This window comes from Canis lupus, chromosome 22 (genome assembly GCF_011100685.1).
Source record: "Canis lupus familiaris isolate Mischka breed German Shepherd chromosome 22, alternate assembly UU_Cfam_GSD_1.0, whole genome shotgun sequence".
In the NCBI taxonomy this organism is placed as follows: domain Eukaryota; kingdom Metazoa; phylum Chordata; class Mammalia; order Carnivora; family Canidae; genus Canis; species Canis lupus.
The window spans coordinates 10,026,201-10,098,289 of NC_049243.1; the positions used below are offsets into that span (position 1 = coordinate 10,026,201).

A 72,089-nucleotide genomic window follows, 5' to 3' on the forward strand; every position below is an offset into this window, starting at 1 on the left:
CCAGATGCCCCTGCAGGGAGTAGTCTTTCCCTTCCTGAACTTGGCTGTACTCATGGCCCATGTGGCTCTTATGTAAGAACTAATTTTACATCTGGGTGGTTAACCTCTCAGTGGTTGACAGAAGAATGCTTTCCACTGTGGCTTGATGTCCACATGTCCATGTGGACATGTCCTGCAACCTCTGAATAAGTATGTTACATGCAAAGGGGAAGTAGGTTGCAGATGGAACTAAGGTTGCATATTAGCTCGAGATGAGGAGAATGATCCTGGTTATCCATGTGGGCCCAATGTAATCACAAGGGTCCTTCAAAGTAGAAAAAGGAGGCAAGGAAAAGTGTCCATGTCAGAAGGATGTGAAGCGGGAAAGATGGAGGAAGTGGCCATGAGCCAAGCAATGCAGTCAACCTCTAGAAGCCAGAAACAATAGGGACATGGAGTCTCCTGCAAGGACCCCAGAAAGGAACACAATCCTGACAATGCCTTTGATGTTAGCCCACTGAGATGTGCTCTAGAACTACAAGACAATGAATCTGTGTTGTTTTAAACCACCCATTTTCCATTTTTTGGCTATTTATTTGTCTTTTTTGTTTTTTAATTTATTATTATTATTATTATTATTATTATTATTATTAATTTTGCTTATTTTTTTAACAACAGCAACAGAAACCCAATATACTCTCTAACTAGATTTTAAGTATGTAGAGGGCAGAGACATTCCTTATACTTCTTTATATGTCACACAGGGTATGTAGCTTAGTGTCTCATATACATTAGGTGCTCAGTAAATGTTTGCTGTATGGCCGCAGGTTGTTTCCAGGAAAGTGAAGAGGGCAGAGCCAGCCTTTAAGGCTCCCCACAGCCCTGCTAGTGTCCCTTTGTGACCTCTTGGGCTCTCACCCTGGTCCCTGGTCATCAACTCTTTCTGTATCCCATTCCCGATCTTGTGTAATCTTTGCTAATAGAAAATATTTTAAGTTTGGACCCTTTCTGGAAATTTTTTTGTTTACAATGGTAGCCTTAGAGCTATAAACACATCATACCCAAAGATTTTAAGCCACATAGTGGAAGAGCTAGGTGATGATGCTGGTGGCCTTGAACCAGCTTCCTCTTGTATTGTTACCTCCCTTGCACATTTCTACTCTGGAGGATCAAGGAACCAGGAGACAGTGGGTCCTACACTCAATTTTTCCACCAACTTTCTGGAAGTCATTAGAGGAATCACTTAACCTCCCTGAGCCCAAGGTATAGATTAATAAGTTCTCTCCATTTCACAGTCTGTAACTAGAGGCTGCCTACAGAGATGGGCGGTGAGGCCCAACCCTGCCCAGAAATTTAGCAAGTGAGACAGAGTCTGGAATGTTCCTATGTTTATTTTAATATAAAAATAACACTTAAAAGGGATAAAACTGGAAGATACACTATAGTCATACTGTGGCTTTCCACACTCCTGGCACATTGAGGGTAAGAATATCCTAGTCTAGGTGCCTACGCTGTGTCCATCTTAAATGTTATTTTAACATTTGCACTTACCCTTCTCACCAGATGGGACTTCTTTCTTTATCCTGACCCTGCTCAGACAGGTCCACTGGCTGGCTGTCCACTTCCCCTCCTGGACAATCACACTTCTCTCTTTTTCTCCCCTGGGTTAGTTCTTGACTTTCTTGCCTCATCTCCTGCTGTGATCTGTTCTGTTACCACATCTACTGTGTGCCAGTGACAATGGCATTTCCCCTTCATTTTTCCTTTTAAAATATTATTTAAATTCAATTAATCAACATATAGTATATTATTAGTTTCAGAGGAAGAGTTCAGTGATTCATCAGTTGCATATAACACCCAGGGCTCACTCTATCATGTGCCCTCCTTAATGTTCATCACTCAGTTACCTATTCCCCAACCTGCCTCCACTCCAGCAACCCTCAGTTTGTTGGCATTTCCTCTTCTGCTCAGACACAACTGTGTCCTGCCTGGTAGGAGAGCAGAAGGATCTCGGAGGACCAGGGTTCTGGTCTCAGCTCTGTCACCAGCCAGCTGAGAACTCTAAGCAACTTACCTCGCCCGTAGGGGCTATACATTCTGCGAGGAAAAAGGGGCTTGAAGTAGATGGACCTACAAAATGGGGTAACCTAAAACACCCACTTAATTCTTTCAGGATTCCCGTCACCCTCAGGAGGAAGCCCAATCTCCTCACTATGGCTCATAATGCCTTTTGTGGTCTGCTCCCTCTTTACCTTGAGGACTTCATTCTTAGTCTCCTCAGACTCTCAGTTCTGGAAATAATAAATGACTTAAAGCTCCCAGACATGCCACATTCCTAGTGCCAGGACTTTGCAGATGCAGCTCCTCTGTCTTTACATTTCCTGTGCCCTTGTCCTGCCTCTCTCTCCCTTTGATTCTTACTTTTGAGGGGCTCAGCTAAGACTTTCACTCCCTGAAGTAGTCTTCCTGGCCCTGCCCCTTCAGATCTGATTAGATGCTACTTCCTTGCAGGTTGCTAACATGCTGCCCATGTCCTTCTTTTGGCATGCTTCTGATGGCCTACTCTTTTGTCTGAGTCCTGACAGTTTTCTGGAAGACTTATTAAATCTTCCTGAAGGCAAGATATGATTTGTTCATAGTGGAATCCCCAGTGTCTAGAGCTGTGCTGGCCAATATGGTAGCTACTAGTCACAGGTGGCTCCTGAGTACCTGAAATGTGGCTACTCTGAATTGAAATGTGTTAGAAGTATAAAATACACACTGGGTTTAAAGACTTGGTCCAAAAAAAAAAAAAAAAAAAAAAGAATGTGAAATAATTTTACATTCTCATTCATAATTGTTTATATGTATTACTTGTTGGACTGATAAAACTTAGGATATACAGGGTTCAATAAAATGTATTATTAGTATTAATTTCACTTGTATTTTTAATTCTTTTTTTAAGAGATTTACTTATTTATTTATTTGAGAGAGAGCACATGTAAGCAGGGAGAGGGGCAGAGGGAGAGGAAGAGAAATCCTCAAGCAAGGCTCCCTGCTGAGCACAGAGCCCAACATGGGGCTGGATCCCAGGATCCTGAGATCATGCCCTGAACTGAAATTAAGAGTCAGATGCTTAACCTACTGAGCCACCTATGTGCCCCCTTTTTATTCTTTTGAAGGTGGCTACTAGAATATTGAAAATCACATATGAGGCTTCCTTTTGTGGATTGTATCATATCCATACGGGATTGTGCTGGTCTATAGTGTAGTGCCCGGTGCATCTGTCAGGCAAATGAGTTGGTAGATGGACCTGTAGAAGAGCATAGATCCCCCCTCAGCCTCAGCTCATGTTGATCTAAGTGTTGGCTTTGCTCCAAGTGTGACCTCACTGCCCCCATCTCATGCTTGATGCTCTGATCTGGACAGCCTGGCTCTAAGTGGTCTGTGGGTCTGGGGCCCCAAGGGATGGAGCAAACTCAAGTGGAACACCATGCCTCAGCCCTGCAGGCACATGTGCATCTTCTGCATATCTCCAGAAATTAAATATTAACTTGATGTCCTGAATTGGGAACGGGACAGATGCTCATTTTGAACAATTGCAACGCCCTTCGGTAGTATTAGAGGTGTTCACTCTCAGTAGCAGAGGGTGAGGACAATCTTCTTACTGGAAATTTCTTGTCTTGTAATATCTTGATACTGTAATGAAGTGAGATGTATTGGTTATTTTGGGAACTTTCCAAGGCTCTACAACCTTGAAAAACAAAGAACCTTTCATTAAAGTGTAACTGTAGCTTTTCTTTGTGTCTATAATCTGACTTCTTCCTCATCCTGTACTTTTCGAGTTGCTTGTAAAACTAGGTTGGAAAGGTGAGTTTAGTAGACCCTGCTTATCACTGTCAGGAGTCTTTGAACTTGGATTTTTTGAGAGTTTAGTCGTTATTTGGAACCGCAATAGGCATAATGAGAACACAGTCTTTTGAGGTGCTAAAGCTCAAACTGGGCACAGAAAGTTTTGAGTCTGGCTGACATTTTGAAAGCCATATTCTTAGAACACAACATGTTTAGGTTTCTACATTCTTAGACGGCATTTACAAAATGCTTTTATAATTTTCAAGATATGCTTGCATGTACAGTATCTCATTTGGTCCTTGTATTTATTTGGCATCCTTATAAACAAATCTCTTTGGTCGAGTTGTCTGTTCTTACTGTCTTTGATTCTTTCTTCTCACTCTCTGTAAATCTCCTCACTTGTTTTCCAGCTTACCTCTTTGTTGAAACTGCTCTCACAAAGGGTCACCCTGACCCATGCATTGCTAAATCCTGTCGCCAATTCTCAGGCTTCTCATTTTACTTGACCCTATTGAGTTATTTGACATAGTTGATCGCTCTTTCCTTGAAATTCTTTCTTCATTTGGTTTTAAGATGTCATACTTGCCTGGCTTCCTTCTAACCTTACAAGCAGCTCCTTCTCTATATCCCTGGCTATTGTTACCTTTGCAACTTCCTGATGATTAACTTTGGAACCTTCCTGATCTCAGATCTCCTGTAGTGATCTATAATCACTTCATTGGTGATTCACTGAGTCTCATGGTTTTAAGTATCATTGCTATGATAACAATTTCTAAATATTTATTATGGACCTAAGCCTCTCCTCTTAATTCTAGACTCATATATCCAGTAACCTACACAACATCACAACTTGGAGGTCTAAAAAACATCTCCAACTTTGCATTCCCAAACATCCCTGAACTTCTGCATTAAATGTGCTCCTTCTAGTTAATGTCAACTTCATCCTTCTATTTGCTAAGACCAGAGACCTCAGGAGCAGCCTTAACTTCTCTCTTTCTTCCTTAGCCCACAGCAAATATTTTCGTCTCTAACACCATGTCTCACCGTCTCCACTGCTGTCACTCTGGTCCAAACCACATTGTTTCCTATCTGGATTCTCTCAGAAGCATCCACAACTTTCTTAGCACAATCTGTTCTCAACACTCTAGTCAGAATGATCCTGTTAAAATATACATCAGACCACATTGCCCTTCTACTCAAATGGCTCCCACTTATCCAGAGTAAAAGCCAATGTCCTGTTAATGATCTTGAGGCACAGTGCAGTGTGGCATTCCCTTTGACCCACAAACTCTCTTCCATTTCATTCCCTGTCAGCCATATGGCCTCCTTGCTGTGGCATTTAATTCAAGGTGACATGCCTGCCCTGGGGTCCTGCATTTGCTTTTCCTGGGAATGTGCTCCCCGCAGATAGCCTCAAGTCTTTCTCCCTTACCTCATCTACACCTTTACACAAAAGTCTTCTTCCTGCAAAGGCCTTCCCTGGCCAACCTATTTAACATACAACCCCTGCCTTGAACTTTTCCTATTTCTCTTTCCTACATTATTTCTCTCCATAGTACTTAACACCATCAGACATACTACATATTTTACTTATTTATATTATTCATTATCTGTCTGGTATTAAACTGTTAGATCCATGAAGGTAGAGATTTTATTTTTGTTACTATGTCTCCTGATGCCTAGAACTGTGCCTGACACATAAGACTTGATCATTGAAGATTCATCAATAAATGAATAGTCCTACTAAATAAGCATTATTATTATCATTCATTCTTCCATTCATTGAATGGAGGAATTGGGAACTCAATAACACCAACCATTCACATGCACACGTAGATACCTACTCATACAAAGCAAAACTCAGCTAAGAATAGGTAGAGCATGATCAATGTGTTTGACCCAGGAAATGGTGGGGGACTCTGGTTCAAGATTATGCAGAGACTACTTGATTTGGTAGTAGTTGATCTAGTCACTAGAGGGTTGTAATGAAGCAATACCCTTAAAAATTTTCAGGTTAATCTTCTATAAGTGTTATTTAAAAAATAATCTTGAAAACTTTTCATTAAATATTAATTTTCTCAATGACATCAAAGTCACCATCATCCTTAGTAGCAAGCTTTCATATAAGGCATGTTGAAACTGTAAAATGTCATTATGTAGCAATTGAAGTGCAAAAATTAAAAAACGATTTTATTCATTTATCTGAGAGAGAAATTGAGAGAACACAAGCAAGGGGCAAAAGGAGAGGGAAAGGTAGACTCTCCACTGAGCAGAGAGGCCCACACAGAGCTTGATCCCAGGACCCTGAGATCATGATCTAGAGCCAAAGCCAGGTGTCACCTAGGCACCCCAAAGTGCAAACTTCTTAAAAGTAAGACGAAATTAGAGAAGGCTCTGTCCTGCTCATCACAATATTGTGGGGCCTCTCAGGTTGTAGCAGTTAGTTGCCAATTGCTGCTTGATAGGCACAGGTGACAGCTCCAAGAGTAGCTTTTCTATCTCGCTGCTGCCAAGTCCATTTTTACAGATTAGAAAATAATGTTTCAGGTATTGATTGTCTTGGGACTTATTCTGCTGTAGGAAGGCTTCACCCCCCCCTCTAGAATTGATTAAATGCCCCTTTTCATAGTCACAGACAGCTTCATGGGCACGTATCCTGTACAATCCCTCAGGGTCCATGGTTACAAGGGGTTCACACTTGCTTTGATGGTTTGCTATGACTTAAAATTCGTAATCGTTTTTGAACAGGAGGCCCATATTTTCATTTTTCCCTGTGCCCCACATGGGCCAGATCACTGATAAGTCATGGCTGGTTTAGGTAGGATGTGTTAAGTGAGGCTCAGGATGGACAAGCCAACAGCCAACTTCAATTATGTTTAAATGATCATAGATGAGGTTGAGTTGTTTGATAGTTCTGTGATCATATTTGCATAAATTTCCTGCACATGTTTGGCTATTGCTTCATTTTATGATTCATTAAATTTTGTTCTATTTAAATAGCAGTTTCAAAATTTGTCTCATTGTATTCTGATTGTTTTCCAAAACTCATAAATCTAAGTTTAGTAATATGGCATGTAATCTGTGGTAATATATTTTAACATTATGCTGTTCTTCTGATCAAACAGGGGAAACGCAATATCCAAATTGCCACATTCTTGATTTGGTGTTTTTTTTTATAAAGCAGATTTTCTTGGCCTCTGACAAGCTGGTTTTTCAAATGTGAAATCTTTAGAATAATAATTGTATATCCAAAAGGCCTATAAAAGCTAGATAGGCCACGCACATAGAGAAAGGAGACGAGGTGAATGATATGGACAATGGCCAGCTGGGGAGTAGGTATGTGATTTAAAGGGGCAGCCGCTTCCTAGTTCCTGCTCTGTGAGACAGGGAATGTAGGCCTGCCACTACCGTGTCCTTCTTTCTCCCCCAGAGGAACTCTAAACATAGAAGTTTATGTGAAATATCTTGTTCTTTAATCTCTTGAGCTCAAATAAAACCCATGTGACTGCTGTTGTAGAGATATTAACATGATTCCTTTGCTTTGTTCCAAATAGCTCTGAAATATCTTTCCTTTTTCTGACATGATAAACTTTTTAAGAAAAAGAAAAAATTACCTATAATTTCATTTTGAGGCTCTTTAGAGATTTTTTTAAACATATACACTCATGAAGAAATATTAAATTTGAAATCCAAGACAGTAACTCACCTGGTTAGCTAACCTCCTGTCAGTGGGAAGAGCCATTTGGTACAACTTTTGATGTTTCAGTAACCTCAGTAACCTCCATTAATGCTGTATGCTCTACCACAGTACTGTGCAATAGAAATATAATATAGACCACACATGTAATTAAAATTTTTCTAGAAGCCACATTAAAAAAAAGTAGAGACAGGTAAAATTAATTTTAATAAAATATTTTGTTTAACACAATATATCTAAAAATATTACCATATAAAAATTACTAATGAGATATTCTACATTGTTTTCTTTCATACTAAGTCTTTGAAACCCAGTACATATCTTATAACACAACTCAGTTCTAGCCACATTTCAATGGCTTGATAGACACATGTGGCTAGTGGCTACCATGTTGGACAGCTCAGGTTTGACATGTCCTGATATGCTTAAGTGTCCAAAGTCACTCAGCTAGGAAGTTGGCAGATCCAATAGCTTTGCTGCATATTTTGAACTCTTTGTCCTTCTTACTACATTGACTTGTCCCTAAGTGCAGAATTTCTAGCTTGGACTTAGCATTTGTAGGGTTTGAAAGGATTCAGGCCAGGGAAGTAATGGAAACAAACACACCAACAAAAATTAGAAGATATGACTAAATCTGAAAATGCTGTAGTGGTTGCAGTGGTCACATGTAGAATTTCCAGGTGACAACTTTTCTCGGATGTGGAAAGAGTTTGACTCCTCTCACAGTAATAGATGTATGAAGGTAGACAAGTACAACTAATTATAAACCTAGTGGAGAAGCCTGGTGTCATAACTCACATCCATAATTTGGATGTGAGGCAAGTTTCTGCAGTGGGGGAGATAAGCAAGAGGAAGAAGCACCTTCACCTCTGGTTGGGAAAACTAACTCACCTGGCCTTTGAGGGATGGTGGATGACTTACAATATCCAATAGCAAACTCAGGTGTTGCTATGGAGATGCAGTGAGGGGATGCCTTAATGCAGTGGCCAGGAGATGGCAAGAGGAATTTAGGGGAGATGCCTGGGTGGCTCAGTGGTTGAGCATCTGCCTTCAGCTGAGGGCGTGATCCCAGATCTGGATATCAAGTCCCACGCTGGGCTCCCCGCAAGAAGCCTGCTTCTCCCGTTATGTCTCTGCCTCTCATGAATAAATAAATAAAAATCTAAAATAAAAAAAAGAGGAATTTAGGGGGCTGTCCATGGTCCTAGGTCCACTGAGCAGATCCTGTGGGATCCAGAGATAAGCTGAGGCCATCTGCTCTGGTGGAGATGAGTATTTCCTGACTTGCACATCAGCATCCCTGAAGGAAATACTCTGAGCATGCCTATGGCTCTCTAGTCCAAACTTTCTCTGTAAAAAGGATATAGTTTCTCTTATTACTGAAAAGTTAATACATTATATGTTACCTTCTGATGTGTTTTTGTTGTTGATGCTTTTCAGCATTTGCACAGAACCTTGCACTGGTTGCATTAGTTACTTTTTTTTTTTTTTTTTTTAATTTAAAAAAGATCTTTAAAAATTTTTTACTAGCTTGGTTCTGCATTTTGTCAACTTTGATGATTTTCCTGAAGATTGAATATATAAGTTTTTAGTTGAAAATTCCATAATTTGGGGTTCGAATCTTCTAACCCTTATGGGATGGCCAAAGCTAGTTAGCTCCTGATATATAATTGCTTATGGAATTGGAATGTTGATTTGGGCTTTTGGGTCAGGCTGAGGAATAATCTGAGGAACTCTGATCTGAGAATAAATTGCTAGGGTTGGCTACATGAGATTGCAGAGGCATAGGCATAATCGTGACCCTGGAGAGAACTGAGATGGCCTGATTTCTTTCACTTATGCAATTTCTCTTGATGGGAACCCATTCTCTTTCCCTAACAGTCATTGAAACAATTCCTGTTTTTTTCAACAGTAATTTAGGAATTCCCTTCACAACTCTTTGTTGAGGAGGGGGTGGGAAGGACAGGGGAAGAGAGAGAGGGAGAATCTGAAGCAGGCTTCACGCCCAGTGCAGAGCCTGGTGCGGGGCTGGATCTCATGACCCTGAGATCATGACCTGAGCTGAAATAGAGTTGGACACTCAACTGACTGAGCCACCCAGGCACCCCCTCCCTCATAATTCTTTTTAAATCAACTCATTCATTCATTCATTCATTTATATATTTATTAAATACATTTTTCCAATTAGCAAATATTTATTTAACACCGAGTGACAAGCACTGGGCTAGGTTTTTAGGCTCAAAACCAACAAGGCCTTCATCTCCATTCTTAAGAAGCTCACCACCTGGCAAGCGTTTCCCTATCACTACCTGGATTGGATCACCATAGTCTATCCAGCCATTCCTCAGTATTAATGTAATTGGTTTTGTGTTTAATTTGTTGTTATTTTTTCTAGAATGTTCTTTGGTGTGTCTGTCTCCCCAGGGGGCTTAGACATTGTCATTAGTAAAAATTATACTTTTCTCTCACTTGACAACTCTTTGTAGGGCCTGATATCTGGCCCAGAGTTGGGCCTACTACACATTGTTAATGAGGGCCTGATACACATTGCTAACCTTTCCATGGTGCATGAGTGGTGTCAGTTGATTATTATTTTTACACAGGATTACTGGCATTATTAATAGACATTTGACGGTTTTGGGGGACAGAATCAACAGACATGAAAATGGTCACCTCAGCACAATCTCTGTAATCAGTCTGTGGACTAAACACGACTTCTATTGTCTTTTTATAAATACTAAAGACACTGTCTTCTGAAAGTACCACAGTTATGCTTGGCATTGGTTTTTAATGACAAGGGAATTAAATTAAGGTTATATTTATATGGACATCTTTCCTGTGTGTTGCAACTGTTCAAGAAGTACAGCTTTAGGGATTTCCCCTAATGAAGTGCATAAACAGTAACTTTCCTTCAAGCTGTCAATGAGGAATGCTGTGTTACTCGAGTGAATTTCGGTGACCTCTTCCTCTAGAGAGAACCCAGTGTCAGAACAAATTTTTATAAATAATACACTGTTTGCTTTGCAGTGCCGATAAATTTCTTCTGTCTTTGAGGCTGTCAAATAACCTGGAGGCTTGTTTTTTTCTTAGGACAAAGATATTTGCAGAGGAACTGATCAAACTATTATTATTAATAATCTCATTATTGAGGCATCACCAATTCTTTTGTGCATTTGAGGCTACCAAATAGATTAAAGTTTTATTCTGAGAACTGGAGGTACACAGGAGCAAAGCAGCTTAAGAGCACCATGTGAGGGTTGGGCGTTTTTTTTTTCTGGCTGGGGCACATTTGTGTTTAGGAGAATTGCTGCCTCATTCCTGTCTGAACGTAACCCCTCTGGAAAGGGGTCTCCTAAAGGATTGGTCATAGAAGTCCCTAAAGGTAGTCATGACTACAGACTATTATTGTTAATGAGTTTTTTTTTTTTTTTCCTGACAAGGGCACCGACATGCTCCTTGATAAAAGGGACAAGAAAAGCTCATTATAGCCACAGGCAGAGGCTACTGGCAAATGAGAAGAGATTTTGCCCTTTGCTTTGGTGGGGATCTGGAGGAAGAGGGAAAATGTGATGGAAGGGAGAGGAAAGCTCTCCTCCTCATATCCATATTCATAGCATTCAGACCCAAGAAAATACATTTGGCATGCCAGTGTTCATTCTCACACATGTCCTATGCTTTTCCTATTTTGGACTGGGCATCTAATGGCTAGAACATTCAGCCAAAGAGGCCAAGGATGAATTGCTTCCCACAGTGACCAGTGAACTTTGCAGCTCACATCCTGCCCCAGGAGGCTCTGTCCAGGTGGAGCAAGCAGCCTTCAATAGGAGGGTTCCAGATAAAATACAGGGCATCCAATCCAGTTCAATTTGAATGTCAAATAAACAGCATACAGTTATTTTAGTGTAAGTATGTCCCAAATATTGCATGGGATATACTTATATTAAAAAAATGATTTGTTATGTATCTGAAATTCAGATTGGACTGAGTGTCTTGTATCTTTATTTGTTAAATCTAATAACTCTACATAGGGTAGACTATGAGAGGAGGGGGCTACAAAATACTCCTACTACTCCCCTAGCACCTGGTCATGGATTACCTGTCCAAGACCTCAATCTCCACCACAGATTGATTGCCTTTGGAGCAGATAATATAGGTGAAAGCTGTTGTTTCCAGAAAGCTTCTGGGAAAATGCTTCTGTGTCTTCCTGGTTCTACTCTAACTGCCTCTCATCACCCATCCACATGGATATGGGTGGAAGAGTGGCCTGTGAGGTCATCCTGTGGCTCAGGTAGTGTGTTTCAATGGCGAAGTAGCAGGGATAGTCTGGAGGATGGGATCCTAAAGCTGGGGAGACTGATTTAGGTGTGGTTTCTGCTCAGCCCTCTGAAGTAAGGGGCAATGTGGGGCATTGATTCAAGGATGCAGCCTTGGGTACACCACAAAGAAAGAGACTTCCTCCTATCCTTTTTCCTTCCTTCCTTCCTTCATTCATTCATTCATTCATTCATCCATTCATTCATATTTTTCCTTCCTGTCCCCTCCCCTGAGTATCTGAATTGTGTACCAAGGATTTTAGGCTCTGTTTTTCCCAATCTGAGACTTTATGTGGTGAAAGAACTCTTCAGGTTTTCCAAAGCATTCCTGTGGTAGGGTGGGGAATGGAGTGGGGGGCAGGGGCCTTCTTTCCCTGCTGTGAACTGAACAATCTTACATATTGAGCCAGATTTTAGGAAATTAAAGATAAAACCAAAAAGCATAAAATGTGACATCTGTATAGTGCTTCAAAGCTTATAAGCAACTTCTCATATAATACTTCATTTAATTTTAACAACTTAGGAATTGTTACAACACTAGAGGGGCTAAGTGGTTTGCCTAAGGCCACTAACTAATGAGTGAGAAAACTGGTTTTTAATATTCAGGCCAATACTTTTTTACTCTATAGGGAGGAAGCAGATTTTCCAAATGCAGCCTAAAGATGCATCCCTATTTCTCAGTTTCATGATGAACATGCCTTGACCAGCACACAAGAGGGTCTGGGACAACGGAAGTCAGTCAGCTAGAGCCTTCTGGTGAGAGAAACTGCTCAACATGGACCTCCCTAACTAGTCTGGGCAGCCTCCTGTTTGGATTCCTTCTTCTTTATCAGGCTCACAGTGGTGAGTGCTTGGTCATACAAAGCCGTAACTGAGCATCCAGGGTGAATACACTGCTGGTCTCTCCCTCAGTGGGAGGTGGTTGGAGAAAAATTGTCCAGAAGCAGACTCTGTAAGGGGAAGGTCAGAGACAACCTGGGCAGTAGCAGCTAAAGAGGGAGTCCCTGTGGGGGAGATTCACAGCCTCTAAAGCAAGTTCCCTAATTTTCTCTGGAAAATAAAATGAGAGGTGGGGCAGGTCCAGGGAAACAACTAGAAAAAAACTTCTGGGCAAAGGACTGAGGCTTATTTTTCCCTCCTGGGACCTCCAAGCTCTGTTTCATCCACAAAGACTGCTTTGAACCCATCTCTTTCAAGGAAGTAACAAGTTAGAAACCGATATTGGGCTTCAAAAAACACATTTGAGTTAATATTTGGCAGGAGATATCTAGATCAAAGGGCAGCTGGCAGAGTGGGGCTCAGTGACAAGGTGTGAAGGTGATTCAGGTTCCCAGGTGTCCTGACCATCCTAGGGTGGTCACATGCTCCTTGGTGGCTTCCTCTTCCTACAAATTGGATGTGGGGAAATCCCCATTGGGCCCTATAAGAAGCCCTGGGCTCTGGGCAGAAGGCAGTGGCTCCAGCTAAGAGCACAAGATGAGTCCAGGCCTCTTCTGCCTCCTAGGCCTTCCATTCCTCTTTTGCCAGACCACAGGGAGTTTGTGGACCTCCAGCCCCACCTCCAGCTCTTTCTCTGACTCTGTATTCAGCTCCAGCAGCAGCTCTCATCCCGGCCCTGGCTCCGTGTCTCAGGTGAGGAGGCTCCACAGGCTGGGAGCTGTGTTCATTCCCTTCCCCTCGATTTTTGGGGACCTGAATATAATTTCATGGATGGCTAACCTGGAGCACTCTAAAAGATTTACAGTTCCCTTTGTTAACTGTAGGTGCCCTGGAAATGAATTAAAACCTGGGTAAAATAATTAAATTGCTTCCAAGGGAGACAACATCTTGGTTCTTCCCCTGGGGACTTCAGGGAAAGAATCTAAGTATTTAAGAGGTTCTTAAACTTGCCTGTGCTTTAGAATGGGGGTTGGGGGGTGGAGATGGGAGGATCCAGGTTCTATCCCAGATGAGAACTCTTAGGGAAGGTGCCCTACCAATGGAGGCTACAGAAAAGTTTGATTTGCTGCCCATTGGGACCCTGAGGACCATCAAGAATAGCCTTGAGGGAGTGAGAGCCACGTTGTTCCAGCTGCAGCCACGAGGGTTTCTCTGGGTCTAATTTGTAAAAGAAGTAGATTTCGAAAGTAGGAGAGGTCTTCAGGAAGGTGCTTTTACAGTGGATATGCCCCCAAAAGAGTATTAACTCTCTTCTATCTTCCCTACAGGGAATCCTAAGAGTTATTTCCAAAAACAACAACAGCCTCAATAGCAATAAGCAGGCAAAACAAAACAAACAACAACAAAAACCAAAGAATATGCTAGAAAAGGACTGTCCCAGCTAGGCCCCGTGACTAGGCTGCTCCATGAGCCTCATTCCTTGAGAGCCGAGTCCTCTTTGTATCTCCTTTGAGGAGTTGGGAAGAAGCACGGAGGGGTGAGACATTAGGGGTCAGGAAACATTTCCTCATTCCAACTCTGCCCCTGTGGGCTCTGGGTCTCTCTGTAGGACCTCCCTCTGTAAAACCCAAGTTTTCCTTGCTACGGTGTGCCTTGGGGTGGAGGAGTCTTAACTCTCCCAAAAGCTGTCCCTGTGCACTTTTATGATCTTTATTCACAGGTCAGGTTGAATAGAAGGGCCACTGGGAAATGAGGAGGAAAAGGCTTTTTTATAGTTTCCATTTTTCCATCAGAACTATGTAGACAGTGCAAGGGCACCTGGGTGGCATAGCAGGTTAAGCGACTGGCTCTTGATTTTGTCTCAGGTCATGATCTTGGGGTCATGGGATGGAACCCCACATTGTAGTGTTGGGTCTCTGTGCTCAGCTGGGAGTCTGCTTGTCCCTCTCTGTCTCCCTCTGCCCTCCCCCTGCTCGATTATGAGCTCTCCCTCTCCAAAATAAATAATAAATCTTAAAAAGAGAACTATGTAGGCAATGGAAATTTGTCGATTAATGAATGGTTTGGATAGGGCCCAGATAGGAACTGCCACAACAGTGTTCATTGAGTGCCTAATAAATGACTAGACATGGTTAAGTACATAATATGTGTTATCTCATTTAACTCTCAGAGGTCGGTAAAATTAATGATCCCATTTTAGAGATGTGGAAATGGAGGCTTAGAGAGGTGACGTCACTGACTTAAAGCTACTAAATCAGCAGATTATATAGCTCAGACTTAGTCTGCCCATCCTTTTCACCACTCTCCCTAGGCAGCTTTCTATGTTTTGGGGGAGTGTAGATGAAAAAGCTTTTTAAAAAAGATTTTATTTATTTATTCATGAGAGACACACAGAGAGAAGCAGAGACATAGGCAGATGGAGAAGCAGGCACCCTGTGGGGAGCCTGATATGGGATTCGATCCCAGGACCTCAGGATCACGAGCTGAGCCAAAGGCAGACGCTCAATCACTGAGCCACCCAGGTGCCTGAAAATTGCTTATTTTTAGGAGGAGAATGGTTTGGGAGTCATAAATATGTTCAGATATTCTTTGTAGCCAGGAATCAGATGCATCATTTTATTTCATGATACTAGGTGATCTCTGGGGACAATTAGAACTGGTTAACATTGAAGAAAGAGGTTAACAATAAATCATTTCTTTTGAAGCCTCACCACTGATCAGAAACCAGCATTTGGGGAAGATCATCAGCTAAAATAACAAAATAAAATATAGGTCAAGAAACAGAGAAATCCAACATGCGTGTTGTCTCATAAAAAGATAACTATTTAAAAGTAGATAAGGAGTGGTAGTTAAATTGTACTTAGAGGTTTTAATCTCCTTCCTGGTTTACTTATCTCCCTCTGGTGAGTCAGTATCACTACTCCAACTTCTTTTTTATAGCAGGCAAGGTGTCACTTCTACTATAAACCCAATTTTCTAGGGCTGGCTGTCAGCTTGATGAGATTTTGGAAAGTGGTGGAAAACCCCTTTATAACTGTCATTGAGTAAGTTCCAAACGTATCATTTTCTGTACTTTGAAAATGTTGAGTACCATTATTTTATGCCTTGAATCTTTACAGGCACTTAGACCTGGCTGCTAATTAGAGCCAATTGCAACCTTAAATCACAAATGTGAGTCACACCTTCAGCTCTAGCACTCAGAGCACTCCACATGCCTCAGAAGTCCCCCTCCACCCCACCCTCACCCCTTCAAGAAGGGGCCGCTCTCACAGTCCTCATTTCACAGACAAGAAAAAGCTCCATGCTTTGTTCTGCGCAGTGACTGGCAGAGTCGGAACCAGGAGTCGTGTGCTTATGTCATCAGGCTAAGGGGTTTGGGTTTGTTGAAAAAAAAAAAAAAAAAGACACGAAAGCCTCTCTAATGACAATGGGCCTGATTCACTGGGCAGGAATTGGGTCTTAATTGTCTCCTGAACACCAAAGCCTGGCGAACTGTAGACATCAGTAAATGTTAATTGAACACGTGCTGGAGGAGAACTCATCAGTGTGAGGTGTCTTGTAAGGTACAGAGGGTCCTATTTGTCCTCCACGAGGGGGATTGCATATCCTCTCAAAGGCCAAGTGGATAAGCACACGTGTGTCTCTCCCATTCCTCATGTTACCTTCACGTAGAGTTTATGCATTCACTGCAAAGAGAGAGAGACCCATCACCATTAGCTTCATTGTCTTTGAATGTGAGAAGCAGAAATATCTCTAATGGGAGACACTGATCAAACTTATGGACCATTTTGATGTCAGCTGAGCATACTGGGCTGATGATAAGCAGGATGGAAGCTGGGGAGTCCACAGTGCTGGGACGGAGATATTCAATAGAAGACAGTGGAATGGCTGTCAGCAGGGCTTATAATTATTTGCCTGTCTTTCAGGTGAACTTCAGGACTAAAAGTTGTTAGCTAGTGGTTTCTAGTTGATTGTCTAGAGACTGCTTGAGGATCTCCACTATTTTCTGATTTGACAGAGGTTTCCAGCAAACTCTAAGAATGGTTCAAACCCGTCTTGTGCAGCTAATTAACCTCCTCTTGTCAAAATGCAACACAGGACGTTTTGGGGGTGGGTAGATAGTTGTTATAATAAGCTATTTTTTTTGGAAAGTCCACAATACATTGGTCCTCCTGAAAAAGCTTTGGCACTCTTGAACCAGAGTCTTTCTAGATTCAGTGGGAGTGATAAATCTGATTCTTAGGGAAGCTGGTCTCTCTGACAGACTTCTGGTGTAGCTTGTCCAGGCCTTCCTCATCCCTGGCAAAGACCCTTCCCTTAACCCCCTCCCACAGCCCTTGTGTTCAGGATAAACTTGCTTGTCTCTCCTCCTTATTCCCCAGATCCTGCAGGTGTCAATTGTGATTGGCAAAGAAAATTTAGGCCAATGTCAAGAACTGACCTGGCATATATATATCCATAACCTCTGTGTGTTATGTGTGTGTGTGTATTTTTGCTCATCTTAAAGAAGATTAGGTTAAATTGACAAGCAATTTAGTTGCAAAAGCCTGAATTAATTCATCTAGAGTTCACTGACAGAATGGATCTTGGTTATAGAAGCATCTAGGTCCAGTTTGTTTGGAAATCATGGAGGTTGATAGATATTAAATGCAGAGAGCACACAACCTTAGCTGCAGCCAGCTGACCTAAACTTCGAGAGGTGTGGCCTGCATCTCTTCAAATTCTGCAAACCATTGTTCTGCCCTTGGTAGTTCCAGAGAGACAGTTTGGTCTGATGTTCCATAGGTGATCTTTAGGCTGGCCATCAGGTGAGATCATTGTAAAGCTCAGCCAGTCAGCTGCCAAGAGTTCCTCTGGAAGGCAATAGTAGTAATAAAAAAATGCTAATTGTGCTGGGATCCCCTTGGGGAAGTTCAAAGGGGACAAAAGAAAAACAGGATCTTTCAAACCTGTCATTTTAAAATATGCAGCGGCACCAAAATGTGAGCCTGAATATCTTAAAGAAACATCAAATATTTTAAAATGGCTTTTCTGCAAGTGGTAAGCTGGAAAACTTAAAAAAAATTTTTTTTGCACAAAACCTTCAAACTCCTACATTATTCAGTCTTTTAAAAATGGCTGTTTTATTTCTATTTTGAAGAATGTTAATTATACAATTTCCCAGGTGAAGAGAGTATGGAATTTGCACTGTATGTTTTGCCTGTAACCCATATCTGTGATAGTTTTCCCATTCTGTTGGAAGGCACTGGGTTGGGTTTGGGGTAAAGAAAATGAGTACATGGAAAGAAAGGGAAAATGACACTTACTGATCACTGACCACGTGCCAGTGGACTTGATTTATGGTACTTGGTTACTCTTGGGGATGACCCTGTGAAGTGGGTTATCTCTATTTGGCAGATGAGGAAAGCAAGACTTACAGAGGGTTCATGTCCAATAAGTGCTAGAATTGGAATTCAAACTTAGGCTGCCCATCACTTCTTTATTTGTCTTTCCTTACGTGGCAACAGTAATAATTTCCTGGAAGCCTCCTCAAGAAAGGAGAATCTTCCTTTAGATAAGGTGTCTGGCAATGTTTAAGCCTGGTTGGTGGAAATGTGGCTGAAGTAAGTGTAAATCACTGCCTGGGAAACATGGCAGTTTTGGTTTGTGTCTCTGATTCCCTTCATCCATCCATCCATCCATCCATTCATTAAAGATTTACTTACTTATTTGAGAGAGAGAGAGAGAGAGAGAGAGAGAGAGAGAGAGAGAGAGAGAGAATGTGTGTGCGGGGAGGAACAGAGGGAGAGAGAGCAGCTCAAGCAGACTTCTCACTGAGTGTGAGCCTGGTGGGGCTCGATCTGATGACCCTGAGATAAGGACCTGAGCCAAAATCAAGAAGCAGGGGCTTCCCTGAAGGTGCCACCCAGGCGCCCCTGACTCTGTTCATTCATGGATTGAACGCCACTTGATTGCCTCTGAGCACTCTTGACAGGCCAATTTCTGTCACTCCAGTTACCAAAAAGCTCATTTCCTAACTCATTACTGATGTTGAACTTATTTTCATTTCCAGTCGCTTTCCAATTTCACTGGCTTCGAGGATGACCACGGGACCTGCCAGTGCTCCATTGTGCTCCCAGACACCACCTTTCCTGTGCAGAGAGTGGAACGCTTGGAACTCACGGCCCACGTTCTCTCCCAGAAGTTCGAGAAAGAGCTTTCTAAAGTAAGCATTGCTTTCTTCCTCTTCCAACCAAATCTTGATAAGAACAAACCAACTGACAAAACAAAACCCCTCTTATTCAGAGCTTGATCGGCAGCCTTCTTGGTTGTGCCAAAGCCAGCATGCTTCTGTCCCAGGGGGGTGTTAGCATGTATTTTACAGGACACCTGCAGGGATCTTGATAGCAGGAAAAATGAGGGCACAGTAAGAAAATGGGATGGAGAGAGATTGTGCATGCCACGGATAAACTCACTTCAATATTGTGCGGGTGCAGTTGGAAAGAAACCTTGAGCTCCCCCTGAGAAACCCAACCCTGCAATTTTTATTTGGTTTTGGTTCCAATGTTTCTTCTTCCTATAAGTCTTCTTCCTCATTCCCCCCACCCCCTCCCAGCTTTGCCACATCTTTCCTCTCCTCTATCCTCTGTTCTCTCTTCCTTCTCCTTCAATTTTCCTTCTTATTCCTCTTCACTCTCCCTTCCCTGATCCATCCCTTCTAATCTTTCTCTCCCTTTCCTTCCTAATTGGGTTGTTTTTTGTTTGTTTGTTAACTTTTGGTCTTCCCTTACTTTTGGAAAGCCCCATCTCCATTTTTACCTCTTCCTTCCACTCCTCCCCTCTTGGAAGCTTGTCTTATTATCCTTTTGTCTTTTCCTTTCTCTTCCTCTGATTTTCTCTTTCCAGTTTACTCTCTTCCCCCCCCCCCTTCCTTCTGTCTCTTTGTGTGTATCTCTCTCCCATTCTCTCTCTCGTGTGTTATCCTCTGTTGTCTCAGCAGGAACATTCCATTAGACATGTCTAGCATTAGACCGAAACTGAAGGCTTCCCTGGGAATCTGAATCAATCCTAATAGGTCACGCAGCCTTGGTAAAAACCCTGACTCCAGCCCCCTGATTACGGCTTTTCTCTCCCAGAGAAAGTTATCCCACAGGGTTTGCCTTTCTCTGAGCTGGCTGGAGCAATGTGACCTGGCATTCCAGTTTTGACCCCTGCTACATTTTTAGCCAAGTTAAAAATCAATTAGAAAGGCTCCCATTTTCTGCACAGGTGAAGTCCAAGCAAGCCTATAATCATATTATGCATTATTTAGTACAACTCCATTAATTTACAAGGAGCTCTGGCTTTCCTACAAGATTCAAAATAAGTTTTCCTGAGAAATTTAAACTTAGCTACCTCAACATCCAGCACAGTTATCCTTTAAGACAAAAATTATGATGAGGCTGGGACCCTGCTTTCAACCTGAATTGGTAGATAAATATTCTATGTTTAAATGAATGTCCAGAAAAATGTGTTTGACTACTCTAGGAACCTAGCTTCTTAAGAAATAAAATGTCCTTGAATTAATCAGCAGAAAAGGCACAGCACTAAATTATAAATTCCAACCATTAATATTCATAGCCTTATTCCAGCATAATCAACTACAGATAAGAAGTTATGCATAAAAACATAACAAGTGGAGGAAAATCCTAAGTAAAGATCTTTTCAGTTAGAGTCATTTGCTTTGAAATAGTGGAAGCTCCTGATTTGCATGTCTTCTTTGCTGGCAGGAGTGTGAAGGGCAGTTTGCAACCCCATGCTGCTCCAGGGAAGTGTGCAGCTTGCCAGGGTTGAGAGTATGGGACATTTAATTCCAAACCTGTAAAGGGGGCAGGTGGCATCTGCCTTGTTAATAAATAGCAGGGAGGAAGTATGAAGTAGATGGGAGAACTTTTAGTTCTGAAAGTATCAGTAGCTGGTCCTAAAGGAATCTGTGATTGAGGCCTAAGAAAGGAATTGACCTGCCAGTTGAGATTTGCATCATATATTCTGTGTGACAGATGATAATAACAACAACGGTTTGAACAGCTTCCTTTTGGGGCCCCTGAGTGGCTCAGTCAGTTAAGCATCTGCTTTCCGCTCATGTCATGATCTCAAGGTCCTGGGATCAAGTCCCTGGGATTGAGCCCCATGTCAGGCTCCCTGCTCAGTAGGGGAGTCTGCTTCTCCCTCTTCCTCTGCCCCTCCCCTTGGTCATGCTCTTCCTCTCTTTCAAATAAATAAATAAATTAAATAAATAAATAAATAAATAATCAATCTTTATTTATTTATTTGAAAACCCAACCAGCTTCCTTTTGTGCTTTTCTAAATGCTTCCAGGTCTATTCTACTCTCAAGCAACTTTTTAAGGCAGACAGGTTGGTGTTCTTCCCATTTTAGGGATGGAAAAATGGAGGTTCATAAAAGTCAAGACACATAAATGTACAAAGCATTCCTCTCTTGGCTGGGTGAGCCAGGTCAGGAATTTGGGTCTTCGAAACCCTTCTGGTTCCTTTTCTCTCTGCCATGCTGTTATCAACCTTAAAGAAGAAATGCAGGAAGTCAGTAATGCCTTCAATCCAGAGTTATCTCTTCAGCTGAGGGCTTTTGAATTTCCAGGTATTGAATTATTATAGTTGTTCCTAAATTATCTTGGAAATCACCGTTTATCTGGATGCCTGGGGCGGGGGGGGAATGGCCGATTGGACAGGCTAGCAGAAGAGGGTTTTGACTGCTTTACATTGATTCATTATCTGTCAGTACAGAGGGAAGACAGGGAGCTGCCTCTGCATAAGATGCTGCAAGCATTTTATGCTTTTCCGTTGTTTATGATATGTCCTCTTGTGATGAGACTCAAGAGAGGATGACACAAAAGGCAGCTCAGGATATTCTTTCTCTGGAGGGTTACCATCTTTGGGGCACTTATTTAATCTGACACATTTGCTAATAGATCCTCATTCATGAGAAGGTTGAGGCAGTCTTGGAGACATTTAGGCAACTTATAAGTAAACGACATTGATTGGACAATGTTTTATGTAGTGAAATATAATAAATTAAAAGATCAGATTGAAAAAAACCTTGAAGTCACTATTTTTCTAATAGTTGCTGCAGTTTATAGACATCCCATAGTGAGACACTTTTTTTTTTAAAGATTTTATTATTTTTAAGTAATCTCTACACACAATGTTGGGCTCGAACTTAAAATCCTGAGATCAAGAGTTGTGTGCTCCATTGATGGAGCGAGCCAGAAGCCCCTAAGTGAGGCACTTAATATGCATTATCTCTAATCTTAACAATAATCTAGTAAGCTTGATACCATTACCCCCAATTTAGAGGAGAGAACTAAGGCTTAGAGAAATTAAGTGATTTGCTTACTAAGTACTGAAGGCAGATTTGAGTTTAGGTAGCTGCAGCTCCAAAGTATTTCTTTTAAAAAAAAAAAGTTTTTATTTATTTATTCATGAGAGGCGCGCACGCGCACACACACACACACACACACACTCAGAGAGAGAGAGAGAGAGAGAGAGAGAGAGAGAAAGAGAGAGAGAGGCAGAGACACAGGCAGAGGGAGAAGCAGGCTCCATGCAGGGAGCCCGACGTGGGACTCGATCCCAAGACTCCAAGATCATGCCCTGGGCTGAAGGCAAGTGCTAAACCACTGAGCCACCCAGGGATCCCAACTCCAAAGTATTTCATGTCTTCACAGTCAATTCAAGCTCAACTAATCTTGTTGTTAATAATATATTAAAGTAACAGTATGTTGCTGAGTATAGTCATTTACGTCAAATAATCTGGCCATAATTATGATCACAGGTTTGAGGCAGAAGCATGAGCCAGACTGATTCTTAAGCTTAATAGCCAGCCGTGTTGCATCCCTATCTATTATGAGACTACATTTACTGTATGGAACAATAACACCTGAAAACAAACCCTCAAACAACCTTTGATTCTTAAAACCCACCAATGACGTAGTATGTGCATAACAAACAAAAAAATGGAAGCTCTGCTTGTCAGGTTGTTGGTTTGAAGGCAAGCATAGATGAGTCTTTTAAAGTTCAAGCATGTAGTGATAAGGAGCTTGCCGTAAAGATGTTGACCCAGAGAGGTGTCCCCTTAGGGCTAGACCCATATTCTTGCTGTATATCTCTGGGCAAATCAGGCTGCCTCTGCTGACACTGCACTTCCAGGGAGAGCTGGATTGCTCAGAATTGCTCACACCATCACAACACTAGAGATCTGTACATGTAAAAGAGGGTTTATATGAACAATCTACTTAAGTCAGTAAAGTACTCAAATTCCTTCCTGCCTTTTTTTTTAAAGTGTGTGTGTGTGTGTGTGTGTGTGTGTGTGTGTGTGAGTGGGGAATGGGGCGACGGTAGGGAGGTTAGGAGGGAGAAACAGAAAGAGAGGGAGAGAGAAAATCTTAAGCCCGCTCCATGCTCCGCTCAGAGCCTGGCACAGGAGGCTCAATCTCATGACCCTGAGATCATGGCATGAGCTGAAATCAAGAATTGGACACATAACTGACTGAGCCATCCAGGTTCCCCTCCTTCCTGCTTTCTTATAACTCCATGGATGATTCTAGTTTTCCTGAATATCACTGAGCTTTCCTTTAAATGCCAGTTGAAAGAACCTCAAATTATCCCCCAACAGATCTTTAGAGACTTCATTTTGTGGCTGAACTAGGGCAGGCATGCCACACATTCTCATAGGTGGCAAACTCTAGGTTATGCCTTGGTTTTCAGTGAGAATCTGGAAGAGCCACATTTTATTTAGCAGAGATGACAGTTGGATCACTCATTTTTGTAGAACAACAGCTGCGATGTGCCACCAACATGTTCCAGGAAAGCAGAGGGTGTTTCATTTGTTCCAAGTGCTGGCAAGGCCAAATGCCAACAAGAATATTCATTTTGCAAACTTCCATTTCTGCAATGGATCGGCACTTTATTATTACTATTTTTTTTTTATCACAGGCAAGGTTTTATGCTTGATTTTTATAGAAATTAAAACTTGGCTACCTTATATTTGTGTTTATACTTTTGAGAGGGGAACTTGTTAGGATATATATATATATATATATTTCTAACCTCCTTATCCACCAAAATGTCACCAGTCTTATCAGCCTCCGAGTGATGGCACATCTGATGGCAGTGAGCATCAGTTGCCTGAGGAGATACACTAGCAGTGCCAACGGCTGCATTTTCAACTTTCATTAAAATCCTCTTTGCCTGAAGCCCTAGCCCTTTAGGTCTGTGGCCTATGAGTCTGCTCTAATTTGCACAGTGGGGTTAAGTGGAAGGGCTAAAATGACAGAAGTTAGGGCTGCCTTTGGTATTAGGAGGATTATAGGCCAACATCTGGCTCTGAATTCATCCAGGCACCATGGATCAGCTACTTGACATTAGCATGGCTTGGGGAAAAGTATCACTTATGTTCGAATTTTTAAAAAGAATGTAAAACCAGTAACTTTTAATGAGCAGGTCCTTAAAAAAGCCATGGCATTTCTTTTAGAGATCAGATACAAAAAGAACCACCAAATGTGTTTATTGAAATATCCATTTGGAGCTTCCAATTATACACTAAACTACCAAGGGAATTTTTGCAAGTATTTTAGCTTAATGATCAGACATTCAAATATATGCAACAAATGCGTAAAGGTCTGATTGCAATAATCAGTTCTTGGAATAAATGTGAGTGCGCCTAATGAAATGTGCACTTTACAGTTGCATATACACTCACATATTGTATGGTAAAATTGGGTCTTTCTGCCACTTTGTGAAAGGTAGAGGGGCTCAAAACTCAATGCACATGACAATGAGAGGAGGAATTCTACTTTAGTTCATTTCTCCCTCTTCTAGAAAATACTTTGATTTAGAGCGGTGTTCTAAATGGAAGGAGGGTGGTGGTGGTGGAGATTTTGCCCCCAGGGAACATTAACAATGTCTGGGACACTTTTGGTTGTTACAGTTGAATGGTCTGTGGGTGTTAGTGGCATCTAGCAGCCAGGAATGCTGGTAAACATCCTATAGTACACAAGAAAGCCCCCTCCCCCTACCAAGAAAGAATGATCTAGCCTTAAATATCAATAATGCTGAGGCTGGGAAACCCTAACTTAGATACAGTGTGTGCATTGAGGGGAGGAGGGAGGGCAATGGAGTCTGGTTCAAGCCAATTTAGTTTGGAGACCTAATATCTTCAAACATTAAAATGGAAATTAAAATATCTTTGTGAATGATGACTCTGAAGCAAAATAATTTTTAGTCTGGGCAAGTGCAAAATTCACCCCACCACTTGTAATAATTTTTTTGTTTGCATTTAGATAGATTAAAAAAAACAAATATATTTTTGATCCATTTCTTTGCCAAAAAAGAAAAAAAAAAGTTTGACAGCAATCAAATAGTCTCCAAGGGCTTGGTAGTGGAGGAAGACTGTATGGTATTACTTTGGGAATTGACTTCAGCATTTTGATTCCCTTTCAGGTGAGGGAATATGTCCAATTAATCAGCGTGTATGAAAAAAAGCTCTCCAACCTAACCATCCGCATAGAGATCATGGAAAAGGATACCATTTCTTACACGGAACTGGACTTTGAGCTGATCAAGATGGAAGTGAAGGAGATGGAGAAACTGATCGTACAGCTGAAGGGCAGTTTTGTCGGAAGCACAGTAATTGTTGACCAGCTGGAAGTGGAGGTAAGGTGTGAGCTCATTTCTGAGAGCTTTAAAAATAAATTCTCCTCAGTGGGCAGGTGTAAGGACCAGGCTAAGGATCTCTCTCCCAACTTCTAATTCTGTACTCTCTCATGACCACGTAGCATGTCCTGTGTTCTGCTTTCAGTGGGCATCTCTCTTTAAATGGTAAGTTATGTGCAATGGGAACATGTTCATTGACGAGCAGGTGTCAGCCAACGGACCCAAGTGGTCTTTCAATGTCTCTAGGAAGGAGAGATATAAATCTGAACAACTCCATGGCCAAGTTAGATAAAGTGCCTTCTCTGTTCTAGAGGTATGCTCGTGGGACTTGAAAGCTACAGTTTACCTGACTTTGGACTTGCTAGGTCTGTTTCTCTTTTTGAATGATCATGTGATCTTTGATCCCTCTTGGAACACTTCTCCACATACTGGCAACTGTCTCTGAAAGGGTTTGTTGTGAGTATGTTTTAGTGAAGCCTTTTAAGCTCTATGGATAAGACCATCACAGTTATGTTACGGTTGGGTAATTCATATCAAAGAGAATTTACTAGCGAGGTCATGACGTGGGCTATAATTAAGAATTCTAGTTACATATTTCAGACTTTAGGTTTACTCTGGCCCTCACCATTCGTTAGAAACTTAATTAAAATACAACATGAGTAAACACGAGTTTATAGGGGAAGGTTATTAGAAATGAACTTTAATGGACCTTTGTGGATGCTTAGACAGAGCCTGTGCTCTATTATTAAATCTGTTAAAATCGTTGCCATTTTCTTCCTGTCACACACATCTGCCTGAGATGTGACAGGCGTTTACGCTAAACCATAAAATGTATTCTTCCAAATGAAACCATTCAGAAGAATCTCGGGTGTATTCTCTAGCAATGTTTCACTAAGTGACAAATTCAGCCCTGGAATGTTTATGAAAGAAATTGCACAATAATATAAAGTCACTCTGAATTTTTATTTCCTTAGATAAGGAATATGACTCTCCTGGTAGAGAAGCTGGAGACACTAGACAAAAACAATGTCCTTGCCATTCGCCGAGAAATCCTGGCTCTGAAGACCCGGCTAAAGGAATGTGAAGCTTCTAAAGGTGACAATGGTCCAGTCTCCCCACCACCTCCTGCCCCTGGTAAGCATGGAAAAAAGCTTTTTTTTTTTTTTTTTTTTACCACTTGAGCCAGGCCTAGTTAGGAACTGAGAGTGGGGTGGGGAAGGGATTTGGGATTGCAGTGGTGAAGGGAGGATGGGATTGTTGCAGCTTTGAGCTTACTCTTCTACGCTTTGAAATCTCTCCCCTAGTAGCTCCACTTGCCATCACGTTCTGGGACTCATACAGGAAAAGCACCAATGATGAGTTGAAAAACAAAATCCACACATTACATGTGTCCTCTTTGCATTTGCTAACAAGAAAAACATCTCTGTGGTGATGGGGTTATTGTCAGAGGGGCTGGGAAAGCCTCTGGAATGTGCATGGCATCAGTGCTGTCCTGTGGATTGCAAGGGCTGATTGGCTCTTGTATCTGATGAGCTAGGTTGTGCCTTGAATCTTCCTTCCCTCCTTCTCTCTTTCCCTCCCTGCTTCCATCTCTTTATTTTTCCTTTATGCTTTCCTTAAATGCACCTGCTCTTTAGTGTGTCTTGGGATTCAGGGGGGATTTAACGGATGGCCCCTCATGTCCAGTACTTATGGGTGTGGCCTGGCATCCCTCTTAGACGTGAGTTCCATGAGGGCAGGGATGGCCTCTTACTCTCGAATTAATGATCATCCTTAGGGCTAGGTATAGCATAGAGGTGGGTGCTCCAAAATACCTCCATGCATGGAGACAGTGGAGTGTAGGGGTCAGAAGTATGGCTTTGGGACCCCAAAGCCCTGAGCTTCCCAGCTATGTGGCCACAGCAGAAGATCCTTCATCTCATCATTGATAAAATGGGAGGATGGACTCTACTTTGCAGGGTTGCTGTGAGGGTTAATGAAACAAGTCTGGGAAAGCACAGAGCTCTATGATTGGCACTTATACACTGGAATTTGTTTTTGTTATTAATGATGATAACTGAAGTGAAAACCTTGCTGTGAACAAAAGCAGTGCAAGGTCCTCGTGTGCTTGAGCACATCCCTCCAGGTGAACTAAGCTTGCCTCTCTGCCTCAGTGTGTAGCCCTGGCACAGGGAAGCTCTCTCTGCGGGTTGTGAGTGTCTCATCCTGAAAAGGGCCCATATCTTCTGATCAAATAATTCAGCTCTTTTTTGTTATTTTCATTAATTCCTCCTTCCACAACCGGTTTCTTTTAGGCTGTGTGTTTCTGGATCCTTGTCAAGGTAGCTGGTTTCTTTAGGGCTTTAATTAGATACTGCCATAGTTATAAGCCTCTTGGTGCTGTTTAGGAGACTCATCCCTCCCTCTGCTCTTGGCAATCTGTTATAGTATGACAGACAGTGGAGGTTCAGGACAAAGGCCATGTCTCGTCCTCTATAACAAGCTAAGGTTAAATTCCATCTGGGATTGGTGGTGTTGATGTGCATTGAAAATGTGAGCTCATTCAGCTGGGCCATGCAGGACCCTTTGAGGACAGGGGTCAAAGCAGTGACAACTCCTGGTAACACCTGAGCAAGGCTTCCTTCCTTCCTTCCTTCCATCCATCCATCCTTCCTTCCTTCCCCTCTCCCTCGACCCTTCCCTTCTGTCTTTCTCCAAAGGAAATTTTCCTCATGGAATAGATTTTTCCAGCACAGTTTTCTTTACATTTCTTAGAGTGAGGACATTTTAGAACTGGAAGGGACAATTCAAAGCCATCTGGCTCAGGTCCATCATGTCTCAAAGGAGGGGACTTAGGTGGTGAGGATACTGCTTTTCAGAAGGCCACACAGATAGTTAGTGGCAGAGCTGAAGCTGAAATGCAAGGCCCTTTGCTCTGCGGGTATCTCAGGACCTAGAGTGTCCAATGGCAGTAACTCAAAGATGGTGGTGGGAGAGAAAGTACACTGCTTGGTATATCTAAGAAGGAAAACAAATGAGTCTGTTGGACTATTTTTGTTAGAATTTTTTTTCTAGAACTTTCCCCTAGGTCCTCACACTTAGACTTTTGTGAGCCATCCCAGCCCAGCTGTGTTGTTTAAGCAAATTGGACCCAGATTTCCTCTCACTTTCCCACAACCTTGGCTGTACCTGGATCCTGGCCAAGCCACTTGGCCCTCCTCCAGCTTTGTTCATATTATATTTATGATGTTTATATTAAACTGACTTTTTGTCATGTTTTTAAATCAATTTCTTTTTACTTGCTCTCTTTCTGTTTGGATTGGTTGATAATGCAGAATTGGAAACTCCCCAGGCACCACAAAGTTGTGAGCCTGTGGAGACTTTAATTAAAGTTACTCACTATTATGGGACTTTAAAATCTGGCCTGTCTGCTTTTTTCACTGCAGAGTTGCGCAGAACAAAAGACCGTGTGCAATTCTCAGCTCTAACGCAATTCTGTGTTCTCTGGGCCCCTCCCTTACAGTTGCAGTGTGCTACCCCTATGGTCAGCTTGGTCTTAGAACCAGTACATGTCATTAGGGTTCAATAAAACATTCTTTATATTTGGTTTATTCTGCAAATGGCATCCTTTTCTGCTTCATTTCATAGAACTTTCTAATCTAAAATAATTGGCCTTCTGCTCATTAACTTTTTTTCCTGAAAACAACGGACTCTCTCTCTGATCTTCCCCTGAATCTAAATGACTGCAGAGAGGCAAGATGTGCACACATGCTCTGGGATGAGTCGCCTTTGTGCTTGGCGATTATGCTGTGCTCTGTGCTGACACATAGTAGGTGCTCAGTAAATGGTTGATGAGAGTTTTGGGGTGACCTGCCCAAATCCCAAGCTTTAGGAAAAGCAGAGTGTTGGGTAAGAAATACTCAATAACTCAGAGTCAATTTGGTTTTTATCATTTTATGATTGTGACTAGGTTAATTGCCTAATTCTCACAAGCGAATTGTAGTCTCTTCTTTGCTCAAAGTTCAGTTGTCCGGGGAGGAGATAGAGACTGCACTCATAGATCCAAGATTAAATTTCCTCTGTGTATAGCATTAAGAAAAAATGGTACTAGCCATAAGACTTTTTTTTTTTGTAGTAAACATTTCCATCAGATAAACTAGAATACCTCTATGGGTTATAATTCTGGAGTTTGGCACCTAGCTTCTAACTTTTTTTTACCCAATTTCAAAAATTGGGCAATACAAATTTGAATTCCCATTTGTTGATGCAAATTCAAAGCTTTCTGCTCCGTTGCACACACAAATACAACCAAGAGACTTTTAAAAAGCCAAGGTAGAGTATGTTAAAGTCTTATCTGGTGGCTTCCTGGGGTATTTGTAGAATACCATGGCAATAGCTAATGAATTGCATGATGAAGAGATTGCCAACCACGGCCACTCTTGTGTAGAGGGTTCCTTGCATTATGTTTTGTGGAGTGGATACTAGGCTTTTTGAAAAACCAAGATGTGTAGCAGGGTAGAGGGCTAGGATTTTATAAATAAGGTAAGCTGGGTTTGGGAGATTTGATCAGTCTTTCGTTCTCTTATTCCATAATCCTAATTTGGTGCCACTACATGGCTGGTCCTGTTCTGGGAAACAGGGCTACCAGGATGTATATAGGAACGTCCACTATGTTGGAAGAGAGATAGTCACATGAACCTTAAAGTTCTAACATGACGTGATTATAATGCTGATAGTTACCATTTGTTGGGTTACATGCATATGCCTCTGTCGTCTTCTTAACAGTTCTACAGAGTAGCTATTATGATTATTTTTTTTTGATATAAGGAAACTGAAGCTCAGAAGGTTACATAGTCACCAAGTACTGGAGTCAGGATTTGACTTGGCATCTGTCTGCCACTATTTTTGCTATACCAGGCAGTCTTCCATAGAAGCTCTGATAGAAGGGTGCACCTGTGTTTCCCAGAGTAACAAGAAAGTTCCAACACCTCACCAACCTGATTAACACCATGTTATCTTGGCTTCCTTGCTTGTAACTGAAAGTACAAGTAGCTGAAAGGGTACTTATTTCTGTGGCATGTTCTTTTCTACCAGAAAATGCAAAATGGTTTATTGGTCTTTCACATTCTTGGATTAGGTTGGGCATGAGTGGTGGTTCTAGTGTTAGGGTAAACTTGTGGTGGCTGAGGAAGGGAATGGAGTACCACTAAGACCTTGAGATAAAGGAGAGGGCAGGGAAGGGATATGAGATAAGTGGGGGGGGATGCTTGGTGTAGATGGGTGAAGGGGGTTGGGGGCTCTAGCTGGGCTGGATGAACAGAGGGCACTGGGATGGCTGTCAGTTTCAGTATTGTTTCCATCAGGAGTTGAGGAAGCCCACCATTGCCTTTTCTCTGGTCCACCATGGCTGTAGCCACATCTATAGTATTAGCAGGGATGCTCAGTTCTCTCCTCCATTTACACCTCCTTTGACCATAGCCAGGGCCCTAAAAATGGCCCAAAGGACATGGAGGAGAAGAAGGGTATGAAAAGAAGGACAGGAAAATGTTTAGGAATGGTTGGGAAGTGAGAAACAGAGATTATGGCTTTATACAGTTTTGTTATTTATACTAGGTATAATTTTTAATTTCCTGGTCAGCGTGGAAAATGATGTGCCATTATTACTGTTATTAACAGTAGTAGAAGTAATCATTTTTAAGAGAAGTATATTTTGGTTCCTTTATATCTAAGGATTTCCACATCCAAGACAGAGTAGTTTATGATCTTTAAACCTATGATAATGCTTGGATGTGTTCATGCATCATAACTTTCCTTTAAGTATTTTGTTGCTGTTGGTTTGGGGTATTTTCTTTCCAGGAAAGCAAGATTCAATTAAGCAAACAATTCCTAAGTCTTCCAACCTGCAAGAAAAACGTGACTTTCTTTCATATCCTCAGAGTGAAATGTAGTTAAATAAATAAGTTCTCGGGAAGATATTCTAACTAGAAAATCCAGTTTGTAGCATATGGAAACTCAAACAGTTTTTGTTATCATTAAACTGAACACACCGCTAACTTTATTTTAATAATTCATGCATTGTTTCATAAACAAAAGCAAACAAGCATTCATCTGAGAGATCACTTTTAGGAGAAGAAATAATAATTTATAATTTTATTTATTATTTCTTTGGTGGAGAACAGTCTCTTGGCTGAACACACTTTGCTTTTTTATTTATGAAATGGTGCATGCATTATTAAAATAAACCTGCGACTGTGTTCTGCTTAATGATATGCAAAATTATTTGAGGTTGGGTACAGAATGGTTTCATTTCTCTACCTGTTGTATGGTTGGCTGGCTTTCCCACCAACTGCGGATTTATGAGAGCATTTAAGGAGCACGTATGTAATTCTGGGACCAAAAAGCCCCAGCAGATTGGAAAAATAAAAGCAGGGTTTCTAGTAATGGTTTCACCTCTGAGCAGTCCTTGAGTAAGGAGGGGAGAAGGGGGGGACATTTAGCAAGGAAAGGAATGAGTCTTTCCATATAGGTCAGAGGCACAGACTTACAGGCAAAGCTTTGCTCCCCCTTAACCACCCCCCTCCCGCCCCCTATGATAAATCAGGTAATTCTTTGGAGCTCTGCTTTTGGCTCCAGCTCACATCATGTGCTCTCCACGGCTCCCTGATTCCCTCCAAGCGTTCAAAGCCAGATCAAGTGATTCAGGTTCTGTTCCTCCTTCCCTCACCTGCTCTGCTCCAGGCAGTAGGATGAGGGAAAATGACCTCAAATGTACTTGCAGTTAAATTTTCTTTGTCATCCAAAAGAGTGTTTATTAAGATCCCAGAAAATGTGTGTTCAACTCTGGATAGTTATTATAGAAATCCTAGAAGAATTTTCTTTAAAATTTTTTTTTAATTTTTATTTATTTGTGATAGTCACACACAGAGAGAGAGAGAATGAGGCAGAGACACAGGCAGAGGGAGAAGCAGGCTCCATGCACCGGGAGCCTGACGTGGGATTAGATCCTGGGTCTCCAGAATCGCGCCCTGGGCCAAAGGCAGGCGCCAAACTGCTGCGCCACCCAGGGATCCCAAGAATTTTCTTTAATTTCTGTAGCTCATAAATGGTTTGGGTTGGCAGGCATTTCAGAGTGCAATGTGAAGGGTCAGTTGCCCAGCCTGGGTCATTTACTGGTATTACAGGGAAGGTGCTTTCAGTGGATTAGTGAGTCTGGTCCCACTTGATTGTACACATTGTGATGGCACTGTCTGGATGGGAAAGGTAAAGTACTTCCCTGGCATTCTGATGCCCAGCAAAATATGTGAGATCTACCTTATAACTCTGCAGCAAGATGGTCACCAAGTGATCTGTGTAATGGGCTATGCTTTGGGCACAGAGCAGGCTATATTGCCTTAAGATAACTTCAATGGCTTCTTGAGGCTGAAATCCCACCATCTTTTTGTATCTTTAAAATATCATATTTAAAAGTTCCTCTTCTGAGATTGGCTTGGGGCAGCACTGGTACCTGGTATAGATATGCACTTAGGGTTCCCGGGAGGGGCAGAAAGGTGAGGGGCATGGACACTTGCCCAGGACAGTCTTCTTTATCACAATTGTCCTTGATCCTAGAGAATAGCAGGCTTTATGGGGAAAAAAAAAGTAGGGTCTGGGATGACCTTGCTTTCTTGATTTCTCTGTAAGAAAAATGAAATTTAAAAAAAATTTGCAAAATGCTTTCCTATCATGATAGAAGAAAATCTATTAAATACATGAAGTCCTCCTTTCCTCTTTCAGGGCCCTCAAACCTTTTGAATATGGCTATTGGCAGCTTTAGCATTTCCATTTTCAGAAGGAAAGCCTACTCATAGATATAGAGGGTTGTTTTCTCTAGAGCCAACAGCGGGTCTGCATTTGAGACTGACATCGAGAGGTCTTTGGCTTTTCTCCATCAGAACCACTGTCGTCACTGAACCTTGATAAGAAATATATTTACGGATTCTTTTGGTTCTTAGGCTACTATGCCATTTGTGTCTTGTTATTCATTTTTATCTAAGAATGCCCTTTTATGTTCTTGTTTGTACAGGGAGCTGTGGCCATGGTGGTATCATGAATGTCAGCAAGCCGGCTGTAGTTCAGCTCAACTGGAGAGGGTTTGCCTACAAGTATGGTGCCTGGGGTCGGGATTACTCTCCCCAGAATCCAGAAGGGGGTCTGTATTGGGTGGCCCCTTTGAATACAGATGGAAGAATTCTGGAATATTACAGACTCCACAAGACACTGGATGATTTGCTATTGTACATAAATGCCCAAGATTATCGGATTACCTATGGCCAAGGTGGTGGTACAGTAGTTTATAACAACTACATGTATGTCAACTGGTACAACACTGGGAACATTGCCAAAATTAACCTGAATAACAACAGGGCTGAAGTGACTCAAACTCTCCCTAATGCCGCCTATAATAATCGCTTTTCATATGCTAATGTTGGTTGGCAAGATATTGACTTGGCTGTGGATGAGCAGGGACTGTGGGTGATTTATTCAACTGAAGCCAGCACTGGTAACATGGTGATTAGTAAACTCAACGACACCACACTCGTGGTGCTAAACACTTGGTACACCAGGCAGTATAAACCATCTGCTTCTAATGCCTTCATGATATGTGGGGTTCTGTATGCCACCCGCACTCTGAACACCAAAGCAGAAGAGATTTTCTACTACTATGACACAAACACAGGGAGAGAAGGCCGACTAGCCATTACAATGCAGAAGATGCAGGAAAGAGTGCAGAGCATTAACTACCACCCTATTGAACAGAAACTTTTTGTTTATAACGATGGTTACCTTCTGAACTATGATCTGATCTTTAACCAGAAACCCAAGTAAATGTGTTAGGGTGAGAGAGGAAGAGAATGTTCTTTGAAAAAATGGTCTTTTCCACTTATTTAGCTATCTGCGAGTGGTGGTGGGGTGGTGGGATTTGGAAGTGTGCTTATTTGGGAGCATAGTTCTATCACGCTCTGGAGACATAGGATATCTGCCCTGATTTGATGAGTTCTTTTGGAAGCTGCCTGCCTCCAGAGATGCATTTCCCTAGTGAAAAGAAGGTTCTTTCAGGGTGGATGGGATTGTGGAGGTTTAGGGGTATTATGCGTCCCAGGAAGGTGTCAGTGGTCCAAGCAGCATCTGGAAATTAAGGGCTTTGGGGATTCTTTGTACCAATGTGTCTCAATGACCAGTTCTCCCCCATGTAGCCAGGCTAATTCATCCATACTTGAAAGAAGCCTGGGCTTAATTAGGCAGGCTATTATCTGAAGCTCCTCGAGGGATCAAATCTTCGTCTTTGTTTTTCTTACTAGCACCTGAAACAATGTTTTATATGAAGCAGATTAGTAAATTTAGCATGCTTATATGATATCTGTAAAGTGCTGAGAGTTTTCTGAAGAAAGGCTCTTTTATGCATTAAATTGTACATTGTAAATCGGTCCCAGATGGACCCGCAGATAAGGCACTTGATTTTTCTTTGCTCCCTCTGTCCACCTATATAAGAGTCAGTAGAGCCCTCCTACCTTATAACTTTATTCCAAGGCAGCTCATAAGATTAGAACCAAACTTACCAACTGATTCCCACCGTCCCCCCCGGTCTCCTTGTTTCCTACCTCCTGCTTTTAATGAAAACTAACCAGTTTTTTAAATGGAGTGGATACAAGAAAGACAGAATTACAAATACAAATTTTTTGTCTCTTCATGAAATTTCACTTCCATGACTCTAAGGCCAAAGGAAGATCAGATGACAGATAATATAATAGCAAATGTGGTTATATGATAAAGCCCTTGGAGCATATGTGATACTTGAATTGTATCAATTGTTTCATGCAGTTTTTATCTTTGTTTAAGCCTGAAAGCTGTGAGAAAATAGTTTTTTTTCGGGGAAGAAATATTTTAAAAACTATTGTTAGTGTCTAGTAAATCAGTGCAGTTTGAAAACCCTGCAGGTTTCTGTGCTTCTGTACTTTTGGGTGGCTTTGTCATCTGGTCTTGGTCTCTTTCCCTTTGTTGTTCAGAGTCATAGTCTATAGGATTGGCTCCTTCAATGCTGTAATTATCCCCTTTTAATGAATGATTAAATTGTGTTTTGATAAAAATGTTGCCTTTGGGTTTTTTTTTAAATTCTTATTTTTATTATTAAAAAGCCTCTTAATAGGGTGGTCCCCACCTTGTTGTGCGGTACAGAGTGTGATTACCTCCCAAACAGCAATGCCCAGGAGATCATACAACTCACAGCAGAGAGCATCAGGAGCTTTTAAAGGAGTCCAAATTCAGGTCTGGCTCTTTAGTTTTCATTTCCCTTTAAAATCCATTCTTTCTGGCAGCTTTTTTTGGTATGAGACTGCACTCTTTTCTTTTGGGATATGACCTTATGTACTTATTAATTTGCATGACTGATCTGATTATTTTCAATGTTAGACTATATTTGTGTGGCTTATGTTCCTTTTCCAACTGAGCAATTCACATGGGTTAGAAGCCTCCAGATCTTCCCCAAACAGAAGGTTTTGGGCAGAAAGCAAAGGGACTAACTGGCCATACTGGGGAGAGAAATACTTTTATTAAAGAGAATGTGTAGGGGGACAGGTGACCTGGAGCTAGAAGAATAGATAGATTAGGCTAGTATAGTTAGTCTTACCGAAATGCTCATTTTTTAAGCCATGTCACACTTTTTGAGGCAGGCAGTAGCTAAAATAATATTTTCAGTAGTATCATTCTGTATTTTTCAGGCTGAGCATAGAGACAGGTATGGCCTTCACAATGCAACAAGATATGAAGATAAAGATGGGTATGTCATGGAGATACAAGTTAAAAACAGTGATGTTATATTAATCTGGCTCTGGGCAATTTTCCAGATGAATTTTTTTTTTTTTTTTTTTACCACATACACAATATGACCTCTGAAGATCTGGGAAAGAAGGCAGGAAGCCAAGATAACCCTAACAATCAGCTTCTTATTTCAATGGTTACAGAAGCATCTGCCTGACATTTCCCTTCAGAACTTTTTTCCCACTGGACGTGGCATAGCAGCCTACAGTGGCTGCCTGCAGGAAATCTCCCTACTGCGAAGGTTGAACAACTAGTTGAGGGATTCAGCTTCCGGGGTTTACTGCAATGCAGTTACACAATGGAAATGCTAGCTCAGGATTCATTAGCTAGTGCCCTTTGGGGAAAAAATTGCGTATAAATATGTATTATTTTATTAAATATATATATTTAAATTTTTTTTTTTTTTTACATTTTTATTTATTTGTGATAGTCACAGAGAGAGAGAGAGAGGCAGAGACACAGGCAGAGGGAGAAGCAGGCTCCATGCACCGGGAGCCCGACGTGGGACTCGATCCCGGGTCCCCAGGATCGCGCCCTGGGCCAAAGGCAGGCGCCAAACCACTGCACCATCCAGGGATCCCTAAATATATATATTTAAATCAGCTTTATTGAGATGTAATTTACATGAGGTAAAATCTGCCAATTTTAAGTGCACTTAAATGACTTTTGGCAAACACATATGGTTGTATAAAGGCTACCACAATTAGGGTGTAAAACATTTCCATCATCCCCCCAAAGTGCTCTCCTGCCCTTCTGTAGTCAAATCCTCCCCTCATCTTCTAGCCCCTGCCAACCACTGATCTGTTTTCTATCTTCATGGAATCATACAATCCATTGAGTCTGGTTTCTCTAAGTTTCCTCTTGAAAAAGAGACCTTGTGGACACAAATTACCCCAGGGGGTAACTGAGTATTATAAGGTGCTCTCAGAGTTCCCTCCATTTTTATTATTTTGGGGGATAGAGGGGTCTGGAGAGCCAAGGTGACCTTCTGCCTTATGAATATTCCCTCTTGGCCTGAAATTCCCATGTGAGGGGCCTAGTTCTGGGTGTCAATCAAGCCTACCTACCTTTCAGCACTCCCCAAACCTGAAACTTTCCTTGTTCCCACAATATTCAATGTTCGTTCTCCTATCTCTACATCTGAGCTATAAGCATCTTTACTCAGTCCTGAGTCCTGATACTAATTAAAGCTCTGGGTAAGAGCCCAGAATTTGGGGTCAAGCAAAACCAGATTTGACTATTGGTTCTGCTGCTTAGAAGTGATAGGGCTTCAGGTAGTTTCCTTAATTTTTCTGAGACTCAATGTCATTCTCTGCATAATAGAATAGAACAACCTACCTCTGGGCCCTGTTGGGTGAATTAAATGATATTATATATAGAAAGTGTTTTGTACAGTTTACAGCACATGCTCTGCCTTCAAAAAAGAGTTACTATCCTAGTTTTTCATTTTGAATCTTAGGTTCAGAGTGATCCTTGGGTTGATAAGATATAAAGCTGATTGGGATCAGAGTTTTTATCTTCTCCCCTATAAGACATGTTGCGAGTAGGAACTCTTTAAGCAGGTGCCATCTGGTCATGAAAGAGTTCCAAAGGCTGAAGCCCCCTCTCTTTGTCCTCAACTCCAAGACAGGCCCTCAGAGCTGATGTTTATTATGTTCTGAAGCCAAAACGCAAACTGACATGAGCAGCAGAAACTGAGGCTCCTTTCCCTTTCTTTGGAGCCAATGAAAACTTAAATGAAGGCCATCTTTCATCAAGGGTGGGACCAAAATAGATGCATGGTTCTTCTACTGGCTTTGCTGTTGTCAATAAGAACATCGATCTTCTCAGAGCATGGATGGGTGTTTATTTTGTACTCTACTTTTAGTACAGTGTATTTCTTTCTCAGGGTTTGTTTACTTGGCCAGCCTGAAGAATGTGTTTTCCCTTTCTTCTTGATTTGTGAACCACTGAAAGGGAAATGGCAGTGGATGGACCAACGGTGACCATGTGGCTGCCTTCAGGATGACGTAGAGAGGTTCTGGGCCTGAGCCCTCAGTCTTCTCAAAGATGTCACACCATGAGGGATGATTAGCCTCCTATACTCCAGAATGTTCTGAAACATTCACAAAAGGGTAAATTGTGACACATCAGAAAATAAGAGGCAGGCACGTTTCTAAGGCACGATGTTACCAGCCAGTGGAACAGACCAGCTGGCCTGGCTCATCCATGAGAGATGCTATTTGAGTTGTCAGTTCAGTTGCCAGGCCTCACATCTGTAGCTTGGGATGTGCCCACTTGTCTCTGAGATCTGCATCTGCTCCTGGAGCTCATTCAAAGGGAACAGCTCTTGGAATCAAGGTCCACTGTGGAGAAAGATGGCTTTTCATCTGTCCAGTGGGGAGGCTTCTCCATGGGTGCCACCTCTGGACGTCTTGGAACCTGGAAGGATGATTTCCCATCTGTGATGATTTCCCATCATATTCCACAGAACCCCAGCTCCTCTGTGGAATATGAAAGAAAGACCTATGGTGTGTTTGGGGGCTTTTCTGTGTTTTTCTGGAGCTCAGTGTGTATGGCAGGTGCAGGAGGATAAGGATGGAATGATAGGCAGGGGCCAGGGTTCATGTGACATCAAAGAAATTTTATTCCTGAGTTTGTCCACCCAGGAACTTTAAACGGACTCCAAATCTTTCTTTTTAGGTAGATTCTGGCCAGCTCATGTGTTCTTTTTGGTTGGGCCCTATAATGTTTTTATGTATTATTAGTGATTTGCTCTGACTTTCACCTTGAGAGCTCTTGTCATGAGTCAGTTCAGCGCAGAAACAGAAGCAACTTCTCTTAACAGGGGTGCTGCTAACTGCTGTATTAGATTAACCTCCCAGCCTTGGTGACACCATGATAGCAGGCATTTTTTTTCACTCTCCCTTCAGTGACCACTGCTTTCAACCATTTTGTCCTCATTGTGTCCACAACCCCTTCCTCAACTCTAACACCTTTCTCTTCCTTTCACCCACTGGTTGTGGTTTTGTCTGGTGCCACCATGATGGCCAAGAGCTTCTCTTCCAAAGAGTGACGTAGGGACCCAGGCTCATTCTATTCCACCCTCTGGCTCCACCATCTCCACTAGTAACCTTCAAGGTCATTGTGCTTGTCTGCATCAGGCAAGTGGAAGGGAGAAGAACATGGGAGCTTTGAAGTGTTGGCTGTTTAGCTCAGATCTGAAAGTGGTGTCCAACTGTGATGGATTGTGACCCATCACAATCCATGAACATAGGGTCATACCTAATCCTAAGGGAGGCGAGGACAGATAGTCTGGTTGGGTACACAGGAGGAAACAAAATGGGTTGATGAACCACCACCCAGTCTGCTTGTCACTCTAGGTATTACAAGAAGAAAAGGATTTAATATAGAGAACTAAGGGCTTCCAGAATCCCTGGAAAGGCTTAAAGTGTGGCAACTGGAGGCTACCATTTAACATTTGGCTTTGAGGTCACACCTCTCTGTCAACCACCCAGAAATCAAGAAACCGCATCTTCCACTACCACTGGTGTAATCTTTGCAACCCTCCAAACTGGTACCAGCCATTGGAGCGTGGAGCTCATCTGCTGCCAACTCTCATCTCTACTGGTGCCCACTTATCCACTAGCATACTTGCAAAGCCTTCCATCTTTTGGAGCTTAAATAAGTGGATTTTGTTGACTGAACCTAAATGAAACCCAGAAATGTAGCTATATAGGTTGGGAGATGCAGTTTCAACTTTCCTTTCCCTGGGATACAGGGAAGATGATAGAAGTTGGAAATGGATACCAGTGCCAGTAGACTGTCTTACACAGCAACTTCATTTGGTGACTCCTGTTTTCACCATTGCTGCCATTCCCATTTTGTCTCTGGTGACTGCTTCTTTTAGCATGTCCTTCAACTCCTGGTCATTCATTATTGTTTTTTTGTTTTGTTTTATGCCCACTCTCGGTAGTGGCTTTTCCTGATGCTGCCATAATGGGAGAGTTTCTCCTCCAATAGTGGTCAATCTGAATGAGCTTTCAAAGGGGAGCTGATTTTTACAACTTTATAGTTCCTCTATCAGATTCCATTGGATATGTTTGAATGGTACCAACATCAAAGGTGACAGGAATTGTTTCTATTTGTAGAACCATCTAGGAACTTCCAGAATTTGGGATATGCCACGTCTCTCATTTTCCCCTTGGCTGATATTTACCTCCACTAACTTGGGGTGGGGGGTGTCTTTGGCCAACAGGCTGACTTCAGGAGGTGACACTTCACCCAGAACTCTGGAGGTGACAGTGCAGATAGGGACACCCCTCCCCCCATCCCAAGGGCTGTCAACAGGCTCTCATCTGCTCCTGAAGAGCATCCTGGTAAGGACAGCAGCATGGTGTTCCTTTCTGATAACACAGCTTGTGGGTTTTCTCAGAGCCATCCTGGGCGGGGCTGCACCACAATGAGTTCCATAGCCCCACTGAGACCATCTGCTGCTTGCTGGAGTCTGGGTGGCAGATTTTCTAGAAGGATCTCAGAAGTCAATGAATGAAGGCATAACTGCCCTGGAGAGGAGGAATTCTGGCAGCGTAAGCTCAGGGAATTAGTTTGGGAAAGAAAGTTTATAATAACAGTGTTCTAGTTCCTGCTGAATAAAACATTCACAGAGCTTTTCTTCTCCCAGCAGAAAAATAAAATACTCTGGTGGCAATAGAATGGTTGTTCTTTTTAAATGTTGTTTTTAATAAAAATCAGATGCTAGCAGTCATTTGACCTCTACACTACTCTCTCTCTCCTGATCCCGTACTGGGCATCCTCTGGGAGCACATGGGACATCATGTCCTGGGGCTGCATTGAGGCACTCTCATTGAAGCAGATGGGGAAACAGCCATCTGAACGAATGGGGCATGAGCCCAGAGAAGGTACAACCAGCTGCAAACAGAACAGTAAATATGGTTGTTACACATCTGGTAGGTAGTTCTACAGCGACACAGCTAATGGTGCTGGTATTTAAATGGCCATTAGTAGACTCTGGATCCTGCGCACCCAATTAAGAATACCCTGGAAGCTCTCTCTTGGTGCTGCTCTGCTGTCATTTGACTGCACCCTGGCCAGCAGCAGAACTCTGGTTTGCAGGGCTGTATTCATGGCCTGCGGGTGGAGAAACTTCCTCTTTGTCAACAGGAGAGAGGAGAGTCTGGAGTGGGCCCGCCACTGATGGGGTCTCTCAGGGGTGATCCTTCTCAGAGGTGCTCGTTCCCTGGGTCTTCTCGTGCAGGGGTGAGGATGCCAGCCTGACACATCCTGCCGTTCCCAGCGTTTGGCTCTCATTAACCCCGAATCGACAAAACTCAAAGCCAGTTAATCCGGAGGATTCAATATTCGTGAGTGCCAGGTTATTCCCTTTAAACCCTTGGACAAGTGAAGAAGGGGGAGGTGCTTTTTCTTCTGAAAAAACCTCACCTGGTTGGCAGGTTGAGTAGGCTTCCCTCTATCTTTTGTAGGATTCTAAGATCCTCGGGGCAGCTGAGAGCCACTCCCTTGCCTTAGGGATTTATTCTCTGTGGTAATACATATCTCTGGCCAGGAGAATTTACTTAGGAGAATTTATTAGAATGGCTTGTTTTTATAGTCCACATAGGAATGAAACAAAGGGATCCAGAAGGGGAGGTGGGTGGAGGGGATGGGGTAACTGGGTGACAGGCACTAAGGAGGGCACTTGATGGGATGAGCTCTGGGTGTTATACTATATGTTGGCAAATTGATTTTTTTTTTTTTAAAGAATGGTTTGTTTTTAACACCTTGCCTGAGAAGTTTGAAGAGTGGAGAGCTTAAAGGTTTTGAGGTGGGGCCAAGCTTAGAAGACGGATGTCTCTGACAGTTTACTTTGCAGGGAGAGACAAAGGCAGGGAAAGCCGCTTTACCTATTTTTGCTGCCTGCCACACTCCCTCCCCACTCAAGAACCCTTTTGCTTTTTTATTCTTCTCGTTTCATAGGGATTATTGAGAACTACGACCACTGCCACCATCTCCAAATATGCTACATGCTGCACAGCAAAGGGCCACAATACAGATCCTGTCTGCAGAGATGTTCATAGCGGCGACAAACCTTGTTTTTGCCTGGGCCAGTTGGTGTGTGCTTACTTCCTGGCCTAATTTTTATAGTGGGTCCCCCGTCATGCTTAGAAGTTTCCAGGTTGTGCTGCCCACCCTATAGGCCACCCATCTGTAGGCATATCGTTGGAAGATGTCATATGTTTTTTTTTGTTGTTGTTGTTGTTTAATCTGTTTTCTTTCTTGTTTGGGGGGAGCAGCAAGAAGACACATGCTTCTGAGGTGATTTGAAGGTTGGAAGGAAGGAATTCTTGAGACATTTTCGGTACAAAAAGGTATTTTTTTAATTAAAGCACAGGGACAAGACTGTGGGCAGCAAGAACCACACTGGGGGTTGTGAGGAGGATTGATTATATATACTTTAGAGTTGGGGAGATAAACACATAGGGAAGTTTCCAATTCTAAAGAAGACCCACAGGATCCTGGAGGCCTAGCTACTGTCAAGCTACGGTTGTTTTTCCCTCTAGCAAACCATTAACACTTTGGGAGTTTCCTGGAGGAAGGTCACATTCTGTCTGCCTTTGTATTTGTCAATGGGCCACGGGTTATTAGGACATTTAATTTTATCTACATCTCCTTGCCTTTGTTCTCCCCAACAACTTCTACACTTACACAGCAATTTAAGAACAACCAGAAACAGGAGTTGACTGGGGGGAAAACCAAGGCAAGCCTAAAAGAAGTCAAGCTGCACAAAAATGCAGATTGAAGTGCCCCACGGGGTCCCTGGTTCCTTCTCAAGCATCCAATGCTCACTGAGATCCATACTTCTTGGCAGCAGGGGAGAAGCTTGGCGAAGCTCGTGCAGTAGGCTGGTCTACTGATGGCTCAGTGGCTCAGAGTGGAGCTCTTTTGGGTGTCATATGCTGAGGAGGTGGCTGTGTGGTAGGAGTAGCACATGAGACACTGTGGGGAGAGGTCACAGTCACATCTGCTCCCAGTTCCAGCAGTAAAACAAAAGGCTGGTAACTCAGTCCAGCTGTCTTCTCAGGAGAGGATTCTTGGAATCAGGAAACATGGCCAAGCAGAGGCTTGAGTGGTTTGCTCTGCTGGACTGACCTGTGTTCAAATCCTAGAATGTTTGGAGATCTGAATATAAACACACACATACAATCTCTCTCTCTCTTTCTCCCCCCTCTCTCTGTCTGTCTCTCTCTCACACGCACACACTTCTATCCACAGTGTTTACTATGCAGCAGACACTCAACTTACAGATAAGAGGTGACGGTGAGGCACAATGGAACCAGATCTGGTTTGAGAACAATCGAACTTGGCGTCTAGTCCCCCCAGCTCTGTGATTTACTGGCTGTGTTAGCTTGGTCAGGTTTCTTAAACTTTCTGAGTCTCAGTCTCCTTAACTAGGAAATATGGTAGTTGTGAGAATTGACCTCCCCGGCCATAGAACCAGGTCTGACCCACAGCACCAGTCAAGAAATGGTAGTCACCGGTCTCTCCCCATCCTTATTCCAGCTCCAGTTTAAGAATCTTTAAGTTGAACGGGGAAGGCTTGTGAAAGAGGAAAATGTGCTCTCTGCTGGCAAGGGTACGTGCCCATGGGCCATCTTTTACTCAGTGTCTGCTTTCATATTCTTTCCTGGAAGCTTCTAGCTCTGCCTCAGTTCACATAATTCCATATGCTCCGTGGGCCTGTATGTGCCTGGCCCCTGGCTGGTGAGAAGTATAGTTGCTGTTGCTGGTTTACCAGGGGCCACGCTGCTCAGAGATAGGTTTTTGTTCTTTGAGGTTCCTGCAGGTGGGTCCTGTTGAGCTTTAGTATGGGTGTTGGCCTCTCAGACACCGGAGAGGGCCTGTTCCTCTTTCCGTTTCCTGCCCTCCCCAAATGATAAGAGGGTAACAGGATCCGGTCCCCAGAAAAAAGCCTGCTCTTGGCCTGTTTCTATTGTGCATCATCTATGTTTGGCCTTGGCTCTCTCGTGTTCTGCACTGTGAGCAGAATATCAAGTGGTGTGGAGGAGAAGCAAGCCCCGCGCTGCCAGCCCAGTGTGTGCATTGTCAGGGGGAATATCATGCTACGTGCACAGAAAATAACTTCCTTTTCTCATTTTATAAATTAGCTCAGCGATCCCTGAGATTATGAACCTTTATTCCCATAGATAGTGCTTTAAAGGGAAAAAAGAAACAGCAACAGTAACAAAGGAATCAGAATGCAGTTCTCTCAGCATTTCCAAAAACGAAGCATGGGTGGGAATATGGTCTAGAAATCCTTACAGCACCCAAAAGCTCTCCATCTTCCCTGATCCCACTTTTTTCTCTGAGCCTCACCCCCTAACTTTGGCTGCTTTATCACAAAAAGCTTGGATGAAGGCTTATGACCTCAGCTGGGGCTGCCAGGCTGGAGAGAAGAGAAGGGATCCTCTTTCTAGAAGAGAAAGGTCACACAAAATGCTAGATTCCTGTGCCTGGTAGTCAGCTTACCAGCCTTTTCAGGTATAGGTTTATCCTCTGTCATAGAATTTGTCATTGAAGCAATCAGAGCAAGAAATGAACCAATACATCATCTGGACCGACTCCTTTGTCCTACAGATAGGAAATTGAGACCCGGAGAAAGTAAGTGACTCACCTGAAGTCCTCACACAGCTGACAAGGGGCTGGGGCTGGGGCCCAGGTGAGCATGAGTGCTTCTGCAAAGGAACACACTTGGCGTTTCCAGGGGATCTCATTCCCAGCTCATTTTATTCCCAATTATAAAACCCATTCCTATCTGTTCTTAATCTACTTGTAAACTCTAATGACTAGTTCTAGTGTTAAATACTTAACATAATTTACTTAATTAGCTAATTGTTAACAATGTAAAGTAATTTCCTTTGACCTTTTCTAATCCGTGTTCTTCCTCCAGAGAAGAAGGTCCAATCATCAATGTTTTGGTGACATTGGCGTAAAAAGTGAATGGTTTGGCATAAAACCAGGGTTCAGTTCCCAAAGGCCATGCTTTCCTCCACTAAACATCCTATATATTCCCATATAAAGTAAAGAGTATAGGGGAAAAAAAGGACATTTTAAAAAAATTAAGCGCATTACAGTCACCTATTATTTACTGATCATGGAGGTGAGTTAATGTAGTCAGTAAGTTTGGGAGATTGGGACCACGGGGGCCTGACTTTGAGTCTCACCCCTACTCTGTCCTAACTGGATGACTTTGGGTGAAGAACTTTATTTCTTTATCTATAATATGGGTTGGTAACTGTGCCTATTTTGTAGAGTCATTATGAGGATTAAGTGACTTGATATATTCTAATACCGCATATGGCACACAGTAAGGCTTCAACAAATGTGACTTATTATTATTAATAAATACTTATAGAAATATTTGAAGGTTTGTAAAAATATGAAGAAGGAAAGCTACCTCCATTTCATTCCTGAGTTTGTTACTTTCCTACTGTGGAATCATCATGGTATCACAAAGTATGTATAATTTAGCAGGCTGCTTTTTCCACTTAGCATTCTTTTGTGAACATCTTCTCTTATTCTTCAAACATATGATTTTTAATGTCTACAAAAGATTTCATAAGTAGACATACCATAATTTATTTAACTACATCCCTATTGTTGCAATTTGGTTTGTTTTCCCCATTTTTTCCCCTTTATAAACATTTTGGCATATAAACCTTTGTCTGTACTTTTGATCATTTTCTTACGATAGATTCCTAGAAGTAAAATTATTGGGTCAAAATATAAACATATGTCAGAATCTCAATTCATACTGTGAGTTGCTTTGCAGAAAGAAACGGTGCTTTGCTTTGTAAAGCTCATTCTCCAAAGCTGCACATGTCAACATTTCCCACCGGGCTGTTTTTGTGAAAGGGAAAGTAGAATACATAACATCTTAGTCAATTGAAAGCTTATTTCCTCTTCTTTCTCTTCCTGGGCTGCACATAGGACTGTTGGAAATGTCCATGATTTGGGAATCCTTTGGAATCTCCTCCTCAGGAAGCCTCACATTCTCTCTTGTTTTGGAGACTTATTCAAACCTGAGCTGACTTGCAAGCTCAGCTGACCTAAGTCAATCTTCTGACTAGGGGAATGGTATTTATCATCATGCTCATCTTTTAAAAGCTTTCAGAACAGTTGAGTCCATGGGTTCTTTGCTTAGTCTATCACTGTGTGGCTAATACCCCTTATATGTTTGAAAGTTGCTGCTTAAATTTACCCTTTGTATTTGACCAGTTTGGTTCCATTAAGCAGAGGTCTTCCAGTTCATGTTTTTTCTCCAGTGTGTGGATGGTGACCACATCACAGGGGTGCTTTGCCGATATCTCTCTGAGTCCAGCACAGGGAATGCTTGCTACACGGCTTAGGTATTGCTAAGCTGCTTCTCAAGCTTCTCTCCCCTGAATCCAGAACCTTCACCTCTCCTGATTTCACCCTTTCTATCCTCTAGTATGCTACCTCCAGTTCAGGGCTCCTATTCTTCATGCCTTGGGTGCTGCATACTTACCTCCTTGGTCTCCCTGCTGTCAAAGTCTTCCTCCTCCACTCTGTCCTACGCATAGCTGCAAGATTAGTCTTGCTTAGCCATAGTCCTGAGGCTGCTGCTCTTCACTGAGGACCAGATTAAGCACACTTTCAAGGCCATCCGTTGCATAGACTGTTTCCTGGTTATCCCCAAAGCACTTTCCAGTCAAACGTCCTTACTCTCTGTTCCCTGAAAGGATCCAATACTTGTCAGATTAATTCTTTTCCTTTTAAGTGTCCTCCCTTTTCTCCATGTCTCTCTTGAAATCCTGAATACTCTATCCTGAATACCTGTAGCTGAAGCCTGTCTTAACACACTGTCACCAGAATGAGAGTTCATCCACCATGAACACCTGCACATCACTTCCGTTTTTTCAGTTCCCCCCAAACACAGTATTTTCTAATATTCCCTTTGTCCAAATCTTGGTGGATAATAAAGATCACCCACTTCCATTATCTATCTCTTATTATTGAATCCTTCCTTTGTGCCAATCTCTATAGATCACGAACACGCGGAAGGCTGAACAGTGGTTGCCTCCTCTTCCTGCTCCTTACATCATCCCGCAGAATGTCTGGTGCATGGTGGACACTCAGGTCCTGAGACAGAGAAGTTCTCTGTCACGCTGCCACAGAGTGGGAGCAGCACAGCTGCCTGGATTTATTGCTTTTCCCAGGAGAGGCAATTATAGCGCTTTATCTTCCCCTTTGGCTTTCAGCCAGTGGCTCTGCACCTAGTTTCTATTTTTTTTTTTTTTGTTTGTTTGTTTGAAGGGATGTTGTCTACTCAGTCAAAGCAAAATGATGATGGTAATACGAGTTGCTGCTATTTATTGAAAGACTACTATGTGCCAGACACTGTGTTTTATGTAGGGGATCGCATTCATCAATCTCTATAAAAACCTTAGAAATGAGTAATTTGTGCTTTATGATGAGAAAATTGAAGCTCAGAGAGGTTAAAAATCCTGCACCCAAGGGTGCCAGTGTGGCTCAGTCAGTTAAGCATCTGCCTTCGGCTCAGGTCATGATCCCGGGGTCTTGAGATAGTGCCCTGTGTTGGGCTCCCTGCTCAGCAGGGAGTCTGCTGCTTCTCCCTCTCCCTCTGCCTGCCACTCCCTCTGCCTGTGTGCACTCTCTCTTTCTCTCAAATAAATAAAATCTTCAAAAATCTTGCACCCAAATCACTACTGTAGTAGATCAGAGTTTGAGTTAAGAATTGAACCTAGATCGGACGCCTGGGTGGCTCAGAGGTTGAGCGTTTGCCTTTGGCTCAGGTCCTGATCCTAGGGTGCAGGGATCAAGTCCCGCATAAGGCTCCCTGAGGAAACCCTGCTTCTCCCTCTATGTCTCTGCCTCTCTCTCTGTGTCTCTCATGAATAAATAAATAAAATCTTTAAAAAAAGAAAAAATTGAACCTGGATCTATGGGCCCAAGTCCCTTCTGTTATGTCCCGCTATAAAAGGATGACCTGAAGGGACTGGATATGAGGCTCTGGCTCAGCTTTCCTGGGATCTGAGAGCCTGAGGTTTTGTAGTGGAGGAAGTGCATGCTTCCACTGGAGCTCAGTTATGCTAGTTATGCTGAGTCCCTGGTGCCTCTTCATCCTGTTGCAGTGCCTACAACAGGGCAGGGAAGTAGAGTGAGACCACTATTTGGGTCTGAGTGGCCTGGGTGCCCCAAAGTTCTTTAACTCTGCATGTACTCCTTGTTTCCTCCAGAGATCTCCAGAGATCCCAGACCTATCACTGAATCAATAGGCAAAATGTACTCTTGACATTAACTTATGGGGAATCTGATAGTTTACTACACTCTCCAGGTCATCTGTTTGCTGGGGGAAAAGCAGTTGAAAATGGGTATAGTGTATACTGAAGTCAAGACAATCTCAAATATCTTACTTTAGGTATCAAAACTGGGTATGTTGGGATAATTCAATGCTAATTTTTAAAGAACTCTGGAAAATAGCATCCTAGCATAGTGCTTGGCTGCTATAGTAATGCATTTATTTAATAGATATTAATTGAATAAGTGAATGAATGAATTCAGGAATATAGGAATAAATGAATGGTATTTAAAGGTTTTTTTTTTTTTTTTTTTCCCCATAGCAAGCAATGGAGAATAATGGGGAAAATGGTATTTTCCAATTATTAGTAGTGTGACTTTGGGAAATTTTTTTTCTTTAAGGCTCTGTTTTGTCATGTATAAAATGATGATGTTAATACCTGCTGTCAAGCACTGTGAAAAGTCTGAAATTTTACCTTACTTCCATCTAACATGTTAGCCTGTCAGTTTCAGAGAGGCTGGCAGGAGACACAGATTTTTGGGTCAGATGCACCAACTTTATTACTCATGGAACAGCAAAACACGAACATTTCCATATTTGATATTTGTATAACTTCCCATTGCAATTGGCTCATATGGATGCCTGTACACACAGTGAGCTATGTCCTAGGACAGTGATTCCAGGCTTCCAGGCTTCCAGGCTTCCAGGCTTGGGGATTCTAAATTTATAATGAACAGAGGTATGCCTGCCTTTTCCTCTGGAGGGTGATAATACCTCTACCTTTCCAGGCTGTTTTCTGTACAGATGTCCTTGAGAAGATATTCCGGAATAAAGGGAGCTATAGCTTTGCCTGTAAGGAATGTATGAAGAAATGCATGAAATCTATGAAGAATCATCTCCTGACACCACCTAATGGTTTTTTTTCTAATGAAGATTACATTATATATATATATATATATATATATATATATATATATATATATCATATCAGTCAGGATTATTCAGGTTATGTTGCACTAACAAATGACTCTCCAAGTTTCAGTGTGTTTTTTTAATTTATTTTTATTTTTTTATTTTTTTAAAAATTTATTTGTGATAGTCACAGAGAGAGAGAGAGAGAGGCAGAGACACAGGCAGAGGGAGAAGCAGGCTCCATGCACCGGGAGCCCGATGCGGGATTCGATACCGGGTCTCCAGGATTGCGCCCTGGGCCAAAGGCAGGCGCCAAACCGCTGCGCCACCCAGGGATCCCCAAGTTTCAGTGTCTTAAACTTCCAAAGATGTACTTCTTGCCAATGCCACTCACTCATAGGGATTTGTGGGAGCTTTCTCCTAGGTCATCTTCACTCCGGGGCCTAGGCTGAAGGAGGCTTCATCATGTGGCACATTGTCATGGCAGAGGGAAAGTGAATGTGCAAAATAGCAGGCTGGCTCTTAAAACTATATCCCAGAAGGAACATGCATCTCTTCTGCTCACATGTCTTCATCTAAAGCAAGTCATGTGGCTAAACCTAATTTTGAGGGAGAAGGGAAGTGTGCCCAGAAGAAACCCTAAAATACTTATTAGTGGCCAGCACAAAATACTTCTAGGGAAATGCAAAAAAACAGAAAACAAAAGAACTCCTTGCACAAAGCATGGCAGATGAAAAATTCTGGCTTTCTTCTTCCTTCCCACTTGTGGGACCCTGAGTTTGGGCAGGGTCAGAAGTGTGGGTCTTTGGTCCAGAGGAAGTTCATAATGATCATGGATTCAGATTGTTCTCTATCTGTGGTAGTGGTCAAGAAGATCTGCAGAATTTCCAGACCCAGTGCAGTCAAGGCTAAGAGTTATGTGCCCAAGCTTGTAAATCAAATCCATCAATGCTAATTACTAACATACGTTCAAGTTCACCAACCTATTGGTTTTCAACATTAAAAAAGGAGGTACACAGAATTTCTTCCAATCCCCAATTATTGCACAAAGATAATAACTAGATTGAGAAAGGAAAAATGTGTTGATTTATTTTTATCCATGAAGCAATGCAATCATAGATTCAATAGTGGAAATACTTCCTAACCTGGTTTCCCCCTCTGACTAGAAATCATTGAATGTCATAGAATGAAATAAATATTATCATCACAGCCTCCATGTGTTAGAGTTAAAAAAAATGCTAGATGGGTATTAATTCATATCTTCAGTAACTATTCATCGAGCTCCCCTGGGCCCCTATCTATCAGGTTCTGTGGTAAGGATCTGAGTATTGTATGGGAAACAAAACAGACACAGATCCTGACTCCATGGAGCTTAGAGTCTAGAGCGAAAGAAAGATCATAATAAAAGGAACCCTTATTCATGGCTTGCTTACTAGGGCCTGGGTGCTGGGCTGTACAATATGTTTGCATTTCCTAAAAGACTCAACAGTTTGTAGTGGTTAATTACTCACAATAACCATGTGGAGGTGGCAAGAAGAACAGCTTTGACCCAGTGTAGTCAAGGCTGTTATTTGACATATTCTGTGGGGACTGGAGCTTTTAGGACAGAATTACAGATGTGCCCACACCTAGACATTGTCACTAAGCTGTATCACAAGAATCACCCTTGTTCATAGGCTGTAGATTCCCCATCTCCAGGCTGTGCCATCTCTTTGTTCATATTCTCCGTCAATGAATAACTCAGAGAACTCATGGCACATCTAGTAGGTGCCAGGCAATGTGGACCTACAGTTATCCTCCTACAATTATCTGCAAGGGTAGGAATGACTCTGATCCCTTGGCAGATGAAGTGATGGAGGATCAGAACATGAGAAGTCACTTGCCTGTTATCCCAGGGCTCAAAACTGGGAAAGGGAGCCAGGATTCAACCCAAGGCATCTGAGCCAGAAACTCATCGCAGGGCCACTATCCTGTCCTTCCTTATGGCCAGCAGGCCTGACCAGTGGCTGCTTCCAGACCTATAACCATGGCTCCTGCCAGACATCCCTAAGTCCCCCTGCAATAATGTTAGGTTATGAGATCCAGGCAGCTCTAGCAGAAGCAGACTCATTCTGGGAGCACCTGCCTCTCTCCTCAATGCAATAGTACAACTTGCAGCTTTTACTCATCTATTCTAACAAACTCAGCAAACATTGATTAAACAGCTTCAATGTGGCAGGCCCTGAGGCTAACAGGGTGAGCCCAACACAGCCCTGGTCTCCAAGGGCTGAAAATCAAGAGTATGAGAGAAACTTAGAACCACAGCAAGTATAATGCAAATGGATTTAATGCAGGGTTATAAAGTGCAACAGAAGAATAAGGAGAGAAACTGCTACTGGCCAATGTAGGAAGGAAGACCTTGTGGGGAGGTGTGATTTGTCAGGGCTTTGAAGGATGGGTAAGGCTCAAGTGTTAGAGACCAGGCAGTGAGGGGTATGGAGGGAAAGGGTGAGTGTGAAGGAGCCAAGTCCTGCAACAAGAAGGGGCTGTTTCCCAGAAACTGGTAAGCGGGGGGAGAAGTTGCTTTTCCAGAACTCACAAAAGCTGGCCCATATTCACAGAGGCCTCAGGGAGGAGCAGTTTATGGGAGGCAGATGCAGTCAGAGGGCCTGCTACTTTCTGAGAAGAAAGAACACTCTGGACACTTCAAAAGTCCTATCTGAAAGGGAGCCATCTGGTGCTTAGTACCAAGCAAACTTCCTTTTATTTTCTCCAGGCATCTGGGCTCTGTGAGGGTGGAGGGACCCATGGTGGCTCCCTGGGCTGCTGAAGGGCTGCATCTTACGCCTGAAGCCTGACTGGTCCCAGCCTCCGCACCTCTGCACAGAGCAGTCTCCACAGTGAGCTGATGAGCTGACAGCTGTCTCTTAAGGAGCCCTTCGGGGTCTGCCTCCCAATGCTGTCCCCCCTGTGAGAGAAGCATGGTGGGTTTTTAATCCTGGCCAGTTACATCTGGGAAAAACAATCCAAATGTTAGTCCATCTGGAGAGAGGATGAAACCATATCTTCTGCTGCCAGTGCCTTTTGATTTCATCTCTGGGTCTTTAAATCTCATTATGAGGCCAGAACAAACCCCTTGCTAGCCTGTCTCCTACCCTTCAGGCGGTCTTTTAGATATTTCTTTGTGCCCAGTCTCCTCATGCTCTTCGCTAACAGAGCTCCTTTCATCTGGGCGTGGCACAGCCCTTGAAACAGCTAAACAAAGCCTCGCAACACCCCCATGAAGAAAGAGGTGATCATAACTGGCCTTCCTCCTGCCAGAGAGGCGACAAAGCAAGGACAGCACAGTGACCTGGTCACAGTCTCAGCTCCTCCAGTCACCCTAAGGTAAGACTTTGGCCACAACACCCTGTGCTTCTGTAGGAGCAGACTTGCATGTTCAAAAGAGAAATTGATACGTTTCTTCCTAAACTGGATCCTCCTCCTGTGTACCCTGTTGGGGGAAAGGCAATGATCGATCGCCCAAGGTAGGAAGCTTCACCTCTCCCAGGCTTTTGGGACTTCCTCGGTCTCTTAACACTCATGCGTACACTACCTCTCTTCTCCAATTCTCCGCGACTCCTTATGGCACCCTGCTTGCCTGGATTACCACCACAGTTTGCTCTCTGTAGTCCTGTTCCACTGTGTTTCCTTCCTAATCCACCCTCCAGGCAGCTGTCAAAATAAACTTTCTAAAATACACTTAGTTAGGTCATGCCTCTGCTCAAAACACTTGTCTGACAGGGTAGGATTTAAATTCCTTAGCCTGACAGAGAAGCTCCATGTTCCCTGCTCCAGCTTACCTGTCTAACCTCATTTTTCACCTGTGCCCCTCTATACTCTCCATAACTGGCCATCTAGGACCACTTCCGGTTCCCTACACATGATGCATCAGGGCTTTGCACATGCTCTATGCACACTGCTCTAATGTTCCTGCCTGTTATCAAAGCCCTGCTCAAGAGTGGTCTCCACTCTCAGCACCAGATGAAACCAGCAGCTCACTCCTTCGTGTCATATTGTATCTTCATCGAGTTTCTGTTAGAGCACATAGTAGGATATCTGACATTATTTATGTACTCACCTCTGGCCCCAAGTCAACTGTGTTCCTTCTTAGCTAGAGCTGTGTCTTATTCCTCTCGGCATTGCCAGGACCTAGGACAGCGTCTTGCAAATAGTTAATAAAGTTTGCTGAACCAGGAGCATCATCCTATCTGTTCACAGAAAAGGCAGAACTAATAGACAGGGAAACTGAGGACCTAGACAGTTAAGAGGTCTTTCCAGACTCATGCTGTGAATTGAAGTAGCAATGGAATGACCAAACCCAAGGCTTCTGGTTTCTAGGTCATTACCCTTCTCTAGTCCCTCAAATTCAATAAATCAAGCAAGTCTTTTTGGTGAGTTTGTATTTCTCTACATGTCACAGATAACATTCATTCATATATTCAACATTCAGTCACATATTTAACAAGATAGAAAAGTCTCCTTTCCCATGAGACACTTTCCGCTGGAAATGGGTAGAAAAACCGTAAGAAAGGACATAAATAAGGTATGAGGTGAGTAGGCAGGAGTCAGCGTAGGTAGAAGCTTGGAGGCCATCACAGGGTGACTGAATTCTGTTCTAGGAGAAGTTATTGGCTTCTAACTGCAAGGAATTTGACAGCTGTGGGGACAAGAGTTTGGAACAGAGTAACCCAGGGGAGGAGTTATTTACAGCTCCCGAAGGATATGATAGTGGCTCAGACCAGGTTGGTGGGACCACTGGGGGGTAAAAGTGAACTGATTTGAGGTTTGATTCAGAGGAAGACAGCTTATACTTACAATGGGCTGGTTGTGGTTAAAGTCTTAGGTCTGGAAGAAGGGTCATTAGCCATTACTCTCATTTGTCTGCATTAAGGTGATGACCACAGAGGCAGTGGTAGGATTCTTGAGTCATCAGAAGATTTCAGCATTTAGTCATCACTAGTTATTTCTGGGGAACCATCCCACAATATTTTATTATGTGAACAATATTATCAAAGCCCTCCATTGAGGGGTCAGGCTTTTTCTTATATGTCTTAAGGCCATAGTTGATGGCAGTAGGACTCTGGTTGGGACCATGCTGGGTTTGGGTGTGGCCTCTGACTGTGCCTTGCAGGGTTTGACGTGAGGGCCAGCATGGCCTAGGAAGAGCATAAGATTTGAAACTGTACAGCACCTGTTTCAAGTTGCGTGCACTTGGGAAAGATTTTTAAGCTTTAGTTGTCTTATCTATAAAATGGGCATTAAGAGTATATGACTCACAGAGTTTGTGTGAAAATTTAATGACCTAAATACTTAGTAGGCACGTAGTGCCTTTGCTCCTCACCAGAACCAGTAAGTGGAGAGGGAGGGAGATTGGGAAAAGAAGGAGCACTCTTAACATCCCCTCACACCGGCCTGGGCCCTGATGTACCTGTACTCCAGAACAAGAATCTTCATATTCCTAGTAGGTGTTCACCTAGTTTTAGGGCAGAAAATTTAGTATGGGGCACAAGTATTCTTTTAACCAACTAGTGGCTTGCACTTTTCTGTCTCCAGTGAGGGTAACTGTGGCTTGAGTAATGACAATGTGATGAACGTGTCCATTTTCAGCCAATACTGTGGCATCTGGTGTTTTCAATTCTGTGCCTGAGGGTTTGGTAGAAAGTATAAGAGGAGACTCCTGTGAGAAGCCTTCTCTTATTGATGTTCATATGAAGGTGTGGTTTTGAGTTGGTGAGCAGAGAGGGGCACTTCTGTGGTCAGGTGTGGGCTCCTCTGATGTATGTCATTCTTGGCAGATTACTCACTTCAAGATTAGGTAGTCTTCAGACAGGGAACCAGAACTTAGAAGGGGGCCCTCATCAGCAATGATAGGGAATTTTTTCTCAGGGCTCTGTTTTCTTTGATAAGGACTGTGAGAGGTGTAAAGCTGGGATCATAAGTTGATGTTACTTTGGCTGATTAGTAGTTGATACCTTGAGTATTAAATGCAAGTCTGCACTCAACAAGCAAGAGTGCTGTGATTGATTGGTGACATCTATCCTGAGCAGCCTATGAGAGACATGCAGAATGTAGGATGTGAACTGGCCATTCCTAGTGTGGAGATTCACAGGATCCCTCTAGGATGGCAGGGGCTAAATGTGACCTCCACCACAGGGAGGCAGAAGGGCAGCCAGGCAGGGAGGCCTTCCCACTGAAGCTACATACTAAAGATGGATAAACTACATCGTGTAAAACAGGTATGACTGCTTGCTTGCTCTTTTTTGTTGATTTATCTTTTTTTTTTATTTAGAGAGAGAGAGAGACAGCGAGCAGAGGAAGAGGGGCAGAGGGAGACGGAGAGATAGAGTCCTAAGCAGGCTCCACACCCACTGTGGAACATGAGGCAGAACTGGATTTCATGACCCTGAAATCATGACCTGAGCTGGAATCTAGAGTCTGATGCCACCTGGGTGCCCCTGTTGATTTATCTTTTTGACTCCTCCACCATTAGTGTAATCTTCCAAAAGACCTGTGGCCAGGTTTCTGCTTTATTGCAAGGGGGCTGGTGGAGGGTACAATGCTGGGCTGGAGGACAAAGGAGAAGGACAGATTCCTGAGAGTAGGGGAGCTGGCAGTGGATAGCACCCTAAGATCCCAAGGAGAAGGTCAACCTCAGGATCCAGGCTTACTTCCTTCTGTGTGGATTTCCTCTCCATCATTAGCTATAGGCCAGTAGAATTCTAATGTTCTGTAGGAAGCATTCCATCCTTCTTTTAGCTTCACCATTTCCAGGATTTTGCCAAAGACTATTGCCAAGATAGTTAATCAACCATTTCAATCCTTAACTCCATTAGGAAAAGTTATGGGAAAATTACATAAAAGAGGAAAGAAACTAAAAAGACTGAAATTGAGTGAGCATTTACCAAGTATTTTTATATATTATTTCTTTTGTTTTTAAACTGCCTTATTGACGTATGACTGATATTTAAAAAGGTGTACATATTTAATGTATACAACTCCATATGTTTGGGGGTAAATATCCATCTGTGAAACTATCACCTCTATCAAGGCCATAAAAATTTTCCAAAGTTCTCTTCTGCCCCTTTATCAACATCATCATCATTTGTGGTGAGTGCACTTGTATCTCACAATCACCTTGTGAATAAGTACTATCCTCACTATCTAATCAATGATGAAAGGGAGGTCCAGTGAGGGCCACGCCCTGGCCCTAAGTCTAAAATCCAGCTGAAAGCAGAGCCACACCCCCAAGCCCAAGCACAACAGTCCCCAGTGTGTGTGCTCCTTGGCTCTGCCATGCCCTGGAGTGTGGTGAGATTTGCAGTCCTGATAGAGCCACTGGAGGAGTGTGGGATCCCCAGGCCTCAACACCCACAGGGATTGCTGTCTAGGAAGGAGCCAGAAAATTTCACCTCCTGTGGGCACCTGGTAATCTGGGCAGACAGGAGAGGGTTGAGGCCTGGGATGCTCTTGTGCTCTTCGAACTGGGGAAGGGAGCATCTTCCCTGCCGAGAGGGGCCACTGTGAACTGAGGTGACCACCATATCTCCTGGACTGCTGGGTTCACAGACGCCCTAGCACCTGAACGACATTGTATTTGAGGGACCCCTCTAGGAACTGCTGTCTGGTCCTCTGTGCTAAAAATGCCCTTGACCATAGGACTTGCCTTACAGATTTTTTTTAATATATGTATTTTGATTTTTTTACATTAATAAAAAAACTCAAAGAACTGAATGGGGTGTTAGCTATGTGACTTTCACCAGTTTGAATGGAAATTGTGTAGCTAAATCAGGGAGCAAGGCATCCTTGAGTTCTTTGTGTGTGTGTGTGGTGGGGGGGTAGGGGTAGACATGATTTGACTGGATGTCACCATGAATATTTTTAGAGACCTTGAGAATACTCTGTAATTACACTATCTATACTTTGGGCCTAGTGTTATTGTTCAGTTGACAAAATACTTGCTGCTAATTACAATAAACAAAGGATTTCATTACTCTAAAAGAAAAAAAAAAAAAGGATTCTATAGCTTCTCTTTGCTTAAAAGCAGCCCAAAATACCTACTGGGATTGTTTTTTGTTGTTGTTTTTAATGGCTAGGACTGGCATACCAGACAATTTTTATCACAATTACATTAGTACAGTTTGCAAACAAGGGAGCCTTTCTTCACACCTTCTGTCTGATGTGGTGGCAGAGAGATTAGAGGAGGTTTGTGTAAAAAGTTTAAACTGAAGCCTGGATTCTGTGTGGCTAAATAGCAATGCTTATTCCAGCATTGTTCCCTTCTGGCTGTGGGGTGCTGTGTGGACAGAAGCCTCAGGATTTTTCTATTAGTTCTTGAGAAAGGAATTGAGATTTGCAGCCTCCCCTTTCAGATGACAGAGGAAGAGGAGGAAGAAAGGACACAGGCCACCTTGCCAGTCTGTGTGGGTTTGAAGGCTGAGTTTTTCAGACAGGAGAGAAGGGGCAGACTGGTCCAAAACTAAGCTCTGGCTCTGGCGGTATTTTATTTTATTATTTTATTATATTTTTTAATTAAATTTTTAATTTTAATTCCAGTATAGTGAACATACAGTGTTCTATTAGCTTCCGTTGTACAATATAGTGATTCAATACTTCTATATGTTAGTCAGGGTTTATCATGATATGTGTGCTCTTAATCCCCTTTACCTATTTCACCCATTCCCCCACTCCCTTCCCTTTGGCGACTGGCATTTTGTTCTCTGTTGTTAAGAGTCTGTTTCTTGGTTTGTCTCTCTCCTTTTTTATCCCTTTGCTCATTTGTTTTGTTTCTTAAATTCTACATATAAGTGAAATCACATATCTGTCTTTTTCGGACTGACTTATTTTACTTAGCATTATACTCTCTAGCTCTATCCATGTTGTTGCAGATGGCAAGATTTCATTTCTTTTTGATAGCTGAGTAATATTCCACCCCCACACACTTATTTATCTATTCATCAATTGATAGATGTGGGGTCTTCCCACAGGTTGTCTATTGTAAATAATGCTGCAGTAAACATAGAGGTACATATATCCCTTTGAATTAATGGGGTTTTTTTGGTATTTTTTGGAAAATGCCCAGTAGTGTGATTACTGGATCTTAGAGCAGATCTCTTTTTAATTTTTTAAAAAAGATTTTATTTATTCATGAGAGACACACAGAGAGAGAGAGAGAGGCAGAGACATAGGCAGAGGGAGAAGCAGGCTCCCTGCAAGGAGCCCGACATGAGACTCGATCCTGGGTCTCCAGGATCACACCCTGAGCCAAAGCAGACGCTCAACCGCTGAGCCACCCATGCGTCCCTCTTTTTCATTTACTGAGGAACCTCCATACTATGCTTCACGGTGGCTGCACCAGTTTGCATTCCCACCAACAGTGCACAAATGTTCCTTTTTCTCCACAACTTCGCCTACACCTGTTGTTTCTTGTGTGTTTGATTTTAGCCATTCTGACAGGTGGGAGGTGCTATCTCCTTGTGGTTTTGATTTGTGTTTCTCTGGTGGAATTTTAGTTCCACCAGAACTGTGTCACTGGTGGCAAGTTGCCTTACCTCGCTGAGCCTCATATACAAACTGGAAAGAATGACAGCACCTCCCTGATAGCATTGTTATAAGTGGATAGAAAGCCCTTAGTACAGCGCTTATACAGGGAGTGTTTATATGTAGCTGCCCATTATTTTAAAGATGTGCTCAATAAATATGTGGTGAATGCATGAAGAATATTGGTTCTGATCACAGGATGCTTCAGGCAGTGTTTTCCATTTTCCTTCGAAGAAAGCCTAATGAAGTGCCAGCCTCCTCCAGGAACCTTATAACTTGTTTGTTTGTCTCCAACAAGGAAGGCTGCTAATCTTCCTGTTGAACTGTGGCCACCTGCACTCTGCAGCAATAGCAGCCAGGAGCTCTTACTGTAGCCGGAATGGAATTAGGGCTAGGCTGACAGAGGGGCCGGCCAAGGGTGCAGGTAGGCACTTCCATAGCTAAATATAGCTAATGCTTATTTAACTCTTGCCATGTGCCAGGCACTGTTCTCAACACTTTATGCTTAGAACAGCAATCCTACCAATGGGCACTATTGTTATTCCCATTTCACAGAGGAGAAAGCTGGGGGAGAGAGAAGTTCTGTTAGGAGGTCTCTTGAGATCTCACATCTTGTGAGTGACAAAAGTGGGATCCCAGCACTGGTATTCTGACTCTAGCGTTCCCCCCACCACTGTACTCTTTGGTCGCCCTGGAGCCTGTAAATCTGAGGGTGCCCTGAATAAAATTTATGTTATGGGTTGGCAACAGGACGTTGGTTCTCTGATCTACAGGTGCCTTGCTGAGAAATACACCCAGGGCAGACCACCCAGCTGGTGTCTTGAGCTGATCTGGCTTCAAGCTCCTAAGCATGTGTGTGTAGGCACATGGGTGTGTGCATGCACACACGTACGCATGCATACACACACCTGTTTGCGGTGCTTCTTCAGAATTTCATGGGGCATAGACAAGCAAGTGAGAAATAGTATGGGGACCAGAGCAGGACACTGCATAATTGAATTAAGGAATTTTGAAGAGAAGGGAAGAAATGGGTTTCCAAATACTTTGTGCTTGCTGGAGGGCTCTCATAGGGTCATCTTTTTTTTTTTTTTAAGATTTATTTATTTATTCATGAGAGACCCTTGCGGGGGTGGGGTGAGCAGAGACACAGGCAGAGGGAGAAGCAGGCTCCATGCAGGGACCCTGATGTGGGACTTGATCCCGGGCCTCCAGGATTAGGCCCTGGGCTGAAGGCAGCACTAAACCGCTGAGCCACCCGGGCTGCCCTCATAGAGTCGTCTTATTTCCATTTACCATGAAACATTTTTTTTAAGCTTGCCTATCTGGGCTGAAGATAAAGTCATAGTCTTCCCTAATTGTCCGCCTCTCCTAGGAACACTCTCCCTGCTTTAGGCGAGGACAGCTGACAGTCACAGAGATTTTACTGGCAGACAGACTCCAGCATGTGCCCTGGTCTATACCCTCCTGCCTTTCCTCTCCAGGGAGTACAGGGCTGTGTAAATCAGCCATGAGGAGGGCTTAGCAATTAAGGAACCTGACACCTAGGTGATTGCTCCATCCCCAGAGGTTTCCAAACCTTTTTGAGCTATGAATCTCTGTGTTCAGTGTAAATCCCAGGCCCCTGTGTGTGAGGCAGCTGAAAGTGGAGCTGCTCTGGAGGAAGCTGGGGTCCTGGAGGCCTGTTTCCTCTCCCACGATGATACTCTGGGGGTAGAGAAAAGCAGTTTGAAAGCCCAGAGAGCAGCTCTCCATTCCTTTTTATAGCTCTGAAGACCAGCTTCTCTCCCTTTTGCCCTCCATTCGTCTCATCTTCTGGGTGCCTGTGATCCTCTGTGACAAATAGGCATAGCTAGAGTGCAGACAGGATCAAAAGGCAGTGCTAAGGGGCCAGACTTAACACTCATTCTGTTCCAATCTTCCCTTAAAAAAAAAAATGAGACGTGATGGTGGTGAAAAGTATGTGAAAGAATAGTTTAGAAGTTTGGAACATGGTTTATAGAGTCAGACTGCCTGAGTGTGTAGCCCAGCTCTTCTATTTACTAGCTAGCTGTGCGACCCTGGACAATTTTTTTCACCTCTCTGTGCCTTAATTTTCTCATCTATAAGATGGGGATTAAATAATAGCAAACTATCTCATTGGGTGGTTGTGAGACTTAACTGAATTCATATATAAGATGAACTTAGAAAGGTTCTTCGCACATGGTAAGTGCTAAATACGTGTTAGCCATTATAATTTAAATAATTATATCTCTCTTCCCACAAGTGAATCCAATATATCCTAAGGTATAAATGACAGACTTTCTGACAAGTAGGCTTTTTTTTTTTTTTTTTTTTTTTTAATGGAAGAGGAAGAGCACAGAGCAATACTAGAAGGGAAAAGAGAAATAGTTTCATGGAGGGTAGTACAACCACAAAAAGGGAATCCCAGAGTCTGAAGGAGACATTAGTCCCTGAATACAACTATACTAGGCCAGTTACTATAGGGTCTTGAGCGATTTAAAAAAGGAGGCTGTTTGGGCACCTGGTTGGCTCAGTTGGTACAACATGTGACTCCTGATCTTTGGGTTGTTAGTTCTAGCTCCATGCTGGGGGTAGAGATTACTAAAAAAAAAGAAAAAGAAAAGAAAAAAAGAAATTGGGTTCTACCTTATAAGAACCTAAGAGAACAAAAAAACTCACTGGAATTTTATACAATAGTTTTGTTTTATGAACCAGCACTACCTCACCCAACCATTTTATGGTAAGCCATTTCCCTTTCTTTCTTTTCTTTTGGAGATGGACTCCCTTTTGTTATATGAGATGCTAAGGTATTTTGAGCTATTTCAGGCCTGTAGCCCTGCTCCAGGTGCTGGGCTAGGAGAGCGTCACAGATTCTGGCCGGAAGACTTCCTGAGGGGTTGAAGGAGGCTGCAGGGCAGAAATGCCAGGTTTCTCTGGAAATCACTAGCCTGCTAAATATAGCAGTGATTATACAGTTACTTCGTTGATTTTTTTTCTAATCACAGTTTACTGGAGGCCTTAACCTTTAGAATTCTTCACAGGAGGAGGGCTGGAAAAGCTATTCTGGTATCCTTTCACAATAAACATCTTTGAAGAGTAATTAAGGCAACATATTGTTACCTTGGTTCCACAGAAGAAAGCCTAGAGTTCACAGGAATCAGAAAATAAACAGACTTCAGGTGAGCTGAAGCAAGGACAGAAATAGGCCCAGGAACTCAGACTCCAAGGCTAATGACATCACAGATATAGGGAAGTTGGGTTAAAGGATCCCATCCGTTAATTCTCCAATTTTTTAAGAGTTGAGAGCAACAAGAGTTAAGTTCAACATAGAAGTGACACTGTTTAGTGTTAGAAGCAAAGGAAATTTTGGACATATATAATTGTAGGACATATATAATCATACACAGGGAAATTGTAAATTTATATGCTTATATTTTATGTATAATTTATATACATATGTATATAAACACATATGTATTTATGTTTTATAAAACATATAAATATAGTCCATCAGAAATCATTATGATTGAGGGAGTGATAGATAATCTGCAAGGGAGGAAGGTATGATGGTCCAAAGATGTATTTCCCTCTTGTTCCTCATAATTTTGACTAGACAATACTTTGATTCTGGAGTCTAGTGGTCAAATGTTTTAATTCAGTGAGGCCACCTGGGGAGAGCTATATAGCTAGACATGTAGTTTAATTGACACTGACTCTAGTGATTAATTTGGTCCTGGCCTTGTAAAAGGAGAGGCCTAGGGTCAAGTTCATCTTGAGTCAGTGGTGAACCCCCAGAGGAACAAAAAGAGTAAGATGGGTGCTGGGTTTTTAAAGAAAGCAAGAAGGATATAGGAAGGGAATACTGCTCCCTCCGCCCACCCTCCAAATTCCTGGGTCACTGGGAAAGATTAGGGTAATTGGGAAGAACTCAAAGCTGCTCTGAAGCTCCTCTGAAAACTCCCAGTTTATAATTCTTATTTTTAATTTAATAAATATGTGTTGCGATTCCAGGCACTGTTTTGAGTACTAAAGGATGGGGAGCAGAAAGACAAAATAAACAGACACATTCCCTAACCTTAGTTTAAAGCTAATGAGAGTATATTTGATGTGTACGCAAGTAACACACAGCAGCTGTGGGGCAAGTGAGTTCATTTTGAAATTATCCAGGCTATGTTTCCAAATTGAAGCACGGGAGACTGGTCCCCCTTTGAAATCCCTCTGTGGCCATGTGACTCATGTTGGCGTGTTTGCCTGTATCTCAGGGAAGAGGACAGGGTGACAGAGGGACTGCTGTTAAGCCTCTTCTCCTTTTTTTAATGTGTGGGAAATTCTACTTGGGTCTGGAGGACTTTAATATTTGTAATAATCCATGGTATTTTTGGCTATAGTGCCTGAAAAAATGAACTTGTCAGCATCTTTATTCTTATCTCTTTGGGGGAAGAGGGCTAGAGACATGCAAAATGGTAGTCAGAAGCCCGGCCACCCATTTAGCCCCTCTCAGCACTTGGTCCTGAGCAAAGGCAGCAGCTCAGATAATTAGAGTCAAAATCCTGATGGAGGAACTTTGTTCAAAGTTCAGTCACAGTCTGGGATGGAGAACTTTGCATGCCCACTTCCCTTGTTAATAGCTTTGCTGACCTTCTCTAAAGCAAAAGTCATTAGAATGTTGAGTTATGATCTGTTTCTTGTAAAATTGTGCCAGTCCCCCATTTATAGCCCTGTATTTCAACCAATTCTAATTACTTCTTAGAAAATACTTCTTTCAAGCCTTGGAGAATATTTCAAACCCTTATCCAAGCAACCAAGCATACTTCTTGGTTTGCAAGCTAATTGTGACCTGATGCACACAAGTCTCAATGAAAGACCACTCCCCCTTTCCAGCAGCCATATAATCGTTATCTCTGGGCCTCCAATGAGCCAGTGTCATTTGATTTCCTAACCTTGGAAGATAGATCTTTCATGGAGGATGCTGGGTATTAGGAAGCTAATGAGGAAAAACTAAACAATTCTTGCTTTTTTTTCTTTTTCTTGAAGAATTTTCTGCATTTCCCCAGGGAGGGTCTTTCCTTCTCTCGTTGCTGACATCATTTGAAGTCACTGGCCATTCTCTTCCTCCACCTCTGGAGAGTAGGCTGGTTCAATTCAGAATCCATTGTGGGGTCCTGGTTAATGGAGTCCTTGTATGGCCTCTGCTTTATCTCTACAAAATCCCCACAAGGTAGGAAAAGAGAGAGAGAGAGAGAGAGAGAGAATCCCCATTGGCTTATGAAGTCAAGAGATCTTTGGTACATCTCGAACTTGGTTGAGTTCAGTGGATGTTCTCTTTCACCCATCTTTTTAAATATATTAGCTTCTATCATTTCAGAGAGTTTAAGCAACTCAAAGATTTTTGGAGGTCTCTGTTCCTTTTATGCTTTGAGTGGGAGCAAAATCACCAGCAGTGCTGAGAGGAAACATTTTTATAGACTTTCTAAATCTCCCCACTGCCGAGAAGAATTAAAAAAAAAAAAAAAAGGAAGAAGCATTTCTCTTGTCTCTTTATTTCTAATCACTTTTTCCTTCTAACGGGACTGAAGCACCATGAGAAATGGCACTCTTTTACGGCAAGGACTCATTTGCCCATAACGAACACTGAGTACAAAAGCAAATTAAAAAACAAAACAAAACAAAAAAAACAAAAAACCAACCCTATGCTTAGAGAGACCATTAGGAACGATTTGACATTTATTGAACAACAGATGGCGATTAAAAGCATAAAAGCTAGATTGCCTTGCTAGAAACAAAGGGTAGTTCTACTGAGGAAGTCTAACGTTTCAATTAAAATACCTCTCAATGTCAATTAAATCATATGAAGATAAGTCTGAAAATGGTTTCTAGCTGCACTATAATCAATAGTGCAGTTAAAATCCTCATCAAGAAGCACCCAAGTTTTTAGTTTGACAGTTTGCTAAAAGATTAGCCAAAGCTTCAGGAAACCATTTCCTTCAGTGTAGGGTTCAAAAGGTAAACATTTAACCAGGAGTGCTTCCTACGTATTAAACAGATTTATTTCAACGATGAGAAAGAAGCCTTGCTGCCTTTGCTTTGTTTCAAATCTCAACCACTTTTCAGTATGGATTAGGCATTCGTGAGGGGTGAAAAAAATAACCCCATTATTTTCACAGCAAGGATCTCACTCTAATGATGTTCACATTCATTTGGGAAATAGCAAGTTGGAGTGGAGAGAGAAGTGGTTTGGTAATGAGACAGATTTTGGTTTGAAACACAGCTCAGTCACCTTGGGTGGGTATCTTTAGTGATCAGAATGTTTTCTCATTTGTAAATTTCTTATTTCTCATTTGTAAAATCTTCATCGCCATACCACCTTTCCTAGATTGCCTGGTGCTTTCTAGGCTCTCAGTAAATGGAGGCCCCTATCTTTAGCTCTCTTTTGGAAGAACTTTATGATAGAGAATCCACTTTAGCAGATCTTACCAAAACTGGGTTCCGTGAGGCAGTGGTTTTGCTACAGTTACATGCCAAAAGGTTAATGCATGCTAATGTTAGCGTAGGCAGTTAGTTAGGTTCTAACAGATAACCTAGGTGAGCATCATGGAAATCAAGGCCAGCTGTTGGGAAGATCAGAGGCTGGTCCTCGCAGCACTCCACAAGAAGCCAGATCTAGACTTGGGCCAGTCATGGTGGCTGCATGTGTAACTCAGCCACTGTGCTGTATGCCTGTCCTTAAATTCATTCTTGTGACAAGACCAAGAACCTTCAGCAATTCCTTCAGGTCTGGCTGAGTCAAGGCCCTGAGACCCAGGGTCTCCACAGTTCACCTGGGGTTGAATCTTTCACTGTGGGATGAATTGTTTCCCTCTAGAATTTATATATTGAAATTTTGGAATGTGACTATTTGGAAATAGGGTTGTTGCAGATGTTATCAGTCAAGTCAAGATGGGATCATTACTGTATAATGGGAAACCCTCATCCATTGTGACTGGTGTCTTTATAGAAAAGGAAAATATGGAGGCAGTCACCCACACAGGGAGAATGGCAAGTGAATGCGAGGACAGAATTTAGGGTGATTCTATAAGCCAAGGACTGTCCAAGAGTGCCAGGAGACCACTAGAAGCTAGGAGAAAGTCTTGGAATAGATTCTCCCTCACAGCCTCCGGAAGGAACCAACCCCCGCTCCCCCCCCCCCCCCCCACACACACCTTGCTCTCACACTTGCAGCTTCCAAAATTGTGAGATGATAAATTTCTGTTGTTGAAGCCGCCAGGTTAGGGAGCTTTGTTATAACCACCCAAGCAACCTGATACACTAGGTCAAATACATTTGGTAAACATTGGTACAGCACCCTTTTGACATTTCATAAAGCAGTTTACTAAAGTCAGGTCTCTGAGAAATCCTGCTCTGAGAATTGTCTCTACCTTTACTGAATTCAGGGTTTCCCAAATCCTTGGCCATGGAAGACTTTCCCATTGCATAAATACCTATTTACATACTTTAGCACTACTTTGGGAAAGAATGCTCTGGAAAGCTTTTCCCTGAGCCCCACCTTACAACAATTCTTTCACTTCAGCTAGTCAGCTCCGGGGCTGTCACTCTAGCTCTTGCTTCATCACCAGCCACAACCAGTCACTTATCCTCATGCTAAGCACCACTCCACAATGATGCCAGCCCCTTTGTCATCACTGTATCCCTAAGCAACTTTCCCTGATGCTCTCTCCCTTTTGCTCCACTTCTGCTCTCCAGGTGTTAGGTGTTGCTTGAGAAAGTGATGGAACTGAGTTAAATGATGGATTTGGATCCTGGGCAGTAAAATGTAATACATTTCAAGCTGAGTCTCCACTGCTTCTCAGTAATCCTTATTTTCTTGTATGTTTCTCTGGTGCTTGCATGCCTCCGTTTATGCATGCACTCATTCATCACCTCACGAGTGGCCCACCAGGAGCCGATGCCTGTACCAGTCACTGGGTAGGTATGTGAATAGGGGCAGGCATTGATGAATTGTTTCCCTCAGATGCTGATGGCCTAGCAGAGGAGGTAAACCAACACTAGGAGAGGAAAAGCATTCAGGGAAGTACCATTATATAAAGCAGCAGAGGGAATACAGAACCAACAACTGGTTGCTGGCCAAGGGTGGGAGAGTGTATTTCAGGCAGAAGGAATAGCAGATGTATTCAGAAAACTTCAAGTCCTGGTCAGATGTTAGGTTACTAGTTGAGGGAGAAGAGGATGTGAAGCTGGGAAGGGGCCAGGGATAAGAATGTTACGTGCGGAGGCATTTGCAGTTGATCTCATAGGGAAGGAGAAGCCATTGATCTATCTGTACATGTGTAGTGATCGGATTTTCATTTAAGTAAGATGACTATGGAATTATACGTGATTTTAATTTTCTTCTTTGTCCTTTTTGGTATTTTCAAGATTCTCTGCCTGCTTTAGTTTTTGTGTTGCATGAATGTATTTTTATCAAAAGGATTAAAAAGTTCAGACATATACAGAGAGAATTCGGCTTTTCTGACCACTTTCCCCACCAACTTAGATTTTTTTCTGATAAGTTTAGTTTATTTTTTTTTAATTTATTTATGTATTCATGAGAGATACAGAAAGAGAGGCAGAGACATAGGCAGAGGGAAAGGCTCCTACAGGGAGCCTGATGCGGGACTCGATGCCAGGACCCTAGGATCACACCCTGAGCCAAAGGCAGATGCTCAACCACTGAGCCACCCACGTGCCCCAGTTTAGTTTATTCTTTCAGTCCCTCATTTACCTTGCTATATATTTGTGTGTATGTGAACACACACATAAATATATTCATGTGTGCACACACACATAGATACATGCATGGATTCAACTTTGTTAGTTATAAAACAGATACAACCATGCTATGCCTCTGTCTGATGACTTATATTTTCACATTGCAACTCTTTCCACATATGGGTTATTTCATTCTTTATGATGGTTTCATAGTATTCCATAGAATAAATGTAATATAATTTTTGTTAACCACTCCCTCATATAAGGAAATTATTATAACAAGTAACACTTCAAGGATATTTTATACATGAATTTTGTGCACATGTGCAAGTGTTTTCTTAAAACTCTTATAAGAAGGATTATTGGGTCAAAGACTATACAGCATTTAAAATTTTGAAAAATACTGTCAAAAATGACAGCCAAAATAGCCCCAGTGATTCACTCTTCTGCCGTTTTTCAGTGAATGAAATCAATATTTTATTTTTTTCCAATTTCTAAGGCCAAAATTTTATTTAAAAATATCCATCTCCCTTCTTACTAATGAAGCTGAGGATCTTTTCGTATGTACATTTCCTTTTTTTTTTTTTTTGTTCTTTTTTTTTTAAGATTTTATTAATTTATTCATGAGAGACACAGAGAGACACAGGGAAGAGGAGGAACAGGCTCCATGCAGGAAGCCTGATATGGAACTTGATCCCAGAACCCCGGGATCATGCCCTGAGTCAAAAGCAGATGCTCAACTTCTGAGCCACCCAGGCATCCCCATATGCACATTTTCTATTTGTATTTCTTGTTCTGCAAATTGACAGTTTTTAATCCTTTGCTGATTTAAAAAATTGAGATTCTCATTTTTATCTTATTAATTTGTGGAATCTTTTTATGTGATGTGCCTTTGTCATTTTAATATGTGATATTTACAAAAATGTCTTCCAATCTGGGACTTACCTTTTAACTTTGTTTATTTTCACTTTTATTATAAGGAAATTTAAAATTTATAGGCAATAAGACCTGATAATTTGTTTCTCTATGAATTCTAGGTATTGTGTCTTGCTTAGGAAAGATTTTTCCACACTAGACTAATTTTTAAATTATGTTTTTCTTTTGATGCTTTTATGGATTCCAGACTATAATATGGCATTTTTGCACATGGTGTGATATTGGGATGTAAGTTTTTTATTTTTTTTGATTGAAAAAGTTTAACCAATGTCCCAATGCCCTGTATTGAATAATAAAATACTATTATAATCAGAAATAAAATATTTTAAATATGTATATTAATTTGGTGTCATCATACAGGTTGGATTGGAAGGGATTAAGGAGATGAAAAAGAATAAGAACTTAATTGTTAAAATATAATTTGGACCACCCCTCCATCCACCCCCCACCCCTAGTTTTTTACTAGACGGAAAATTCCCAGGTAAGGAAGTCTGATAACTTAAACCAGGGAAGTGGCTTTGTCAGTAATAAAGGTGACCAAGAAAAGAGGACATGAAATTGAGAAATCTCTGGGAAGAGAACAAGTAGGGATTTATAACTGACCATCTGAGGAAGAGGGACAGATCCTCTGATTCTCAGGTTTCCAATCTGGGTGACATTAAGAAATGTCACTAAGAAATATCCTGGACAGGAGAATAGATTGAGCACAATAAAATATGTTTCACCATCCAAATTAATAAAAATGCTGGGTAAAGCATTTAAACATTAAAAGTTAAAATGCACACTAAAAGCAAGGAGGCTGTCCAATGCTAAAAATATAAAGGGAACTCAGAGTGGTGAGTAGGAAGAAAGCCATGTGGCTCTAGAGAGGCCTGCAGCCAAGGGAGGCTTGAGTGGTTATGTTTTGAATAGCATCTTGGAAATGAAGTTAAGTCCAAAACCTGCAAGTTGGCCTGGGGGGCCTCAGAAATTGAATACCCTATGTGAGACTTTGAGCTAGAAAAGTGCTTCAATTCCTTAGAAGGGGAAAAATAATCACTGCCCACTATACAGGGGCTGCAGCCTGAAATAAGCGGCTGCCTCAGGCCAAGGGTGAGAGCCATCTTACCTGGTTAAATCCGGGACTGTGCTACAGGCAAGCACAGAGCCCAAAGACATGCTGCCTGTGTGCAACAGGAACCCAGAGACCATAAGCTCAATCACTGGTTTGGGACTGGTCAACCCCATGGTGCCTGAGCAGACAAACTAGAATTACCCAACTGGGAGGCTAAGAAGTAGGAAAACTGGTGACAGACAGACCGATAGATATTGATAGATGGATGAGTTCCAAACCCAGACGCTCAGTAGTACAAGCCCAGAGTATCAAGAATCATGAGCAATCCTAAAAGCCAATGGAGGGGAAGAATAAAAAGGTAAACTATAACCTCCAGTAGTAAGATGGACAGCATACTTCTTAGCAGTGATAGTTGTCGTAAGGCAATGGAATAGATTATCAAAGTCCTAAAGGCAAATGACTGGGGATTTAAAACTTTATAATGAGTAGGATATTTTGTGCTTCATGTTTTAGTCTTGGGTCAGGTGCTTGTTTTACCTATTTAAAAAATTAAGAGTGAGAGTAAGAACAAGACATTTTAGGCCTGCTAGGACTTAGAAAGTTTACTTTCCCCAGTAACATGAGATAGATCACACTCACTAAAGAAGATTGCTAAATGATATACTTTAGTCTGAAGAAAAATATATTTGGGAGGAAGAAGCAGAATGTAAGCAGCAAAGGGAACAAGTAAATTATGGTGGTAAATCTAAATGAGAATTGAGATTAAAATCAATGAGAATAATAACAACATTGTTCATCATATGTGCTGAAAACAAAACTATCCAAAATATCAAACAAATAAACAAAGCACAACAGCAGGGGAGTGATTCTGGAGAATGTCAAATTATACAAGGTCCTAATTTAGTTTAGAAGGATGACAGATATATGTATGAACTTTAGCCTTTATTAGAAAAATTTTAATTTAACTTTCTCTCTCTATATATATACACACATATATAAAACTTTATGCATATTATAAATGTGTATATTAATGATACACATATAGGAGAAATTTAGGTATAATTACTAAAACAACAAACATAGATTAAAATGCTAAATGAGTAAAGGAAAATGAAGAAAATGTGATTAATCCACAAAAACCAAGACAAGAACATACATAAGGAAAGTGAAAGCATGGCAAATAGAGAATATCAGAGGAATTTATAAGCATATCAGTGCATGGCAGAGAGACCCCAGAAAATAACTTAGGCATGGCACTTGATTTGTTACTGGAAGGACATCCACACCAGTGGGGGAAAGCTATTCCTATGAAGTACATGATGTTGAAACAGCTGACTTTCTTCAAGAAAAGAAAATGAGAATTTGATCACTATTTCACACCACACACAAACAAATTCCAGACAAAAATGCGAAAAATGAAACTCTAGGAAATGAAAAGAAACCACCAGGAAAAACATGTCAAAAAAACCCCACAAAAACCTCCACAGAAAATAATTGAAAAAAATGTGAACTCAAGATAAAGAAGGAATTTTTTAAAAAGTAAAATACCACATTCTATTAAGGAAAAGCCAGATAAATTTGACTCCACAAGGCATAGTGCTCTATAAATGAAGTTTAAAAACAACCTATGGACTAGGAGCAGATATTTTCTGTTTACATAAGAAAGGATCAATGTTTGGAATAAAAAATTCCTATAAATGAATAAGAAAAAGACAAACAATATAGAAAAAAATCAAAGGATACAGGAAGCAAGTCACAGTAGAGATGTGAATGAACAATAAACACACAACATTTGAAAAGCTTTCCATTTTACTTGCAAAATTAAAAAAAAAAGATTTTATCTATTTATTCATGAGAGACACACACACAGAGAGAGAGAGAGAGAGAGAGAGAGAGAGAGGCAGAGACATAGGCCGAGGGAGAAGCAGGCTCCCTGTGGCGAGGCCGATTTAGGACTTGATCCCAGGACCCCAGGATCACGACCTGAGCGAAAGGCAGATACCCAACCACTGAACCACCCAGGTGCCCCTGGAAAATGCAAATTAAAATAGGCAACAAGATGTTTTCCCTTCTGTGTGCAAAAAGTAAAGTCTGACACTTCCACATATTGGTGAGCATGTGGGAAAATGATACTCAATAAACCATTGAAAGAAAAATATACCTGACATTCAAGCTGGTATCTTATTATTTTTCCTTTTTGTTTGTTTTGTTCACTGTATACTGGTCCTGGCACAGGACATAGGCGGTGGGCAGGGCACATGACATGATTTTTTGAATGAACAAATGAATACCCCCAAAGAAGCCAGGTATCATCTCTCTCGGTT

At 42.1% G+C, this 72,089-nt stretch overlaps 1 protein-coding gene across 1 annotated transcript; it reads left to right on the forward strand.

Annotated features, from left to right (window-relative positions):
• Positions 1-13,240: 13,240 nt before the first annotated feature.
• OLFM4 (olfactomedin 4) lies at positions 13,241-35,490 on the forward strand. The gene is made up of 5 exons (XM_038569678.1): positions 13,241-13,452; positions 18,752-18,904; positions 25,175-25,387; positions 26,362-26,521; positions 33,429-35,490. The coding sequence occupies exons 1-5, from the start codon at positions 13,297-13,299 to the stop codon at positions 34,229-34,231; spliced, it is 1,485 nt and encodes a 494-aa protein (XP_038425606.1). The 5' UTR covers positions 13,241-13,296; the 3' UTR covers positions 34,232-35,490.
• Positions 35,491-72,089: the final 36,599 nt, after the last annotated feature.

Bases quoted from the DNA above. Each gene is read 5' to 3' on its own strand.
- OLFM4 (XM_038569678.1), top strand. From the start codon at position 13,297: ATGAGTCCAGGCCTCTTCTGCCTCCTAGGCCTTCCATTCCTCTTTTGC. The intron at 18,905-25,174 runs GTAAGCATTGCT...ATTCCCTTTCAG, and splicing joins TCGAGAAAGAGCTTTCTAAA to GTGAGGGAATATGTCCAATT. The intron at 26,522-33,428 runs GTAAGCATGGAA...TTGTTTGTACAG, and splicing joins CCCACCACCTCCTGCCCCTG to GGAGCTGTGGCCATGGTGGT.